A 70,360-nucleotide genomic window follows, 5' to 3' on the forward strand; every position below is an offset into this window, starting at 1 on the left:
CAGCAACAGCTAGAGGCCTCAGTTAATGGTAATAGGTCAAATTTGATGGTGATATACTGAAGAATAAAAGAGTCAGCCCTTCGGATGATCAGTTTTAGACAGAACTTAGGTTAGAATCTTAATCTTCACACAGCACAGCTCAGGTCTAAAAACAGAGGTCTAACAGCATAACTAAGTTTCACAGATGTTACTGTACAGCACAGGTATGATTCAAAGGTATGACTGGTTGACAAATATCATTCAGGTATACAAGTTCCATATAGTTAGTTAGTATAGTCCTCACACAACAATATACAGTAGTTCTCAGAATGTCTCAGTGTAGATCTCAGATAAGTCTCAGTATGGTTAAATGGTATGTGCACAGATATGTTGAGATATGGTCACATGTTTGTAAGAATGTATGTTGTATGTTGCAACATTGTCAGAGATGTATGGTTGACAGGTGTGCACAGACAGGCACACACGCAATGTCATACATTGTCATCACCACTGGTCTGGTCTGGAACCTAAAAGACAAAAGCAAGCAAGTTTAACAGTTATACCAAAACAATACAAGGAATGTCTACAATTGTACAATTGTTCAATACAGCTTATTTATTTAAGTGAAGTTGTTACATTTATATTAGGCTGACACATTTTTAACCTAACGAATACCATGGTAAACAGTTTAAGCTTTTTAGACAATTAAAAAAGGTAGAGTACAATACAGTTGTTGCACCATCAAGCTACTGGTAGTTAAATACTAGCCTATAATATTAAATTACAAACAAAGCAGAATTCTATGTTTTATTGTTTTCAGTTTAAGGATAGTTGATAGCTAATCATATTTTTTTCCAATACAAAACGTAAGCAGCTTAGAAAACTTGGCATGGGTTTGTTGTTGCTGTTGATAATCATATGAGTAAGGAAGGATCGTTCTGATACTAAGTAGCTTGATAACCAACTGCTATAAAAACAGCTTGCTAGGTCTGTCAGCCACATTTTTTCCTACAGATTACAATGTACAACTGGAAAGCTTGATTCACGTGCTAGGTTACACTTTAATTTATAGGCCAGAACAATGCAGAAATGAATAAACATACTATTGTAGCCTATGTAGACAACACAAACGTTATAGCTCAACTTCTGTACAATACTTATAGTACAGTCAATTTCCTAACAGTAGCCTATTCATGGCTTTCATAAGGTCCCTTTCCACAGTATTAATCAAGCACCATGCATTCATTATCTACGTGCTTGATTGTATACACCTGTGGAAAGGGACCTGATGAAATCCATAGACGAAATATGATAGCATACCGTGATAGTGTTTACTTAGGCTACATAAGAATCAACAGCGTAGAATGAAAACGTAGCCTGGCCTATTTACACAAAACAAGCGGTGTACAACGTTAAACATTTGGTAAAATAAAAACAGGAGCATATTTGTTAGCTTTAACTAAAATGTGAACGGTAGAAGCTACAGTATAATGTTACGACCATCAACAATGAGTATTCATGCCATGAATGAAACCCATGATGGGTTTCATCAGGTCCCTTCACACAGTATAATCAAGCACCAGTCTGCATTCATAATCTATTCTAGGTGCTTGATTCTATACACCTGTGGAAAGTGACCTAATGTTAAATAGAAGCAGAGTTTACGTTAAAGTGGAAATGAAGCAGTCAAATAAAACAGATGTCTATAGCACTAGTTAAATATTTAAATATACCATAAATACAAATAAAGTCAGAAATATGACCCGTTATTCAGAATAAAGCACAAACAAGTTGCATTAATTTCAGCTGTGCGCCGCCATCTTTGTTTTCAGAACATGATGACATCACGAGAATGGTTGTTACAACATTCTATGCTGTTTACATAGCGGCTGTCATAGCCTTACAGTTAGCTTACTGCCTCAACAAAATGGATATGGACGAATGGGATAGACCCACCAATGAGGGCAGGCATCCAATTGCTTTTGAGCCAGTAAGAGCAGTGGGAGTTTTAGTGCCCCCCACAGAGCCTGACTATGGAGGAGAAATAGATGATCGAGAGAGAGGTGTATCTGAGAGATAGATAGATAGATAGATAGATAGATAGATAGATACTTTATTGATCCCCAGGGGAAATTCAAGAAAACAGCTGAGCGCACAGAAAACAATCGGCGGTGCTTATGTGGGGTTTGTGTCCCTATGTCCACTGACATGGCACACATGGAGAGTGTCTGCTGCCAGGAAATCCAGAATAACAAGGTCATTAGAGCGAGACGTTGGAAGTCGCAATGCGGTCGCTGAGGGACATCCAAGCCGAAACACTGGAGCGCCCAATAAACAGCAGTTAACCAACTAACACACTCTTGAGAGGTTGTGCGGAGGGAGTAGGCTAGGGGACTACACTGATCACCTAAGACTACACTAATTTTTTCACCCATACTCCGTTGTTCTGCAATGTATTATCATGGTAGAAGCTGTGATACAGTACTAGAATAGCATAACATAACAAACACATAACGTTACTGTAACTAGCATAGCATAACATAGTTTGAACCCTAAAATCTATGGTTGCTACCAGCGCCACATCCGTGCATTTATTTACTTAAAGTGAACAGCATGATATTTTATGTCAGCTTACAGTACATAAACAAATCAAAACTCAGACGCCTAGCCACCGCTGTCTCGCTATCCGGTGTTATACGGTAACTGGCTTTCATGTTAACTGGCTGGACTGTTTACTTTGCCTCTGGAGTTAACGTAACCGCCCCCTTCTCTTGCAGGTGTGTTCAGCTGATGATTTAGCCTCCGATACCTGGCCGCAGATTCGTCTGTTTAACTGAAGTTCAAATAGACATGTTTGTGATGCTCCACTTTGTTGTTTAATAAAGCTTTACAACACGATGTGTCGGCGTTGGAAGTGTCAGGTTGTCTGTAGTAGGCTAGGCTACATGCGCTGGACCATGAATATGCCACCAAATAAATAAAACTAAATAAACTCCACGTGGGTCTCGAACCACTACTAAATTAAACTGCTTGCATGATAACCTCACATTTACCTGCTTGCACCACTAACCAAGCTGACACAACCTAGAGAAATTGGCCATACTTATTTACTAGGCCTACAAGTAAAATAGGTCATCTAGTATGTTATTATGACCACCGCGCAGTGCCCATGCGCATGCCCACATTTCCGTCAATGATTCCCGGGACACTGAAAGACCGGGGTACACGAAACTTGGTGGGCATGTAACCCCACATGGATAGCATGGAACCATCGTTTTTCGTTTTGATCTGTAGCCCCCCCGCTGGATTGGACCCCCCGAAAGGAGGGCAGTTTTCTGTGAATATCTCGAAAACCGTAGGGTTTAGGAGGACCTTTTTTTTTTTGTATGTTGATCTCAAGGGGCCATGTCAACCCATTCCATAACCACTCATTTCATGTATAGCGCCACCTAGTTAACCACAAAAAAGTAAATATTAGGTGTTGTAATTGAAGGTATCTGTGACCTAACATAGTCAAAACTGCACGAAATTGGAAGTGTAGGATCATTATGACACCCTCTGTATGCACGCCAAGTTTTGTGGAATTCCGTTCATGGGGGGCCACACAATAAATTAATTTATGTTACTATACACCAACTGGCCTGTAGGTGGCCGGAGACAGTTTTCTGTGAATATCTCGAGAACCGTAGGGCCTAGGAGGTCCACCTTTTTTTTGGATGTTGGTGTTAAGGGGGCATGTCAACCCATCCCATTACCACTTATTTCATGTATAGCGCCACCTAGTTAAAAATTCAAAAGCAAAAAATGAGGTGTTTTCATCACAATATCTCTGGCTGACAAGGTCAAAACTGCACGAAATTAAAAGTGTAGGATCATTATGACACCCTCCGAATGCATGCCAAGTTTTGTGTACTTTCGTTCATGGGGGGGCTTACAATAAAATAATTTATGTGTACATTTAGTGATGTACACCAACAAGGATTCCTTGGACACTGAAAGACCGGAGTACACAAAACTTGGTGGGCATGTACCCCCACATGGATAGCATGGAACCGTCATTTTTGTTTTGATTTGTAGCCCCCCCACTGGACTGGACCCCCCGAAAGGAGGGTAGGGCAGACACAGTTCTCTGTGAATATCTTGAGAACTGTAGGGCCTAGGATGACCATTTTTTTCTGTATGTTTGCCTCCAGGGGTCATGTTAACCCAATTAATGTGCACACATGTGCACAAACAGATACACACACACACACACATACATACATTCACAGTAATCATACAGTACGTATGACACATACTCACACAGTAGACATATGTACGCTTGCATGCACAGGCACAGACGCAGGCACACACACAAGCACGCACTCACACACACACACACACATACACACACACACACACACACACACACACACACACATACACACACACACACACTCACACACACACACACCCACACACACACACACTCACACACACACACACCACCACAAACAATCAAGAATTTCTCAGAATTATGAACAGACAAGATGGAGGTGGGGTTGTATAAAGTGAATTTTACATGTGAAATCTATGAACTAATCATGTTTTGGTACTTGTTGTCTAGCAGATATCAGTGAGAATTGAGTGTGGATAATGCAATTCAGTGAGACAGTTAGAATCATATAGGCCTTTCAGCGTGATTTCTTTTTGTGGAAAAAATGTGCTGGACTAGGCGGCGGTCATATTTTGTACCGCTCTGCGGTACATCTAGTTGTGTTTGTAGCAGGTTAACACAGTGGATCATGGTAACTGGCTACTGTGTTATCTTGCTGTATTGCCCAAGCCATTTAGACCTTCAAAGTATAGCCTAGGCTTAATTACGTTTCACTGACTGCTGGTCAGGCTGCCCGCGGCCACCTAGTCTATCTTCAGCCTAAATTGAGGAAGCATTGCTGGTCTAAAAATGTATAAATTTAAAAAACTGTGAATGGCGAGGATTGAACCTGTAAGCTAGACTAAAAAGAGCCTCATCAACGCATCAACCTATTGCGCCACATACATGTACATTTTATCACTTGGTGAGAAATACATTATTAAAATATAGATAAATCCAATACACCTCAAACCTATGTTAACATGTCAAAACACAAACGTAAATAGCCTAGGCCTACGTGTATCTTGTGATATTTGATATTACATCTCTTTTGTGATATGTAAAATTTTGTGTAAAATGAAGACACATTAGACTTCTCCTGCACATTGTGCGTTTCAATGCGTGTTTCACGTTTGTTGTGATATGCATCAGGTTAATATGCAGATTATAGTTCTAGTTTTGTCATTCGAGTTCGAATCTTTTTTATTTATTTTATTTATTTGCTGGCATTCATAATAAGACACTTCACGTAGAGGCGGCCTGGCAGCAATCAGTGAAACGTTTGTAAACTTAACCATGATAGGCTACTTTGAAGGCTTAAGTAAACAGCTTGGGCAACATTGCAAGATAACACAGTATCCAGTCACCATAATCCACTGTGTTAACCTGCTAAACACAATAACATAGTTGACCTCATTTACTAGTAGGCCTAGTACATATTACCAATTTCACTGGGAAGTGTCAACTGGTTAGTGGCGCAAGCAGGTTGGTGTCAGGTTATCATGCAAGCAGTTTAATTTAGTAGTGGTTCGAGACCCACGTGGAGTTTATTTGGTTTTATTTATTTGGTGGCATATTCATGGTCCAGCGCATGAAGCCTAGCCTACTACAGACAACCTGACACTTCCAACGCCGACACATCGTGTTGTAAAGCTTTATTAAACAACAACGTGGAGCATCACAAACATGTCTATTTGAACTTCAGTTAAACAGACGAATCAGCGGCCAGGTATCGGAGGCTAAATCATCAGCTGAACACATCTGCAAAAGAAGGGGGCGCTTACGTTAACTCCAGAGGCAAAGTGAACAGTCCAGCCAGTTAACATGAAAGCCAGTTACCGTATAACACTGGCAAAAGATTCTTTGGGCGCCGCCATTGGCCGAATACTGGCGCCCATTGACTTACATTGAACACATGTAAACAAAACCTCAATTATGTGCTCAAACTAACGCCGCTGACTTATGACAACAACCATTCCACTTTAATACAAAACTACATTTTTGTACAACATTTATCCAGCAAAAATTACAGAATTTGGATCAAGTAATGTGGATAAATATCGATATTAAGAAAATTGCCGCTGCGTGACGCCAAGTTAATGGCATTTTCCCTTGTCCATGAGTCACGTATAACAGGTCACGTTATCCCTCACATGTCAGAGTAATGACATTCAAAAACGTACCTTTATATTACATTACAATTTATAAAGGAACGAAATGTCAAAAGAATTAAGCAATATGTTAGCTGGATGACACGAATATTAGTAAGGAAAAACAAGATTTTTACCGTAATGTCCAGTGAAATTACATATGTTGTGGCGCTATTGCGCGGCACGGCCAGCAGATGACATCACTGCACTACAGCAACCAGGAGCCAGCAATAAACCTAGACACTTGAGATTTTAGGGACGTTGTCAGCCACAACGCACCATCTGAAAATCTGAATTGTGAAGTAGACCTACTCCATAGTCACGTGTGCCTGTTCATTCATTCCATGTCAACAGAACAAACCAAATTAGAATAGGCTAGTAATGCAATACTACATACAATACATATGTATATATGCATGGATATACTGTATGTGTGTGTGCATATATATATATATATATATATATATATATATATATATATATATATATATATACATACATACATACATACATACAGAGAGAGAGAGAGAGCAATACAGAACAGGTTGTCGGTCTGAACTGAAGTTAGTGCTGCATGTAAACACACACTTGTCACGCTACATTTATATAAATGCACAAATAGGCACCAGACATAATTTCACTGCAATTCTTACTTCCAGTAACTATATGCATGTGACAATAACTTTTATTGCTCTTTGATACAGTGGCATAAGTACTTGGTCAATTCCATGGAAAATTATGTTTTTTCTAACATCCATAACGCCAATAAAATGTGATGGTATGGTATGATGATGAATGATGAATGATTACATGAAATTTGAGCATTTGCTATTTTTGGCTGAAGAATGTACAGTACAGTTGAAGAATACAAAAAATGAATAGTAACATTCACATCATACAAATGCCAAGGCATTTCACTGGCGTTATGGATGTGACAAAAAGTCAATTTTCTGTGGAATTTCCCACTTACAATTACATATTACATTACATGTTGTGTCATTGGTGTCTTGGAACATGTCTGCCATTACCCTACATACTGTAGTACAGTACATGTATCAACTGTGTTATTTATTACTCTTTTGATACAGTGGAATAAACCCATTCAAATAAAGTATACCAGTTAAGTACTTACATGTACATATTATATACATCCTGTCAATGATGTCATGCATCCTGTAATTGATGTGTTGAAACGTGTCTGCTGTTACACCACACAGTACATGTGAATTAGTAGACCTGTTCCAAGACATTGAAGACACAACATACATGTCATATGTACATGTAAGTAATTAACTGGTACACTTAGGTTTATTCCACTGTATCAAAGAGTAACAAGGTTGTAGCAGCACAGCTGTTACATGTACACTGAAGACAATGAGGCCTTGACTGGAGCTAAGAATGATTTGTATATCAAATCTTTCATGACCAGATTTACCCCATCCAGCAGGTCTCAGGTCAGCTCTTTGCCTCTGGTGAAAATTTAGGCAAATTGGCAACGTTTTGTAAAAGCACTCAGTATTACAATGTAACAACGAGAGAGAGGCCACAAACAACTGCCACCACTGTCCATCGACGGAGATGCTGTGGAGAGAGTGAGCAGCACAACATTTCTGGGGGTGCACATCAGCGACGACCTTTCCTGGACCACCAACACAGCATCACTGGCGAAGAAAGCCCAGCAGCGCCTCTACTTCTTGCGCAAATTGAAGAAGGCAAGTGCCCCGCCTCCCGTCATGACTACATTCTACAGAGGGACCATCGAGAGCATCGTCTCCAGCAGCATCACAGTGTGGGGCGGAAGCTGCACAGATCAGAACAGGAAGACCCTCCAGCGCACTGTTAACACAGCTAAGAGGATCATTGGAGCACCACTCCCCTCCCTGCAGGACATTTACACCACCCGCCTCACCCGCAAAGCACTAATGATTGTCAAGGATACAACCCACCCTGCACACAAACTGTTCAGCCTCCAGCCCTCTGGAAAGCGGTACAGGAGCCTCCGCTCCCGCACCACCAGACTGGCAAGTAGCTTCATCCACCAAGCAATCAGGATGCTGAACACTCTACCCACTCTCCCATCACTGACAGCCCCCCCCCCCACCCACCAGCCAGCCAGGAACCTAGGAAACTAGGATCCTGTCTACCCTAACCCCCCCCCCCCCACCCCAACACCGCCCTGTGGAACTGTACTGTGACTGCGCAGCCTAACGTGTTGCTGCTTCACATCAAGCCTGATATACTTGAAATTACTGCATACTGCATATCAATGTAAATATACAGGTCACACAAGCACAAGTTTAAACTTCATGTAACTGTTAAGACTATATAAATATACAACACAACTACCTCTATTTTTTTATATATATATATGTCCTATATTTCTATTTTGATACATACATGTTCTATATTTCAGTCTTGCACTTTAATTTAATGTTTATTGTCTATGGCTATGTCCATAGTATGTCTATGTCTGTATTTAAAGCATGTCTATGTCTGCATGGGAAAGTAAGAAACGAAATTTCAATTCTTTGTATGACCAGTGCATGTAAAGAAATTGACAATAAAAGCCGACTTGACTTGACTTGACAACTATAGCCTATATAGGTACCCACAAATACATAATGCAAGTACAATGATAGTACAGTACCTGATAGTACATGTTGTTACACAGGTTGTACCACTGTACCTAATTAGGTAGGTACACTGTAACAGCGACACATTAAAATAAAGTGTTGCCGATGAATTTCCCCAGTAGTGGACAATAAAGACTTCTCTTCTAGCCTACACGTCACATGTAGCCTACTAGAAGTGATGTTTCAGCTAGAAGTGATGGTTCATAAATTAACCCTCCAACTTTGCTGATGCACAGAACAGGTGTGATGAGCTTTGTTTTTGGCTCTTCAAAGTGTTGTAAGTAAGGTGGTGTAAGTAGCCTATAGGCAGGTGGTGAGACAGGTCAAGAAATATGGTGCAGTGAAACACAATGCAGTTGATTTTCAGAAGGTGGTTTAGAGTAGTATAAATGAAATATAAATATGTGCACTGTATTACCTTATAAGAGCAGAATAAATATGGCTATGAATAACAATGTCAGTTGATATTATTTTAAATGTTGGTGACACTACATTAACTAGATGTACCACATAGCGGTACAAAATATGACCGCCGCTCAGTCCTGTACATCCGTTCCGCGAAAATAAATCACACTTCAATTTGTCTCCATATTTTACTCCATCCCCCACTCTTGAAACTTTTGTGTATGCTTGTTTGGCATGCCTGAGTGTGTGTGTGCGGCTGCACAAAAAGTAGCCTACTGGTGCTGAAAAGGTGAATAGATTGTAGAATAGCCAAAGAAGATGTAGCATTGTTATAAAACCTTTAAAATCTCTAAACAATCACAAGTAGGGCAGTTCATCACAGTTCATCCATTGCAATTGGATTGATGAAAGGTCACTTACACCTGTAGGCTACATTGTATTTGGGAAAAGCAAAAGGTATCAGCATAATGTTATTTATTTATTTATTTATTTATTTTTTATGTATTTTTAAACAAAAACATCTCTGTCAGTTCCATGCCGTTTTCAACAGCTATCAAAAACAAAGGTCATTTTTGGATGGATGGATTTTTTGTGAATGTTTCTTCTTCTACATAAGATTTTAGTCATCTTTAGTTCATGTAATACTTTATTGTCAATGCACAAATTAAGTAACAGTAGTCTGAAACGTTATTGTTAATGCACAAATTAAGTAACAGTAGCCTAGTCTGAAACGAAATGCTGTTTTACATCTAACCAGTGGTGCAAATAACTGACATGTCCAAATGGGCCTTGATGAAATGCGTCGCTAGACTGTTCATACACATTTTAACGGGCCAAAGTTGAAGAGCTTTTGTCCGTTATTGTTAGTGCAAATATAGGCTGATTCATGTTCCCTTGCATTGTTTAACTGAGGTCCATGGCTAGTCTGGCTTTCATCAGACCAAGCTCAATCTTTTAAGAAATCAAAAAATAAATAGCGGGCAGATCAGGCTGGGTTCACCCAGCCTAGTCCATAGGCACCCGATATTGTTTAATTTTCCGATTGAGATATACACGCTCTGGCTATTCTAAATGCAAAAATGCATCAGGGAGTTATGACAAAACGGTAACTAACAAACTAGATCCTAATAGAAAGCTGTTAGCTTCCCTAAGCTACAGGTAGGATTATAAGGTAGGCCTATTTACAACATAAATTGTCAATAGGCTATGCTGGCGACACAAATAAAATCTCCTTTGGAAACCAATGGCTTACGCCTTACAGTATCAAGCGGACTTAAACTGCCATATCGTGGCGAAAAGTTGTAATAACATTCACGCAGCTCCATGAGTCAAGGAAAGCGCGAATGAAGTAGCCACTACTAAATGGGACCCACTACACAGTAGCTTAAGGTGTTTTGCTAAAGCAGCCATAATGAAATGAAGGTGTCATTGTTTGGATACTTCACACACACGTGCTTTTTAATTTCACAGACTACAACTACCAAGCTGTAATCAAAGCACATCGATTCCCCTCTCACACCCTGCACGCACTTAAAACAAAATAAACAGGCGTCTCAGTCTCACGCATGTATAGGCAAAACTGTATCAGACCAGTGTAACGTTGGTAAATCTTCCATTGCACAGAATGATTTTGTAGCACGTGCAATAAATGACAGTCGAAAGATACAAACAGTGCTGCTATACATTTGCTTGGTATAACCGCATTTATAGTTTTCTACAAATGCAATAAATCAAATGCCTCCATCACTCAACCAACGCTAACGGTAACATTACCTAGGTCCTTATTGATATTACAAGATTAACGTACCTGCAGTAAAAACCAAGCATGTCCGATAAACATCCTCAGATTTATTTCGGCTTCAAGAAGAAATGGGAATTACACTTCATGTGAACATCGTCCTATCCTTATTAGATGTTCGCTGGGTAAATTACAGTCCTTGTATGAAGCGTCCATTGTTTTTTCCAACCCACTTTTAACTTCCAACAAAATTACGTCTCACTGCAACGATGCGCCATCTAGTGGACAAACGACTACTTCTCGCCAATACTGAAAATGCAGCCATGATGATGATGAATATTTATTTTGGCTTTCTTTTAATCCTACTGAATTTGTAATTATGTATCGGCCGTTCTAATACCGATAGTATGTGGGTGCCTGTGTGTGTGCATGTGTATATGTGTGCACCGCCATTTACAGGCCAATGAGTGTACAGTCACTAAATGTACACATAACCTAATTTTTTTAGACCCCCCCATGGATGAAATTCTACGAAACTTGGCATACCCCCGGAGAATGCCAGGTCAATCATACACATAAAATTTGGTGCAGTTCTGAACATCTTAACTGAAGATAGGGGCGATTAAAGCAGAATAATATTGCATTTTCATTTTTTACCGGGGGGTGGGGGTGCAAATCACAAATGAGTGATTATGAGCCAGGTTGATGTGGGCCCTTGAGACCAACATACCATAAAAGATTCTTCATCCTCAGTGCCACGGTTCAGGTAGTTATTTAGGAAAAACTGTTTTTTTTTTTGCGGTTCAGGGGGCCCAGCACGGGGGGTTGGTGTTGGTCCCCGGGGACGAAATGAAATTTTTCCGTAAAAGTCTAGTGGGGTTACATACCCACCAAATTTCATGTACCCCGGTGGTTCGGTGTCCCGGGTATCAATGACCAAAAATTCAGGGAGTAGATGACGGGAAAACATCTTGAATTGTGTGCATGTGTGCGTGTACAAATTTATGTTTATGTGTGTGGGTGTGTGTGTGTGTGTGTATGTGCGTGCTTGTGTGTTTGCCTGCGTATGTGTGTTTGTGCATGTGCATGCATGCATACATATGTCTACTGTGTGAGTATGTGTCATACGTATGATTACTGTAAATGTATGTGTGTGCGTGTGTATCTGTTTATGCACATGTGTGCACATGGAATGGGTTAACATGACCCCTGGAGGCAAACATACGGAAAAAATTGGTCATCCTAGGCCCTACAGTTCTCAAGATATTCACAGAAAACTGTGTCTGCCCTACCCTCCTTTCGGGGGGGTCCAGTCCAGCGGGGGGGGGGGGGGGGGGGGGGCTACAGATCAAAACAAAGAATGACGGTTCCATGCTATCCATGTGGGGGTACATGCCCACCAAGTTTTGTGTACTTTCAGTGTCCCGGGAATCCTTGTTGGTGTACGTCACTAAATGTACACATAAATTATTTTATTGTAAGGCCCCCCATGAACGAAAGTACACAAAACTTGGCATGCATTCGGAGGGTGTCATAATGATCCTACACTTTTAATTTCGTGCAGTTTTGACCTTGTCAGCCAGAGATATTGTGATGAAAACACCTAATTTTTTGCTTTTTAATTTTTAACTAGGTGGCGCTATACATGAAATAAGTGGTAATGGGATGGGTTGACATGCCCCCTTAAGACCAACATACATAAAAAAGGTGGACCTTCTAGGCCCTACGGTTCTCGAGATATTCACAGAAAACTGTCTCCGGCCACCTACAGGCCAGTTGGTGTATAGTAACATAAATTAATTTATTGTGTGGCCCCCCATGAACGGAATTCCACAAAACTTGGCGTGCATACAGAGGGTGTCATAATGATCCTACACTTCCAATTTCGTGCAGTTTTGACTATGTTAGGTCACAGATACCTTCAATTACAACACCTCATTTTTACTTTTTTGTGTTTAACTAGGTGGCGCTATACATGAAATGAGTGGTTATGGAATGGGTTGACATGGCCCCTTGAGATCAACATACAAAAAAAAAATGGTCCTCCTAAACCCTACGGTTTTAGAGATATTCACAGAAAACTGTGTCTGCCCTACCCTCCTTTCGGGGGGTCCAGTCCAGCGGGGGGGCTACAGATCAAAACGAAAAACGATGGTTCCATGCTATCCATGTGGGGTTACATGCCCACCAAGTTTCGTGTACCCCGGTCTTTCAGTGTCCCGGGAATCATTGACGGAAATTTGGGAATGCGAAAAAGAAAAAAAGAAGAAAAAAAAAAAATCTGACTAAACCTATATGACCGCCGCTTCGCTGCGCGGCGGTCATAATAAGGAGAATACCAATAATAAACAACTAGAAATGCAATTCCAAGGAATTACCAGTGCATGAAAATGCTTAAGTTGTGATGTAAAATATCATGTATAGTTAAAACAGATAATACAGAGATGGTTACTACGGTGATGCTAGGATAGACATGGTGGTTGCATAGCTTAATAAAAGTTGATAGTTTAAAAGTAGACTGTTTAAAAGCTGAATGTAAAAGTTGTTGACAGTAGACAGTAGATAGTTTAAAAGTTGTTGATAGACAGCTAGTTTAATAGTTAGTTTAATGATAGTTTAAAAGTAGACCGTTTAAAAGTTGAAGGAGTTTGTTGTTGACAGACTGGAAGTTTAATGAATGTTGATATTCAAATAGTTTAATGGCTGTGTATAGGTAGATATTTGACGATAACTGAAAGTTGGAATGGCTCTGATGTTTGCTAGCAGTTATGCTAAGATTTTTAACTATGCTAACCATCCTACTTAGCTAATGTTTTATAGTAGTGCTAGAAATGCTAACATGCTAACCATGCTACTTAGCTAACTTAGCCAACGTTTTCTAGCAGTTTAATGAATGTTGATATTCAAATAGTTTAATGGCTGCGTATAGGTAGATATTTGACGATAACTGAAAGTTGGAATGGCTCTAATGTTTGCTAGCAGTTATGCTAAGATTTTTAACTATGCTAACCATGTTACTTAGCTAATGTTTTATAGCAGTGTTAGCAATGCTAACATGCTAACCATGTTATTTAGCTAACTTAGCTAACATTTTCTAGCAGTTTTGCTAAACATGCTAACTATGCTAGCAATGCTACTTAGCTAACTTAACTAATGTTTTCTAGCAGTTTTAATAAACATGCTAACTATGTTAGCAATGTTAACATGCTAACTATGTTAACCATGTGACTTAGCTAACCTAGCTTATCATTTTTAGTAGTTATGCTAACTAGCATGCTAACAATGTTAACATCTTAACTATGCTAATTATGTGACTTAGCTAACCTAACTAATCATTTTTAGTAGTTATGCTAACTATCCTAACTAGCATGCTAACTATGCTAACCATGTGACTTAGCTAACCTAGCTAATCATTTTTAGCAGTTTTGCTAAAAATGCTAACTTGCATGCTAACATGCTAACCATGTTACTTAGCTAACTTAGCTAATCATTTTTAGCATTTTGCTAAAAATGCTAACTAGAATGCTAACAATGCTAACATGCTAACTAGCTACAGTGGGTAGGAGTCATAGTCGATGACAAGTAACAGTTACAATGGCTGAACAGTTAAAAAGTTCAGTAGTTTAAAGGGTTAAATTGTTTAATAGTGAAATATTGTAGTGAGGACTTTTATTTTGAAACAGTTTTTGGCAGAGGAAGCAGTTGAACAGGATGTGTAGTCTTAATAGGGCCAGTTTGTATGCTTAAAGCCTGAGACTGGCAGTTGATCCAGGTGGCCTGAACACCTGCCATAGGATTCTAATTGCTTAACGGCCGTATTATGATGTCACAATCGGCAATGTTAAGTCTATGGGGATTTTTTAAAAGTTTTTCTTTAATAGTTTAAAAAGTATAAAAGTTTCAAAGTTGAAAAGTCATACCAACCCGATCTGTTTGAAGACCTACGTTACAAAGTTTGAATGAAGTTTCGAAAGTTAAACTGTTCAAGAGAAATTGCGTACGGAAAAAGTGGTAAGCGGAATAATAATAATAATAAGAAGAAGTTGTTGAAGTTGCCTAGGAAGAACAGTACAGTGCATTTTCATGCACTGTAATAAGAAGTTGTTGCCTAGGAAGAACAGTACAGTGCATGTTTATGCACTGTAATGAATGCAAATCAACAAATACTATAACATACAAACAATGACTCAGAACAGCCTAAGTGCATGGTGAACAAATATGTCTTTACACCCCTGTTGACAGGTGCATTCAAAAACACAGAAAGCAGACAAGGATTTTGTTTTTATAACACATGTAATAAGCAATGAACATTTGAAGATGTATTGTTTTGTTCTTCTAACATCAATTGTAGTTGTTCAGAGGTTGTAACATAATGATAAATACATGCTGCCTGTCACATTATGAATATATACCCTGTCTTGTCTTGCACATCAGAAGCAGCAGCACTATGCTATTACATCGTTCACCTAGGGGACTAGTATGAGGGAGACTGAGCTGCCAATCTCTCTTAACAGGTCCTGCATCATATCTACAAATATCTGTTCTGCTCTGCACAAACATAAGCAGGGTCTGATTTAGCGTGGAAGAGTGCTGATTGACAATAACATGGTTCCCTGCAGTGTTTGGTGGATTCCCATTGATGTTTGTGCATTCTGTTTGACTGTACATTTTATGTGTGGCATCTCATTCCTCAGTTGTCTAACATGTTTTCTGACGGCCACTGATTGCATTAGCAGCTGAAAGACCAACTTGTAACAAGGTCTCAATTGTGGATACACCCATTAAACAGTTCTTGCGACCAATGACATTAGGATCAACTACAAACTTTTGATTGATTTTCAACAATGAACAATTAGTTCAGTGTAATATGTTCAGCTCTCTCCCCCATCTTAATAAGTCAACATTATATGATATGACCCTATTTTTACATTATAGCCTACATATGTTATAGCCTAACCCTTATCTATAGGTGACTGATGAGATTCATGTTAGCATATTCATTGGTGCCACAATTAATATTGGAGCTATTTCACTGTCGCAGACCCAGACGTGCTTGGTAGCCTAGGCTACGTAGTCATAGGCCAACATGAGACTTAAGCCCCCGTGTCGTCATGACTTAGGCTAACCTATGTTCTTACTGTTGTTATTATCTGTAGGACATATTGTCTCTGGAACACAATTGTAGGCTAGGCCTATATTTGATTTTCAGTAAGCTTATATATCAATGATAAAGCTTCTTTACTTTTTTGGTGTAATTATTTAGTTTTTTTTTTTATCTATGTAGGTTATTTCTTTAATGTTACATTGTTATTTTGTTAATACATGAAATAAATCACCACAAACACACGCGACTGTAGCCTACTGGCTTCTTCTGTAGCCTACCCGGCTTGCGCAGCGTGGCTAACAACGCCCCTAAAACAAGTGTTACCGTCGGCTCCTCGAGGCTTATTACTTAAACGAAGTTACAGCAGCTATTAGGCCCGAGGTGCAGTGAAATGGCGTCATCTGGTGGTCATACAATTCACCCGCTCTTGGACCCGAAGTGCAGGAGAAGTGGATATTCAACCACGCCATCCTTCAGGTCGCAGCGACACGTATGTGTACTTTATGTGCTGTGTCATGCTGCCATCTAGTGGTTGTGGAATATTTAACACCCATTATAGTTCTGGGAATAGATGTCCCCTCGAATAAATGTTACTTTGTTACAAATTATTTGGGTAATCTATCTGATAAATTGTGTTTTTCTTTTTATACTTCGTACCTTTACGAAGAATTTGCATAGGCATATTGAAATAAAGTGAACGTCTGCTAATGGCTAAAACATCCACAAACAAACGCTAACCATTGTGATGACGTAGCTCCTGCATTTTTTAAAACATGGCCGAGCCCTAGTGGCGAAAGTCGTTATTGACATGTCATTTTCCAGTGAAACTACCGTAAAACTTCAAATTATCGCCGAGTCCCTAAGAGACGCGTGGCTACAAGTTTGGGTTAAAGGCCGGTCTCCAGTAGAGGCCTGGTCTGTTTTTTAGTTTTGGGTTGTATTTAATCTTCTAAAACCCGTCAGATCGTCTGTTTAAAGATTCGCAATGACACGAAACCGGTACAGAAAGGAGGTTACAGCAGTGTGAATTAGATGTTGCACGTCGTTACAAGCCGTCGCAAAGCATTCACATGTCTGGTCACAGTTGCAAGGTTTTAGAATGTAGCATCAAGTTGCTGCTCATCTCGTTGCGAATCTTGGGTGTGATTTGGGCTTAAGTATGGTGCAGACTGCGCACGTTATGATTAGATGGCATTAAAAGACTGCGGTGGGGAAAAGCTAGAGTTCCAAATTGTATAACGTTTTTTCCAATATGAACTATGCCTATATGTCCGACTTCGTCATCGTTCAATTCATCCCTTGTGTTTAAAATTTGCGGATAGGCCAAAGGTAAGCTTGTTTTTATGCTGGCAACAAAACCAGAACGGTTCGCGAACGTTATTCTTTATTCTAAATGCCATGGCGATAAAGAGAAGACGAAGTCAGAAAAGGAATTTACCTTAGACTAGGCTATATCAGAGCCCGTCTAGGAACATTCTCTGGCTATATAACCTACTGAAATAGGTTAATGATGTAAAGTCAAGTGCGCTTCTATGGGACTGGTGTGTGAGCACACAGTTTTTATTGATGAGTCGGAGTGGCAAGTGCTGCGCATAGTTGCAGTGGAATGTGGCTGCCCAGTATGGGGCTTTATGGGGGTTTTCCTGCCATTAATAAAATTAAAATGAAAATAGTGAAATTAAAATGAAAAACTCATTTTGCCATTTAATTTTCAAAGTGTCAGTGCAATTATCCTGCCAAATTTAAAAATAAAATGAAATATATACATTTGGCTTTTAATTTTCCTGATAAACACGATACATTTGTGACAAAAATAAAAATAAATTGAAAACGTCTATTTGTCATTTCATTTTCATTACCATCCTGGTATATTACTGCCAAAAATGAAAATGAAAATGTTAGTTGGAAAATGAAGATGCAAACTTCACTTTGACTTTGCCTTTTCCTGACAATGCGCACAATGTATGCCAAAATGATAAATAAAATGAAAACTGACACCTGCTTGCGATTTATTTTCCATTTCTCGATTTTCATTTTCATTTTCAAGTTCACAACATGCAAATGAGCTGCATTGTTAATGAGATGTATGTGGGTGGTGCTCTGGTGACGACAAATTAAATGCGCCTACCATGATCATGATTTAGCCTTAGATCAATAAATGCGGTTGGTTGACGGCAAGATGGCAGCCAGATCGGTCCAAGACGAGGCCGTAGCGGCCCTAGAGTCCCTAGAGTGCAGGAGCTTGGATTTAGGTACTGTCCTCTCCGACGAATTGAGCAGGCTCGCGATATGTAATGTTAGTGCTTAGCTGGGAGCCAACGTTATGTTACGTCGTTAGCTATCGAAACCTACAGCTAACCGGTCACTGTAAAGTCGACGACATATTAACGTTGATTAACAGTGGGTTTCCTTACATAATAAATATCAACGTAACAAGGTGCTAACGTTAACTATTTCACTAACATTAACGTTAACGTTTTCTTACGTTATAACGTTTTTGTGACCCACCATGTCATACACGCTAACGTTATATAGCCAGAGAATGTCTAATAGGAAACATAACGTATGACGACATGAATGACTCAAATACCAAAAACCAAAACACTTACCTTGTCTGTAATTAGAGAAATGTGCCTCTGAAGGAGAGTTTTACGAGCAAGTAACGGTGGGGAAGCCAAGATTGTAGGTTGATTGCTTTCAGCTGCAGGTCACGTCATAATGCTAAAAGTTGTCGCCACGACGGTCAATGTTAACTCTATGGGAATTTCTTGCTCTTTTATCTTAAATATCTCAAAAAGTATTGTTTGTATACTTACGAATAGTAATTACATTTCTTACCACTAGGTGGAGTCTATGCTTTTAGATAGTTAGTTTTGCACTGCCTCCTTGAAAATGTGTTCTAGTGAAGTCCCTATAAGAAGAACGTGCTGTTCCACTAGCGCTCTAATACTACAGCATTCATGCGATTACATTTCATATAAAAGCTACCACTCGGTACAACATCTTTTGTGGTCCTGGTTATTATACAAGTTACCACAAGTATAAAGTTCACAAATATGAAAAATACATTGTACGAGAGCTTTGTAGGAGTCTTTGAATGAGGTCAGACAGTTCAGCGGTTTCAGTTGCATTAAACGTTGAATTTGGTCGGAATAAGAATAATAAGAACAGCGATAATAGTCCATAGCTCGCTTGCCACCACTGGCTAGACACTGCAGTTAAAAGGTTAGCGGTTTGGCCGTCACGCCCCCGAGGCGAAATTTCGCTGGCCGAAATTCGTGAGGTGTTTCGCTGTGTGGAAACCCACCGTTACTTGCTCGTAAAACTCTCCTTCAGAGGCACATTTCTCTAATCTGGTCTCCTAAAATGCCAGGGTCGTGTGGACGCAAGGCCAAACCGATAAAAGACTTTACAGTGAGAATTGAGTGTGCATAATGCAATTCAGTGAGACAGTTAGAATCATATATGCCTTACAGCGTGACTTATTTTTGTGGAAAAAATGTGCTGGACTGGGTGGCGGTCATATTTTGTACCGCTCTGCGGTACATCTAGTTAGTGTAATATTGATCATATTCGTGATCCGGTGTCATTTTTCTGTGTTTGTGTTCTCTCAGGTACAGTGACACAGAGCCACAGCAAGAGAGAGAGAGATAGAGAGAGAGAGATAGATAGATAGAGAGAGAGAGAGAGAGAGAGAGAGAGAGATAGAGAGAGAGAGAGAGATGTCTCAGAAGAAGATTTTCCTGGTTTTGGTGGCTGTCAGCACAGTCAGTCTGCTTCTTCATCTTATCTGGTGAGTACAGTGAATGTGTGTGTGTGTGTGTGTCAATGTGTTTGTCTGTGTGTGGTGTGTGTGTGTATGTGTGCGTGCGTGCAAGTGTGCACTGTGAAGTACTTGCATGTGTGTGAGTCTTTAAATCGTTTTCCATAGTCTCGCTGTGGTTTGCAAATGTTGCCTAGAATGATTGATTCTGTATGACCATCATTTAAATCAAACATGATATGAACTAGATGTACCGCATAGCGGTACAAAATATGACCGCCGCTCAGTCCTGTACATCCGTTCCGCGAAAATAAATCACACTTCAATTTGTCTCCATATTTTACTCCATCCCCCACTCTTGAAACTTTTGTGTTGTTTGGCATGCCTGAGTGTGTGTGTGCGGCTGCACAGAAAGTAGCCTACTGGTGCTGAAAAGGTGAATAGATTGTAGAATAGCCAAAGAAGATGTAGCATTGTTATAAAACCTTTAAAATCTCTAAACAATCACAAGTAGGGCAGTTCATCACAGTTCATCCATTGCAATTGGATTGATGAAAGGTCACTTACACCTGTAGGCTACATTGTATTTGGGAAAAGCAAAAGGTATCAGCATAATGTTATTTATTTATTTATTTATTTATTTATTTTTTATGTATTTTTAAACAAAAACATCTCTGTCAGTTCCATGCCGTTTTCAACAGCTATCAAAAACAAAGGTCATTTTTGGATGGATGGATTTTTTGTGAATGTTTCTTCTTCTACATAAGATTTTAGTTATCTTTAGTTCATGTAATACTTTACTGTCAATGCACAAATTAAGTAACAGTAGTCTGAAACGTTATTGTTAATGCACAAATTAAGTAACAGTAGCCTAGTCTGAAACGAAATGCTGTTTTACATCTAACCAGTGGTGCAAATAACTGACATGTCCAAATGGGCCTTGATGAAATGCGTCGCTAGACTGTTCATACACATTTTAACGGGCCAAAGTTGAAGAGCTATTGTTAGTGCAAATATAGGCTGATTCATGTTCCCTTGCATTGTTTAACTGAGGTCCATGGCTACATATGTACGCTAGCTGCCTGTGCATGCAAGCGTACATATGTCTACTGTGTGAGTATGTGTCATACGTATGATTACTGTAAATGTATGTGTGTGCGTGTGTATCTGTTTATGCACATGTGTGTAAATGGAATGGGCTAACATGACCCCTGGAGGCAAACATACAGAAAAAATTGGTCATCCTAGGCCCTACAGTTCTCAAGATATTCACAGAGAACTGTGTCTGCCCTACCCTCCTTTCGGGGGGTCCAGTCCAGCGGGGGGGGGGCTACAGATCAAAACGAAGAATGACGGTTCCATGCTATCCATGTGGGGGTACATGCCCACCAAGTTTTGTGTACCCCGGTCTTTCAGTGTCCCGGGAATCCTTGTTGGTGTACGTCACTAAATGTACACATAAATTATTTTATTGTAAGGCCCCCCATGAACGAAAGTACACAAAACTTGGCATGCATTCGGAGGGTGTCATAATGATCCTACACTTTTAATTTCGTGCAGTTTTGACCTTGTCAGCCAGAGATATTGTGATGAAAACACCTAATTTTTTGCTTTTTAATTTTTAACTAGGTGGCGCTATACATGAAATAAGTGGTAATGGGATGGGTTGACATGCCCCCTTAAGACCAACATACATAAAAAAGGTGGACCTCCTAGGCCCTACGGTTCTCGAGATATTCACAGAAAACTGTCTCCGGCCACCTACAGGCCAGTTGGTGTATAGTAACATAAATTAATTTATTGTGTGGCCCCCCATGAACGGAATTCCACAAAACTTGGCGTGCATACAGAGGGTGTCATAATGATCCTACACTTCCAATTTCGTGCAGTTTTGACTATGTTAGGTCACAGATACCTTCAATTACAACACCTCATTTTTACTTTTTTGTGTTTAACTAGGTGGCGCTATACATGAAATGAGTGGTTATGGAATAGGTTGACATGGCCCCTTGAGATCAACATACAAAAAAAAAAAGGTCCTCCTAAACCCTACGGTTTTCGAGATATTCACAGAAAACTGTGTCTGCCCTACCCTCCTTTCGGGGGGTCCAGTCCAGCGGGGGGGCTACAGATCAAAACGAAAAACGATGGTTCCATGCTATCCATGTGGGGTTACATGCCCACCAAGTTTCGTGTACCCCGGTCTTTCAGTGTCCCGGAAATCATTGACGGAAATTTGGGCATGCGAAAAAGAAAGAAAAAAAAGAAAAAAAAAAAAAATCCGCTTCGCTGCGCGGCGGTCATAATAATGATACATGATAAGTTTAAACCTTTGTTGGCCTGAAATTCCACTGAGAATTCTTGCTTCAAAAGGTGGCACTTCAAGGGGCATTGGATTGTTGCCTAGGTAGTATTATAAAATATAAAAAAGGAAAGTTTGGCAGTGTAGAAGGGAAACATTATCAACAACAAGCCTTTCATTTTCAACAAGAACCTCTCATAGAATTCATATCTGTGTGTGTGTGTGTGTGTGATGGGGGAGTGTGTGTTCATTCATCATATTTGGATGCTGTCTTGTTTTAATCACTATTAGTCATTCAAAATAAATCAAATGTGTGTGTTTGTGTTTTTAGGACCATGTTGGCCTTCAGCTTGGGATGCTCCTCGCTTCCCCTGAGCTTGACAGCGCCTGGTAAGCCCAAGCACACCAGCGTGGCCTTCCTGAAGACGCACAAGACGGCCAGCAGCACGGTGCAGAACATCCTGTTCCGCTTCGCCGAGCGGCACAACCTGACCGTGGCGCTGCCCGTGCCCTCCTGCGGCCACCTGTTCTGCTACCCGCAGATGTTCAGCGGCCGCTTCGTGCACCCGCACACGGTCCCGCCGGACATACTGGCCAGTCACATGCGGCTCGACGTGGTCGAGATGCGGAGGCTCATGCCTAATGACACGCGCTACGTGACCATCCTCCGCGAGCCGGCGGCCATGTTCGAGTCGCAATTCAGCTACTTCATGCAAGGTTGCCAGAGCTTCCAGCGTGTGCCCAACGGCTCGCTCGAGGAGTTCCTCCGCCATCCGACGCTCTACTACCGTGCCGAGGAAAATGACTCCATTTTCGCGCGCAACATGGTGGCCTTCGACCTTGGCGGCGACAAGGACCACCAGCCGGCAGGCGATGGCGAGTATGTTCAGGGGTTCGTCGCGCGCATCGAGTCTGTCTTCTCACTGGTGATGATCGCTGAGCACTTTGACGAGTCGCTGGTGCTTCTGCGCCAGCTGCTCAACTGGGAGCCCGAGGACGTGCTGTACCTGAAGCTCAACATGCGCAAGGAGGAGTCGCGCCTGACGCTGCACGGGCCGATGCCAGCCCAGATTCGGGCGTGGAACTGGCTGGACAGCGCGCTCTACGACCACTTCAACGCCACACTGTGGCGTCAGCTGGAGCAGCTGGGCCGGCCGTGCGTGGAACGCGAGCTGCAGCTGATGCGCCACGTGCGCAAATCCCTGGTGCGCGAGTGCTTCGGCGAGGACACGCCGCCGCTGCCCTCCAACACGCAGATACGCAACAAGGACCTGCGGCCATGGCAGCCCAGCAGCAAGGTGGCCATCGTCGGCTACGACCTGCCTGTTAACGGCTCCGGGGGGCAGGGGGGAGGAGATGGTGGAGGAGGAGGGCGCAAAGGGGAGTTAGGGGGAGGAGTCATAGCAAAAGACATGTGCGTGAAGATGGCCATGCCAGAGCTGCAGTACTCACGGCTGTTGCTAAAGTCACAGATGATACGATACCGATACCGGACACTCACCCACACCCGCAAGAATGGGAGCTAAAACTGATATCGCCAGACTCAGAGAACGGCTGAATGAATTAATAATTATTATTATTATTATTGTATAAAAAGGAAAATGGTATGCCTGGTGCCTGGTTGGAATCAAAAGTGCTCTTTAAATGTACATATTTATATATGGTACAGATGTGCTTTTCTGATTAGTTTGGGATTTGCTTCTTTGTATTTTATTTTTTTTGTTTTGTTTTGTTTTAAAGAACGCACAGACTTGTTATCTTAGGTGTTTTAAGAAGAACCAATAAGTACATTCTTGAAATAGCGGTACAGTTTTTTTGTTTTTCATCTCATTATTCAATTTGGTTACTTTGGGCTGTTTGTATTTTTCTTTTCTGGACATTCTTGATAGAAGTTATTTTAAAAAAAAACAATCTCGGAATGTTGCCATGGATGATGATGTGTATGTCTGTCATGAGAATGAACACAGCAGCTCTGTTTTTTTCTTATAGAAGGAAAGAAGGAGACAGAAAGGACAGCGAGAAAGAGAGAGAGAACGATTGTGGGTGCGAGTTTGACATTATTTTGACAGTGCATGCACACTGTGGCCAGAGTGGAGTCGGACACACAAAGAGGGCAGAGTCCGGCCGAAGCTAATTAATAAAAGATAGATAGATAGATTGATAGATAGATAGATCCGAAATTAACACCGGTTGCATGTGGTCTTGCACATTTCAGTGTCCCTACCTTGACATACATAGTTTCCCGCTACCTAAATCGCCGCCAAGATAGATAGAGATAGATAGATAGATACTTTATTGATCCCCAGGGAAATTCAAGGTCACAGTAGCATACAGACACATTCACTAACAGCAGAAAGTAATTAAAAGTATATAATATAAAACACAACTAAGCAAGGACAGTAGAAGATAAATATATACTAAATACTAAAAATACTAAAATACAAATTATACTAAATAACACTTAATCTAAATCAATCAATCAACAGTTGATTAATCAATCAAGATGCGCTTGCAATGGCTGAGGCAGGGACTGAGCCTGTGATTCTCTGTGCATAGTAAGGTAAGGTGCTCTGTGAGAATGAGTGTCATGGTGATGGTGCAAATGAGTAAGTCAAACAGTGAAACAGTGTATAAAGTCTATATATATATATATATATATATATATATATATATATATATATATATATATATATATATATATATATATATATATAACTATATTAAGGAATGTATAAGTGTGGTCACAGTCTGTGACATGGAGGGAGGGGTTGTGCGTATGTGCTAATATAACACGCAAACAGTGAGGCAGAAGACAATGGTAAAGTGGCTAGTGGACAGACAGTTCAAGACATGGAGGTGGTGAAGAGGCAGACAGACTATGTGGAGAAGTCCATTTCTCCTCTTCCCTTAAGTGAAGCATTGAACAGTTCAATGGCCCTGGGGACGAATGACTTCCTCAGTCTGTCTGTTGTGCAAGGCAGTGAGCGAAGTCTCCAGCTGATCAGGCTCTTCTGCTTAACAATAGTGCTGTGGAGTGGATGACACTCATTGTCCAAGATGTTGATCAGTTTGTTCAGGGTCCTTTTGACAGATATTGAAGTGATGCACAGAAGGATGCCAAACTTGGGCCCGAAGCGTGTCTGAGGGTGAACAAAGGATCCTGTCTCTTGTCCATCATCAGTGTGTCTCTCACTGTGATTTGTTGTGTATTTTCCTAATCTGCTCTTTTCTCTTGGCCCTCCGCCGCAAGTCTTTCATAAGGAGATTGACTCGGGAGGCATATTTTCGTTTTTTTTCCCCCTAAAGGCAGCGGAATGGCCTGCTGCAGTTTTGGAGTGCTTCCCGGACAGGGATTAAAGAACCACGCCTGCTCCGCTGACTTGCTGAATTTCAATGGCGATTTGTAAGTTTAGTCCGTGGATGAGCTTTGAAGAAGAAAAGAAGAGGCTACTTTTTTTTTCTCTGTCCAGTGGTGATGGTGAGGTGTCCTTCATGGCTGTGCTGCTTCCTGTCCGAATGCTTTGGAACAGACAATGTTTCCCAGTATGGGTCTCGGGCCGCCTAGCTCCACTCACATCCATCTGGGATCGGTTCCGTTGAGAGTGATTTCAGCACCAGATTGTATGGTAGAGCCAATCAGGACACAGGGAGGGAGTTTCATAGATGTGACGTACAGTAGCGTAGAAGCCAGGGGGTCAAGAGCATGCAGATTAGCTTCGGCATGTTAGCATACGCCATTTTCAAATATGGCGCTGCATGGAGCATTAGGAACCAGCTCCATGCACGAAAATCCATGTTGGGCACGAGCTCTCATGCGCGTACCTGTTGGTGGGTGGGTACCTATCCGGCGGCTACAGCCAAACGTTATTCAGTGCGTTTTTCCTTTGAGGAGCCTATGAGAAGACGTGCATATTATGGTTGTTTATCCATCATATGACAAATAAAGAAAATTCTATTGATCTTGTTTTGTTGTTGTTTGTCCCGAACAAACATAGCCTAAACATGATAGATATAAATATAGGACAGGATATAAAATTCCAACACTTTTTCAACTACACGAAACTTTACAGTGATCATCAAATACCCTCTAGATTTAAATGCCCATCAGTCTCAACATTTAACTATATAATAAAAGTCAAAAAGTAAATTAAATCCCATACCAAAACCGAAAATCGTCTGCGTTTGATAGCCTGGTATGCCGCTCCAAACGCATGTCTCACAATAACGTACAATGTAAGAAATAAAGGTCTGCCTCGAATAAGCCTACCTCAAATAAATAGTGCCTGTGCTTTGCAGCCTAAGTAAATAGCAGACCCTGTTTTTTTGCTGAGTCCGCAGACAACATTCTCTTTAACCGTTACTTTACCATCTGCGGTGTACAACTCAAAGTAAAACCACATGAGTTGGGGACGTAATTGTCCGCTCAGGCTGATCGTTCTGTGCGTTATCTTCAATACTATCTTCAATAATATTGAATATTTTCAATATTATTTTCAAAACAGGGTGGCTATTGAGGGCTCTGGCTCCAGTCATTATTGTGGCTACTGGCTATTATTGGCTTGATTTGGTCATGGGCCAACGAATACGTTTACAGCACCCACTATGAGATGGCAAACAATACAATAAAAAACAAACTAATCATAGACTGTAAAAATGCGCTACACCTGGCACTAAAAACCGAATAGTTTATTTATAGTTCGACTACAGATATTTCACGTCATGTTCGAATGCATATTTGCAGCAGGACAGCAGGCAGACCGCTGTGTTATCCAATGAAATTAAGTTGCGCTTCAGGGCGACTCCACTCGGACTCCATGCGCGTTCCCGAGCCACTTTTTCTTCTTCTTGTTATGAGGCAAGAACTTTATGTGCATTATCGCCACCCTCTTACTGGAGGACGACTCTTTTTTTACAGAATATCCAGTAAAAATCGACGTTGGTCCATGCGTCATTTCCAGCTTTGCAACTTGGCGCATGGTCAGAGCCGACTGGCGCTGGATCCGAACCCTAGTGTTCAAGATGGCGTTGACTATGAATTGGCCGGATTTACTAGCCTAGCCTCCACCATTCATTTGTATGGAGGGCGGGACTTAGTCACTCTCTCCAGTTATATATAATACCTCCATGGTAGAAGCGACTGTGAGACTGTTCTCAGCGTCACGGGTTGGCTTTGATGTGAGTGGTTGAAGTAGCACGTCAATAGATGACGGACAAGTGGCTTATCCAATCTTATGCAAGGATATTACAATAAGGCCCAGCCTTCTGAAGCAACACTCCAATGGATTGATCCCAGATGGATGAGTGGAGCTCGGCGGGGGTGGGGTTGGGAAATGACCGAGGTTGGACGTGAAGCCAGGTCACCGTGGGCACTTAAATCCAAATGGTACGGGCGCTGTAGCCAGTTGTGCCACAGCATCCCATGAGAGTTGTACTCTTGATTGGTTGAAAACACTTAACACTTGCTCCTGATTTGTTGAACACAGCACTACTATAAAATCAAGTTGCTGGACCAGAGACATACCACAGACATGTAGTGCTGTAGGTCTCTCTTAGCAACAAAATTTTGAACAGAACCAAGCAGTAAGCCGAATGAGAAAAGAGTCCAGTCTTTGAGCAACAATACACACCTTCCTCAAAATAGATCCCTATCATCCATGCCTCTGAGACTACCATCAAATTAATAACCTAATTGAGTGTCTTTGGGGTTGAAAAACACTAAAAAAAAGTAGATACTACACACAGGTGTAATGAATTATTGGTAATTAGGCAACAATGGTTAATGTTTATCACAATCAGCTAATGTGAGAACAGCTGTGTTCAACGACATTCACAGCTTTTCAGTGATGGCCTTTGCTGAAGCATCAGCTCTGGTCTGAATTATAAGTATAAATACTCTTTGATCCCGTGAGGGAAATTTGGTCTCTGCATTTATCCCAATCCGTGAATTCGTGAAATACACTCAGCACACAGAGAACACACAGTGAGGTGAAGCACACACTAATCACGGCGCAGTGAGCTGCCTACATCAACAGCGGCACATTTGGGGAGCAGTGAGGGGTTAGGTGCCTTGCTCAAGGGCACTTCAGCCGTGCCTACTGGTCGGGGTCCGAACCGGCAACCCTCCGGTTACAAGTCCGAAGCGCTAACCACCAGAACTGCTTATCAATCATGTTTTTTTTGTCATAATGCCATTGTGTGTGTGTGTGTGTGTGTGTGTGTGTGTGTGTGTGTGTGTGTGTGTGTGTGTGTGTGTGTGTGTGTGTGTGTGTGTGTGTGTGTGTGTTAGAAGACTGATGCAGAGGATTACAATAGTAAACTACAATTACATTGCTTTTCTAATAATATTGAAGTTGTCACTTTTTTCTCTCAACCTATTTTGATGATTAATGTGCTAGAAGAGGGGGATTAGTGTGTGTGTGTGTGTGTGTGTGTGTGTGTGTGTGTGTGTTAGAAGACTGATGCAGAGGATTACAATAGTAAACTACAATTACATTGCTTTTCTAATAATATTGCAGTTGTCACTTTTTTCTCTCAACCTATTTTGATGATTAATGTGCTAGAAGAGGGGGATTAGTGTGTGTGTGTGTGTGCAGTAGAAGAGGGGTTTAGTAGATTAAGTGGCAAGGGCTGCATAAAAAAGGTGGGGGAGGATTGGGATTGGGTGGGGGGCACCTACAAGGAGCACCCAAGAGCAACAGGGGCAAGGAAAAACTCCCTTACCAAGGAAGAACCCTTGGGCAGATCCACGGCTCAAGGGGCTAACCCAACTGCCAGGGGTCTTGGTGTGTGTGTTGGGGGGATGACAGGGGAGATGGGATAGTGTGCTGTGTATGTGGGGAGAGGGCAGTGTGCAATATGTGTGTTGGAGAAGCTTCCTCATGAGACAATGTGCTGTTTATGGGGGGGGGGGGGGGGGGGGGGGTGATGACAGTGATGACAGTGAAGATGTGTGTGTGGGCGGGAGGGGAGTGGAGCAGTGACTGTGTGTGTGTGTGTGTAGTGTGTGTGTGTGGGTAGGTGGGGGCAGTGTGCTGTAAGTATGTAGAGGATGTGTGTTGGAGAAGATCCTGAAGACAGTACATTCAGATAAGGAGGCTACATTTTGTCTAGGCCTGTGGTGAAGTCTAATATTTTCAATTTTGTGATGAAAAATATAACCAAAGTCATTAAACATTTTTGTTGACTTGAAATCTTGAGGTAGCTCTGTTGGGTTAACTTATCAACAATGGCAAAAAGAGCACGGGAGTTATTAATGTGTTAATAATGTTACAATTAATGAAGAATGCCTGGCCCTCAGAGTTATAAATGTGGAGTCTCTTTTTGAAGATGTCATTTAGTTAATCTGAAGCTTAGTGTTTCTCCATGGTGTTTTAGGTTTACTGAAGTCTTTCTAACCTTGGCAGGTGCTATTATACTATATAGAGTCAAGGACCCTGAGAATATTAGAGCTAAATTGAGTAAGATGGTCTTCCTGCACACATGGTGTCATAGCTATGGCTTCATAGCTATGGCTTCCATAAAAAGAGTGCTGATATTCTCATTAATTTATTTGTGGTAATTTGATGGTTTTACTGTAGAATTCACTATGATAGTTCATAGTAACACTGTCAACTTATGGATCTTTTACAGTTCAACCATGAAGTATTTATTAACAGTTCTACCATGACCGCTTTTGATGTGTTCATGATAAGTGATAATGGATGACACTGTGTTCTTTAATCAAAAGTTTGTTTTTCTGTCATGTTGTTAAACTTTAGTCGATACAAGTAGAATAACATGTGAGTAAGTAAACATAGCCTATGATGACCACATCAAACATGACATAGGCTTAAAAGTAGAGGTAGCACAGGAATGTGAAGGATATAAAAAGAGGGAATTCATGTTTTATTTTATACAGTCTGGTATTATCCCAGAAATGTGATTTACTTTTGAAGTTGAAAATGTTTAGTTGAACTGTAAACTTCATAGTAAACCTCATAATTATGAAGACCTCAGTCTGACTATAAACAAATTGCAGTCAATCATCATCTTTACTTATTAACTGTAAACTTTAAAGTCTGCATCAGACGTGCAGCCATGAAGTTCATAGTATAGAATTATGGGGTATTCTCACTGTATTCTGATGTGTTCATATGTTACTTCTGTGTGTAGCATAGAACAGGGAGAGGTCCATACCATTGTGCATAACTGTGCCTTAGGCCTGTGTACCAGCAGGAAGGTCATACAGCCCGATGTTTAGGAACATCCGAGGAACATCAGTGATAACATGGGCCAAGGGAGACAGCATGTCGGCCTGTTCGGGCTAGTATCTCCATCTGGCCAGAGCCGTTTTTTGTACACTGGTTGGCACCTGCCACGTTGGCATGCTTGACGTTTGTATGTTTTAGTATAACAGGCTTTGTCTTGGGTTTTGACTCTGAGACGGATCGAGGAAGCAAGGAAGTTTTACTGTTCGAGACTTAGCCTGTGTTCTGTTATTCATTATTGTACCATCTACAATAAATCATCATCTAATCGCCGATCCTGATCCCGCCATCAAGCTTCATTGACCATCTTCAATACAGACATTAGAACTAAAACACAACGCAACAACCAGAGAATCCAACATTTGGTTTCCGTGACCCGAACGCAAGAGGAGAAGAAAGACGAGAACATCCAACGGGTTCAAAGAGACGTCGGGTTTAAAGAGACTTCGGGGGCAGATTTTGAATTTTGAACATCTGTAAGAAGAGTCCATCTTGGTACCCTGATTGACGTGACTGAATCCCAGAAGACTGCCAAGAGGGGAAACACTGCTGCATTGCGCGCACCCTGCATGCAGTGAAGACATTCAGACCAGGTGAAAGCAAAAAGTCTTTACTCCTTTATGCGGGAAAAAGAACGAAAGCAAAGCTAATTTATTAGATACATTAGAAATTAAAAGCTGCACATTAATGAGAGTATTGCAGTTTGTGTCATTAAGTGTTTTGACAAGTAACATAGGGGAGCGCGGGGCACAAAGTAACACTTTTTGGTTATGGCTAAATAATTCTAAAATCATTTGAGTTTCACTAGTTATACTTTTTAACAAGCAACATACATATCTCTGTTACACATATGCACTGGAAGTTTGTTTGTAGGAGCTACTGGTCTTTTACAATTCCACCGAGAGTGGCGATAGCTGAAATGTTACAACCTGCCCCATATGCGGGGTTAGTTGTAACACTCATTCAAAAGGCTGTTTTTAATTAAATGAATTCAATAAATGTATCTGAATGTGTATGATAGAATAGGATCTGACTATTTATGATACATAAGTCATGAACTAACTACAGACGTATGTCGAAAATTGACTTTATTTTCTATACGGAGAATGGTAGTCAGAATAAGGTAACAATATTTTTGAGAGAAAATAATTGTCAATTGGTTACATTTGTCCGCAAACACAACAGGAGAGGTTTGATAACTGCAGTCTTAAGTGCTGCTGGGAAAATGCCTGAGATGAGAATGGTTCACAATTTGCAAAAGCTCAAATGCCAAACAGCTGCAAACACTTTTAAAGAAGTTTGTAGGCAGAGCGTCAAGACAGCAGGTACTGTAGATGAACTAAGTTGCAGCACAGTTTTTTCAAGGGATACAAGGATACAAGGAAGTTTATTGTCACATGCATACTGTATAGTTACTGGAAGTAAGAAATGCAGTGAAATTATGTCTGGTGTCAGCCTATTTGTGCATTTATGGGGGGGGGGGATGACAGGGGAGATGGAATAGTGTGCTGTGTATGTGGGGAGAGGGCAGTGTGCAATATGTGTGTTGGAGAAGCTTCCTCATGAGACAATGTGCTGTGTATTGGGGGGGGGGTACTGTATGTAATGTATGTGAGTGATGACAGTGAAAATGTGTGTGTGGGCGGGAGGGGAGTGGAGCAGTGACTGTGTGTGTGTGTGTGTAGTGTGTGTGTGGGTAGGTGGGGGCAGTGTGCTGTAAGTATGTAGAGGATGTGTGTTGGAGAAGATCCTGAAGACAATGTGCTGTGTATGTGGGGGGGGGGGGGGGGCAGTGTGCAGCAAGTATGTAGAGGAGGCTTACTGTAGCAAGCAGTGTGCTGTATGTATGTGAAGTGATGACAGTGATGATGTAAGTGTGTGTGTTGGGGATGGGGGTGGGGGGCAGAAAGGCTAGGCAATCAAGGACATGGGTAGATGGAGGAGAAATCAAAAATAATAAATAAAAAGTGTGCAAAGGTTGGAGAAAGTCAGGTGATGATGCTACCAGTTAGAACACTCTCAACCGCTGAAGTGTAGAAGGCCTTCTGGACTGGACCCCCCGAAAGGAGGGTAGGGCGGACACAGTTTTCTGTGAATATCTCGAGAACCGTAGGGTTTAGGAGGACCACCTTTTTTTTGTATGTTGATCTCAAGGGGCCATGTCAACCCATTCCATAACCACTCATTTCATGTATAGCGCCACCTAGTTAAAAACGAAAAAGTAAAAATGAGGTGTTGTAATCGCATCTGTGACCTAACATGGTCAAAACTGCACGAAATTTGCAGGTACCTGTTGTCTAGCAGTTTAGGTACTTGTTGTCTAGCAGATACCAGTGAGAATTGAGTGTGCATAATGCAATTCAGTGAGACAGTTAGAATCATATATGCCTTTCAGCGTGATTTATTTTTGTGGAAAAAATGTGCTGGACTGGGTGGCGGTCATATTTTGTACCGCTCTGCGGTTCATCTAGTTAGTGTAATATTGATCATATTTTGTACCGCTCTGCGGTACATCTAGTTAGTGTAATATTGATCATATTCGTGATCCGGTGTCATTTTTCTGTGTTTGTGTTCTCGCAGGTACAGTGACACAGAGCCACAGCAAGAGAGAGAGAGAGAGAGATAGAGAGAGAGAGAGATAGATAGATAGAGAGAGAGAGAGAGAGAGATGTCTCAGAAGAAGATTTTCCTGGTTTTGGTGGCTGTCAGCACAGTCAGTCTGCTTCTTCATCTTATCTGGTGAGTACAGTGAATGTGTGTGTGTGTGTGTGTGTGTCAATGTGTTTGTGTGTGGTGTGTGTGTGTATGTGTGCGTGCGTGCAAGTGTGCACTGTGAAGTACTTGCATGTGTGTGAGTCTTTAAATCGTTTTCCATTGTCTCGCTGTGGTTTGCAAATGTTGCCCAGAATGATTGATTCTGTATGACCATCATTTAAATCAAACATGATATGAATAATGATACATGATAAGTTTAAACCTTTGTTGGCCTGAAATTCCACTGAGAATTCTTGCTTCAAAAGGTGGCACTTCAAGGGGCATTGGATTGTTGCCTAGGTAGTATTATAAAATATAAAAAAGGAAAGTTTGGCAGTGTAGAAGGGAAACATTATCAACAACAAGCCTTTCATTTTCAACAAGAACCTCTCATAGAATTCATATCTGTGTGTGTGTGTGTGTGTGATGGGGGAGTGTGTGTTCATTCATCATATTTGGATGCTGTCTTGTTTTAATCACTATTAGTCATTCAAAATAAATCAAATGTGTGTGTTTGTGTTTTTAGGACCATGTCGGCCTTCAGCTTGGGATGCTCCTCGCTTCCCCTGAGCTTGACAGCGCCTGGTAAGCCCAAGCACACCAGCGTGGCCTTCCTGAAGACGCACAAGACGGCCAGCAGCACGGTGCAGAACATCCTGTTCCGCTTCGCCGAGCGGCACAACCTGACCGTGGCGCTGCCCGTTCCCTCCTGCGGCCACCTGTTCTGCTACCCGCAGATGTTCAGCGGCCGCTTCGTGCACCCGCACACGGTCCCGCCGGACATACTGGCCAGTCACATGCGGCTCGACGTGGTCGAGATGCGGAGGCTCATGCCTAATGACACGCGCTACGTGACCATCCTCCGCGAGCCGGCGGCCATGTTCGAGTCGCAATTCAGCTACTTCATGCAAGGTTGCCAGAGCTTCCAGCGTGTGCCCAACGGCTCGCTCGAGGAGTTCCTCCGCCATCCGACGCTCTACTACCGTGCCGAGGAAAATGACTCCATTTTCGCGCGCAACATGGTGGCCTTCGACCTTGGCGGCGACAAGGACCACCAGCCGGCAGGCGACGGCGAGTATGTTCAGGGGTTCGTCGCGCGCATCGAGTCTGTCTTCTCACTGGTGATGATCGCTGAGCACTTCGACGAGTCGCTGGTGCTTCTGCGCCAGCTGCTCAACTGGGAACCCGAGGACGTGCTGTACCTGAAGCTCAACATGCGCAAGGAGGAGTCGCGCCTGATGCTGCACGGGCCGATGCCGGCCCAGATTCGGGCGTGGAACTGGCTGGACAGCGCGCTCTACGACCACTTCAACGCCACACTGTGGCGTCAGCTGGAGCAGCTGGGCCGGCCGTGCGTGGAACGCGAGCTGCGGCTGATGCGCCGCGTGCGCAAATCCCTGGTGCGCGAGTGCTTCGGCAAGGACACGCCGCCGCTGCGCTCCAACACGCAGATACGCAACAAGGACCTGCGGCCATGGCAGCCCAGCAGCAAGGTGGCCATCGTCGGCTACGACCTGCCTGTTAACGGCTCCGGGGGGCAGGGGGGAGGAGATGGTGGAGGAGGAGGGCGCAAAGGGGAGTTAGGGGGAGGAGTCATAGCAAAAGACATGTGTGTGAAGATGGCCATGCCAGGGCCGCAGTACTCACGGCTGTTGCTAAAGTCACAGATGATACGATACCGGCGCACTCACCCACACCCGCAAGAATAGGAGCTAAAACTGATATCGCCAGACTCAGAGAACGGCTGGATGAACTGGAGAAAGGTAAAAATGAATTGTTTAACTCAAGGGGAGGTGGAAAATGAGTGTAATTCCCCAAATGCTGGAATATCCCTTTAAGGACGCACGAAACACATACTGTACTGTACTTAAGTAAAAGTATAAGTATATATACTTTTTTGATCCCGTGAGGGAAATTTGGTCTCTGCATTTAACCCAGTCGGTGAATTAGTGAAACACACTCAGCACACAGTGAACACAGTGAGGTGAAGCACACACTAATCCCGGCGCAGTGAGCTGCCTGCTTCAACGGCGGCGCTCGGGGAGCAGTGAGGGGTTAGGTGCCTTGCCCAAGGGCACTTCAGCCGCGGCCCACTGGTCGGGGCTCGAACCAGTTACAAGTCCAAGTCCGGTTACAAGTCCAACTTACCAAGGCTACTTGCTGGTGAAGGAAGTCTGCTTTTTAAAGTTGGTGAAGGGAAAAGAAAATTAATTTGCTGCTTTTATATTGTTGTTCTTGAGAAGGACCTCAAGAACTGAGCTCTGAATGGTGACCATCTGCGCTCATCTTCTGTGACTGGACCTAGAATTTTAACAGCTGCACCTGTCCGTGGACTGGGAAATTTCTTAGCTTGACAATATTTTAATGCTAGTTTGCATATTGTGATGTTTTTTTTTTTTTTTGTATGTCAGGCTCTTTCGATATAAATGTTGAATGTTGTGCACTTAAACCTTGATGTGAATCCAAGGCTTGAAATACAGTTTGTATATCAAATAACATATTTGTCGTCTGTTATTTGTTTTATCTTTTAGGCCCACATCATGTTTACCCCTTTTCATGTAAACTTAAATGTAATACTTTGAACTGAGTTAATTAAATCATGGAAAGTATTTCCATGTGATTCAATTGCTCTCTTTCAGCATAAAGAAATTAATTTGAACCAACTTGATTTACTTGGGTTTGTGCAACTTGATTTGAAGTAGTTTTCAATAAGTTGAATCAACTTAAATAGATTGTGTTAACCCAACCTAAGTAAATTACGTGGGCTCCAAACCTTGCAAAGAAGTTTAATGGACCTTAACAAATTAAGTTGAACTAACCAAAGTACCTTAAGTTGGACCAAAGAAATTGCTTAATGTTGAAACTAAGTTATTTAATCATGTGGAAATACTTTCCATGATTTTTTTAAAGTAAATCCAACAAATACATTTTTTGAGTGCACCAAGTGATTGACAAAATGACGAGCCTTAGGCCTGTATGAAGTTTTTTTTTTAATTATTATTATTATTATTGTATAAAAAGGAAAATGGTATGCCTGGTGCCTGGTTGGAATCAAAAGTGCTCTTTAAATGTACATATTTATATATGGTACAGATGTGCTTTTCTGATTAGTTTGGGATTTGCTTCTTTGTATTTTATTTTTTTTTGTTTTGTTTTGTTTTAAAGAACGCACAGACTTGTTATCTTAGGTGTTTTAAGAAGAACCAATAAGTACATTCTTGAAATAGCGGTACATTTTTTTTGTTTTTCATCTCATTATTCAATTTGGTTACTTTGGGCTGTTTGTATTTTTCTTTTCTGGACATTCTTGATAGAAGTTATTTAAAAAAAAAACAATCTCGGAATGTTGCCATGGATGATGATGTGTATGTCTGTCATGAGAATGAACACAGCAGCTCTGTTTCTTTCTTATAGAAGGAAAGAAGGACAGAAAGGACAGCGAGAAAGAGAGAGAGAACGATTGTGGGTGCGAGTTTGACATTATTTTGACGACAGTGCATGCACACTGTGGCCAGAGTGGAGTCGGACACACAAAGAGGGCAGAGTCCGGCCGAAGCTAATTAATTAAAGATAGATAGATAGATTGATAGATAGATAGATCCGAAATTAACACCGGTTGCATGTGGTCTTGCACATTTCAGTGTCCCTACCTTGACATACATAGTTTCCCGCTACCTAAATCGCCGCCAAGATAGATAGAGATAGATAGATAGATACTTTATTGATCCCCAGGGAAATTCAAGGTCACAGTAGCATACAGACACATTCACTAACAGCAGAAAGTAATTAAAAGTATATAATATAAAACACAACTAAGCAAGGACAGTAGAAGATAAATATATACTAAATACTAAAAATACTAAAATACAAATTATACTAAATAACACTTAATCTAAATCAATCAATCAACAGTTGATTAATCAATCAAGATGCGCTTGCAATGGCTGAGGCAGGGACTGAGCCTGTGATTCTCTGTGCATAGTAAGGTAAGGTGCTCTCTGTGAGAATGAGTGTCATGGTGATGGTGCAAATGAGTAAGTCAAACAGTGAAACAGTGTATAAAGTCTATATATATATATATATATATATATATATATATATATATATATATAACTATATTAAGGAATGTATGTGTGGTCACAGTCCGGCTGTGACATGGAGGGAGGGGTTGTGCGTATGTGCTAATATAACACGCAAACAGTGAGGCAGAAGACAATGGTAAAGTGGCTAGTGGACAGACAGTTCAAGACATGGAGGTGGTGAAGAGGCAGACAGACTATGTGGAGAAGTCCATTTCTCCTCTTCCCTTAAGTGAAGCATTGAACAGTTCAATGGCCCTGGGGACGAATGACTTCCTCAGTCTGTCTGTTGTGCAAGGCAGTGAGCGAAGTCTCCAGCTGATCAGGCTCTTCTGCTTAACAATAGTGCTGTGGAGTGGATGACACTCATTGTCCAAGATGTTGATCAGTTTGTTCAGGGTCCTTTTGACAGATATTGAAGTGATGCACAGAAGGATGCCAAACTTGGGCCCGAAGCGTGTCTGAGGGTGAACAAAGGATCCTGTCTCTTGTCCATCATCAGTGTGTCTCTCACTGTGATTTGTTGTGTATTTTCCTAATCTGCTCTTTTCTCTTGGCCCTCCGCCGCAAGTCTTTCATAAGGAGATTGACTCGGGAGGCATATTTTCGTTTTTTTTCCCCCTAAAGGCAGCGGAATGGCCTGCTGCAGTTTTGGAGTGCTTCCCGGACAGGGATTAAAGAACCACGCCTGCTCCGCTGACTTGCTGAATTTCAATGGCGATTTGTAAGTTTAGTCCGTGGATGAGCTTTGAAGAAGAAAAGAAGAGGCTACTTTTTTTTTCTCTGTCCAGTGGTGATGGTGAGGTGTCCTTCATGGCTGTGCTGCTTCCTGTCCGAATGCTTTGGAACAGACAATGTTTCCCAGTATGGGTCTCGGGCCGCCTAGCTCCACTCACATCCATCTGGGATCGGTTCCGTTGAGAGTGATTTCAGCACCAGATTGTATGGTAGAGCCAATCAGGACACAGGGAGGGAGTTTCATAGATGTGACGTACAGTAGCGTAGAAGCCAGGGGGTCAAGAGCATGCAGATTAGCTTCGGCATGTTAGCATACGCCATTTTCAAATATGGCGCTGCATGGAGCATTAGGAACCAGCTCCATGCACGAAAATCCATGTTGGGCACGAGCTCTCATGCGCGTACCTGTTGGTGGGTGGGTACCTATCCGGCGGCTACAGCCAAACGTTATTCAGTGCGTTTTTCCTTTGAGGAGCCTATGAGAAGACGTGCATATTATGGTTGTTTATCCATCATATGACAAATAAAGAAAATTCTATTGATCTTGTTTTGTTGTTGTTTGTCCCGAACAAACATAGCCTAAACATGATTAAAGACAATAAATTACACAACAGCGGCATAAAGACTTTGTCTCGTTGCACCATGGGTCTCCAACACGTTGCTCTCAACCTATAGCCGCCCCCTTTGGAGCTTGCCAGAAGCTAGGCTATAGCTGAAGCACTAGGCTACTACATTTAAACACAATTATTGCCGCGAGGCATTCCAGCCTACGAATTTAATAAAAAGTAAACCATGCATAATTTAAAAAAAAAAACTCAATTTAGGCTACTTCACTATGCAATAAGGTTTCCATTAGAGCACAGCGCACGTTCAATGAATGAAGGAAAGGCCTTGTCTCGCAATAAACAGCTGGAAATTCCAACACTTTTTCAACTACACGAAACTTTACAGTGATCATCAAATACCCTCTAGATTTAAATGCCCGTCAGTCTCAACATTTAACTATATAATAAAAGTCAAAAAGTAAATTAAATCCCATACCAAAACCGAAAATCGTCTGCGTTTGATAGCCTGGTATGCCGCTCCAAACGCATGTCTCACAATAACGTACAATGTAAGAAATAAAGGTCTGCCTCGAATAAGCCTACCTCAAATAAATAGTGCCTGTGCTTTGCAGCCTAAGTAAATAGCAGACCCTGTTTTTTGCTGAGTCCGCAGACAACATTCTCTTTAACCGTTACTTTACCATCTGCGGTGTACAACTCAAAGTAAAACCACATGAGTTGGGGACGTAATTGTCCGCTCAGGGTGATCGTTCTGTGCGTTATCTTCAATACTATCTTCAATAATATTGAATATTTTCAATATTATTTTCAAAACAGGGTGGCTATTGAGGGCTCTGGCTCCAGTCATTATTGTGGCTACTGGCTATTATTGGCTTGATTTGGTCATGGGCCAACGAATACGTTTACAGCACCCACTATGAGATGGCAAACAATACAATAAAAAACAAACTAATCATAGACTGTAAAAATGCGCTACACCTGGCACTAAAAACCGAATAGTTTATTTATAGTTCGACTACAGATATTTCACGTCATGTTCGAATGCATATTTGCAGCAGGACAGCAGGCAGACCGCTGTGTTATCCAATGAAATTAAGTTGCGCTTCAGGGCGACTCCACTCGGACTCCATGCGCGTTCCCGAGCCACTTTTTCTTCTTCTTGTTATGAGGCAAGAACTTTATGTGCATTATCGCCACCCTCTTACTGGAGGACGACTCTTTTTTTACAGAATATCCAATAAAAATCGACGTTGGTCCATGCGTCATTTCCAGCTTTGCAACTTGGCGCATGGTCAGAGCCGACTGGCGCTGGATCCGAACCCCAGTGTTCAAGATGGCGTTGACTATGAATTGGCCGGATTTACTAGCCTAGCCTCCACCATTCATTTGTATGGAGGGCGGGACTTAGTCACTCTCTCCAGTTATATATAATACCTCCATGATAGAAGCGACTGTGAGACTGTTCTCAGCGTCACGGGTTGGCTTTGATGTGAGTGGTTGAAGTAGCACGTCAATAGATGACGGACAAGTGGCTTATCCAATCTTATGCAAGGATATTACAATAAGGCCCAGCCTTCTGAAGCAACACTCCAATGGATTGATCCCAGATGGATGAGTGGAGCTCGGCGGGGGTGGGGTTGGGAAATGACCGAGGTTGGACGTGAAGCCAGGTCACCGTGGGCACTTAAATCCAAATGGTACGGGCGCTGTAGCCAGTTGTGCCACAGCATCCCATGAGAGTTGTACTCTTGATTGGTTGAAAACACTTAACACTTGCTCCTGATTTGTTGAACACAGCACTACTATAAAATCAAGTTGCTGGACCAGAGACATACCACAGACATGTAGTGCTGTAGGTCTCTCTTAGCAACAAAATTTTGAACAGAACCAAGCAGTAAGCCGAATGAGAAAAGAGTCCAGTCTTTGAGCAACAATACACACCTTCCTCAAAATAGATCCCTATCATCCATGCCTCTGAGACTACCATCAAATTAATAACCTAATTGAGTGTCTTTGGGGTTGAAAAACACTAAAAAAAAGTAGATACTACACACAGGTGTAATGAATTATTGGTAATTAGGCAACAATGGTTAATGTTTATCACAATCAGCTAATGTGAGAACAGCTGTGTTCAACGACATTCACAGCTTTTCAGTGATGGCCTTTGCTGAAGCATCAGCTCTGGTCTGAATTATAAGTATAAATACTCTTTGATCCCGTGAGGGAAATTTGGTCTCTGCATTTATCCCAATCCGTGAATTCGTGAAATACACTCAGCACACAGAGAACACACAGTGAGGTGAAGCACGCACTAATCACGGCGCAGTGAGCTGCCTACATCAACAGCGGCACATTTGGGGAGCAGTGAGGGGTTAGGTGCCTTGCTCAAGGGCACTTCAGCCGTGCCTACTGGTCGGGGTCCGAACCGGCAACCCTCCGGTTACAAGTCCGAAGCGCTAACCACCAGAACTGCTTATCAATCATGTTTTTTTTGTCATAATGCCATTGTGTGTGTGTGTGTGTGTGTGTGTGTGTGTGTGTGTGTGTGTGTGTGTGTGTGTGTGTGTGTGTGTGTGTGTGTGTGTGTGTGTGTGTGTGTTAGAAGACTGATGCAGAGGATTACAATAGTAAACTACAATTACATTGCTTTTCTAATAATATTGCAGTTGTCACTTTTTTCTCTCAACCTATTTTGATGATTAATGTGCTAGAAGAGGGGGATTAGTGTGTGTGTGTGTGTGTGTGTGTGTGTCCCATCTCCTTGTCATGGCAAATTACTAAGCGCTTTCAGATATAACCTCCGGAGTACATGCGAAGGTTTGTCAAACGGAGGTCCTACCCTTCGGATGATTCAGATATGATGCTAACCTGCGGACCTTATACTGACCTTATACGGACCTATGTGTGAACGCACATTACAGAATCTCTGTGTGGTTGTCGAGTGAGGGGTGGGGGCTTGTAGAGTTCACAAGATGCGAGATATGATGCAGAATATATGCGGCCGCTGCCTGTCACAGCTGCTGTTGTATGTTGAGTGTATGCATTATGTAGGCTAAAGAACAAAAATCTATTGTGCATAGGCTAATATTTGAAGTAGTCGCGTAAGTGCGCACTTGATCTACAGTATTTGTATGTGTGCTTTGAATAAACACATTTATCTGTTTTCAACAGTTATGTAGCAGAATTACTTGGCTATGGAACCCCAAATCTGGTTTGCGTTGGAGAGAGAGAGCATGCACAAACTTTATGGTAGCCTACCAGCCAATTCACTAGGCTAACTCAAGACTTCAAGGCCATCATATACAACGTTTTTAAGCAACAAACAAAATACTAACATAACAGTGAAGTGGTTTGCTTTTGCATGGTTTATTTTTTCCAAAAGCATCCTCTCCTCGTGTCTATTGTATTTACATTTTGTATTTATCTGTGTGCAGTTGCGACCTAAGTTGGAAACTTTTCATTCTGGTTTTGTTGCTAAGCACACTCTAAACACATAGGTTTGGTTTTGAATTTCTATGAAAAGATAATCTGCTATATCATCCCTCTATCGGCAGACCATAACATTACAACTAGGATTTAATTTCAGATGTGGGTAAAAATCTGTGAAACCAAGATTTCAATGATACGTGAAAATTGACCTGCAAGCTGCGCTGAGTGCATTGGCAGGCCGCCAGCTGTTCATGTCTGCACTAGATGAAGGTAGTTAAGAGGCATTCCACTGTTAGGAGGCATTCAGTGCACGAGTCAGCAGCCTGTGAATGTACTGTGAGTGGTGAGGTGGTTTTATACAGTATGTGGTCTTAAGATGTATCCTCTTCCATGAGCATCAATATCAGTAGGCTATCACATGGTTCACTATCTTATCTTTATCGGTCTAAAGGGTGCAGTAGATTATTAGCTACCCTACAGTCCATTCTTTTGTAGTGAAGTGAAAAGAGGAAAAACTCCTTTTAAAATTTTACCTAATAGAGAATAGGCCTACAAAGTGAACTGCTTTGTTATATCCTTCCTGAGCCATTCATATTGCTAATGCATATAAATTGTGTCTACCATTAGGATTTACTTTATGAATTGCAGGTGCATGACATTGGATAGAGTCAAAGTCCTTAATAAAATCTCTGATACAGTAGCCTACAGTATGCATGGGTGATAGTAGTGGAGGTGATTAAGGAATGCCGGGTGTTGCCCCGATGTGTGTGGAGGCGGTGGGGGGAAATGATCACCGTTATAGCCTACCCACTACAGTAAACTAGATTACATCAACTTGCAACTACTTGACACTTTTTGAGTTGTGCTCTGAGTTGGACAATGAGTTGGACAATGAGTTGTGCTCTGAGTTGGACAATGAGTTGTGCTCTGAGTTGTGCTCTGAGTTGGACAATGAGTTGTGCTCTGAGTTGGACAATGAGTTCTGCTCTGAGTTGTGCTCTGAGTTGGACAATGAGTTGTGCTCTGAGTTGTGAGTTGTGCTCTGAGTTGAGTTGTGCTCTGAGTTGAGTTGTGCTCTGAATGATTGATTGCATCCTTTTCATTTTTCTTTTCTCTCACTTCCTGATCAATAAGAGATTGGGAGCAGATATGAGACTTACCTAATGGCTCTCTTTCAGATCTGATCTCCACTGAACAAAAACGAGGAAATGTCTTCCTCTTGTTAACTCCTGTGTCTTCAGAAAAATGAATGGCCGACCTTAATGTTTACTCCGTTATCCAGTTAGATTGACTCCTCTGCAAATAATAATAGGGCTACATATGAGCTTCTTAATCTAATGTTAGGCAGGGCAGCCTTTTGAGCAAAGTAGTTCCTGGGTATTGTTCGGGCGTGTTCCCATTGGGGGCAGCTGTGGCCTACTGGTTAGCACTTCGGACTTGTAACCGGAGGGTTGCCGGTTCGAACCCCGACCAGTAGGCACGGCTGAAGTGCCCTTGAGCAAGGCACCTAACCCCTCACTGCTCCCCGAATGTGCCGCTGTTGATGCAGGCAGCTCACTGCGCCGTGATTAGTGGGTGCTTCACCTCACTGTGTGTTCTCTGTGTGCTGAGTGTATTTCACGAATTCATGGATTGGGATAAATGCAGAGACCAAATTTCCCTCACGGGATCAAAAGAGTATATATACTTATACTTACTTATAGATATACATTGATATTGGGCAACATTGTTTTTTTCTCTCTTTCTTTCTCTTTTTCTGGAGAAAAAAATAGAGATATGCACTGAGGGGTCAAAAGTTTGGGGTCACTTATTAATTCCCATTCCACTCCATTATACTGTAGACAGAATACCAGCTGAGTTGCAGTGGTTTCTTATCAGGGCAGCCGTTTTCAATATGTTCTTACATAATTGCAAAAGAGATCTCCTATGATTTCTCAGTTAGCCTTTTAAAATGATATCAGATTAGCAAACAGAATGTGTTTAGCTACTAGTAATTACTAGTAAAATACTATACATTATTAACTAAATACACTCTATATGAATTTAAAAATATATGAAATAGAAACATATCACATAAGCCATCATTTTCAGTGTGTGTTTGTGAGTGTGGATGTGGAGAGAGTCAAGCAGAATCTAGGATGGCCACTGGTGTGAATGATCCCACTGCACTATATTCAATATTACTGATGACAGATGGCCACTGGTGTGAATGATCCCACTGCACTATATTCAATATTACTGATGACAGATGGCCACTGGTGTGAATGATCCCACTGCACTATATTCAATATTACTGATGACAGATGGCCACTGGTGTGAATGATCCCACTGCACTATATTCAATATTACTGATGACAGATGGCCACTGGTGTGAATGATCCCACTGCACTATATTCAATATTACTGATGACAGATGGCCACTGGTGTGAATGATCCCACTGCACTATATTCAATATTACTGATGACAGATGGCCACTGGTGTGAATGATCCCACTGCACTATATTCAATATTACTGATGACAGATGGCCACTGGTGTGAATGATCCCACTGCAGTATATTCAATATTACTGATGACAGATGGCCACTGGTGTGAATGATCCCACTGCAGTATATTCAATATCACTGATGACAGATGGCCACTGGTGTGAATGATCCCACTACAGTATATTCAATATTACTGATGAAGTCAAGGTGGTGGGGACCCACAAATCAAATACATTTTTAAAAAAGTATCGAACCCCCTCCCCAACTGTGTAACCCCCCCTACATGAATAACCTAAGTGGGGAATTCCATTGAAAAATGAATTTTAAGCCCTGCCCTTATTGTGTGTTACATGTGCGGTTGAGACTACCCCTGTGTTGCCCTGTTGTTGTTGTCTGAGTATTCCTTGATGTCTGCTCCAATAAATGGCCATCCTGGTCAAAGGTAATCACTGTCTGCGGGTGTGATCGCTACATTGTATTGAGCTTTACCATGTTAAAAGACATTAGTGGAGACCTTCAGGTAAGATTACTGGTCTTTGGCACAGAAACATTGTCATGTATTTCCCTCTAGCTGCCATGAGTCAACATTCAGGTCGGACTAGTTTCATGTCTCTTCATGCCCTCCACTTTATTTACCCTTGTTTCTTACCTTGTAACATCCACATTGTTCTGCCGAACTTATGCTAACCGTTTCGCTAGCTTGTAAACAAATTCATGTGCTTTATTGTTACCTTTTTCCACAGTTTGAAATAGCATAATGCACAATTTCTCCAGCAGAGGGGAGAATATAGCTAATCCTGCCAAGTTGCCCTTTAAATTTCATATCTCATATACTGTATCTGCTCCTCCATTTACAGTATGTGTTCCTGATTCAGAATATGATTTAGAATATATTTCTCAAGGTTATGACCTTTCATCTTGCAATATTTGCAGACTTCATATGAAGCTGTGAGACATTACTGTAAATAACAACAGGACAAGTAATTCAGTATTTACAATGTATAATGTAATTTTAACAGCATGGACCAGTTATTACAACAATAGACTGATGGCAAGATGTGACATCAGCTCTAACTGTGCTGTCCTAATGGCAGGGCCAGGTTAAGGTCATCTTGGGCCGGGTGCAGAGGCCTCCCCGAAAACAACAAGTAGCCTAGCCTACAACTTCTGTAGTGTGCGTGTGTATTCTCCTCTTACAAAAGTGTGCGTGTGCATATATATTTCTGCATTAAGTTGATTTTGATGACGTGTTTACAAACTTTACTTTACAGAAAATTGTAAATAGCCTACTGTCATGCCGTTAATGGGATCCTGTGCAGAGTTGTGAAGTTATGGTAAGTTTGGTGGGAATACACACACACACAGGGGAAATTCTCTCTCGTTGTTGAATGGCCTGATGGTACGCACAGTGTGTACGGCCGTACACTTGCAGGCGCGCTTTACTGAGAACGCCGGGCTGCCGCCCTCTCTCCGCTTTCATATTTCCTAATCGTCTCATGCAAAGCCATTGTCGTCTGTGATAGCATGCATCGATACGGGCAACGACACGTGACGATAAGACAACGCGGGCTTCACTACTGGTGGGGAAATGCATCAAAAATATCAAAATATGATCATATTATTTTTGTCCTTTTTTAAACGTCCCACGCCTGGGGCCCCGGGGCAGCAGCCCATTTGCCCAATGCCCAAACGTGGCCCTGCTGCCTACTGACACTGAAGCCTTCACTGCTAAGACTCTCAGAGGTGAGAGTACACAGCCAATAGCAAAGTATGGAAACACTCTCTCAGTGAAAGTGTGTTTGAAAGTGTGTAGGTGTGTGTTATTATCAGGGTCAGAGAATGACAGCTCTCCTCTGTCCCAGTCCAGCTGCACTCTGATCTTCTGGAGTTTCTGCTTCACTGGGAGGAGAGTGGTGGGCTGAGGTGGAGACTCTGCTCCATATTTACCATCATCTAAACAAACATACCAGCGTCCAGTCATGGAATTAAAATCTCCCTCTGTCATCACACCCACAAACCACCAGGTGTTCTCCCCAACCTCCACATCCCAGCTGTGAGTTCCTGAGTTAAAGCCCTCAGAGCCCAGGACGTTGGCGTAATCATCAAATCTCTCCAAGTTATCAGGAAGCTGCTGCTCGTCATCAGCCCCACTTACACTGGTCAGATCCTCAGACAGGAGCAGTGTGTCAGCCGCAGTGTTGGGATCCAGAGTCACAGGTGCTGCAGAGAGAAAGAACACACATGAGCTGAACACTAGCCCAGTTTACAGTACATGGACAGTTATTTTGTCATGCCGATAAAACTATTACTATTGAAAAATGCATGCCGTCTGTTTATATATGATCTCTTCTGATCAGACGCTCTCAAGCGCTTTAGATTCTTTGATCAGAATAGCCGTTGTTGCCTGCTTATCTTTGAGAAGATACAGCAGGCAATCCAAATGACCGTATACATGGCTGTTCAAACGCAATAGGAATTGAATATACCACCTCTTTCAATCCTATTGTAGCGATCTCACCCTCAGACAAGATTCACCTTTGTCCAGGACGGCCATTTATTGGAACAGGAAGACTCGAACACAATCAGACTACATAGGGCAACACAGGGGTAGTCTCAGCCGCACATGCAACACACAACAAGGGTTTACCACACACATCTACACGAGGATAAACACATGAGGTACAACTAAAGAGACTAACACGCTAACAAATACACAACATGGTACACGCAACTACAACTATTATAATCGACATTACACCTTATAGCATTCACTCGCACTGCATTCTGGGAGACACTCATTCAACGTTAGACATGTACATCCACCGACGCTACATAAGCCCCTCCCGAGCCATTGTCGTCCCCGGCAATGACAGCTCAGCTCACCGCTCGCGGCTGCGTCGGTGTCAGTCCCAGTGCTTAGTCCAAGTGACCGGAAAGCCTCCGGCTGCACGATAACCCCTCCCGACTGGAAGGGCTCTCGGCTGCCTCTGTCACGTCAGTTCTCCCCCGAACAAGCACCAGAACCGGCCAGACGTGGGTCGTGGTGTCGCTTGGGCCCTCGGTTTCCCGCCGTGCAGCTGCGCTACCTCAAACAGCAGCAAATAGTCCCACTGCAAGCCGAACCCCCGGATACGCTGGAACCCCTGGACGTTCGGTAGCCCCTTCTGGCTACTGTGACAGCTCGTGGCCGTTGCCACCTGTCCACAGTGTGCCGATCTCCAGGCGGTCAGCAGTCCACGTCGAGGTCCCTCCTCGCGCTGCCCTCTTGTAGAACTTTAGTCGGCTGTCTCTGGAGCACAGCGATGCTCCACTGTGGCGGGAAATGGAGACCCCGACCCTCCCAGCAGGATCGGGACACACAGGAACTTCACACACAAAATGTGAAAAACATTGCGCAGACTTGTGTCGAACGTGCGCACTTAAAACTTCACATACATAGGGCAACACAGGGGTAGTCTCAGCCGCACATGTAACACACAACAAGGGTTTACCACACACATCTACACGAGGATAAACACATGAGGTACAACTAAAGAGACTAACACGCTAACAAATACACAACATGCTAAACGTAACTACAACTATTATAATCGACATTACACCTTATAGCATTCACTCGCACTGCATTCTGGGAGACACTCATTCAACGCTAAACATGTACATCCACCGACGCTACACTATTAAAATTCTGATCAGATCAGGCATTGTTATTCAAAATATGATCATTTTTATTCTGACTGAGCCGTCATTCCATTTCTAATCGTAATAAAAGGGGCCATGTAAACATGGCTACTGAGTGATTATTAATAGAAGTGCTGTGTAAACATGGCTAGTGATGTGTGATAATGATGGTCATTATTAATAGAAGTGCTGTGTAAACATGGCTAGTGATGTGTGATAATGATGGTCATTATTAATAGAAGTGCTGTGTAAACATGGCTACTGAGTGATGTGTGATAATGATGGTCATTATTAATAGAAGTGCTGTGTAAACATGGACACTGAGTGATGTGTGATAATAATGGTCATTATTAATATAAGTGCTGTGTAAACATGGCTACTGAGTGATGTGTGATAATGATGGTCATTATTAATAGAAGGGCTGTGTAAACATGGCTAGTGATGTGTGATAATGATGGTCATTATTAATAGAAGTGCTGTGTAAACATGGCTACTGAGTGATGTGTGATGATGATGGTCATTATTACTGTAATAGCAGTGCTGTGTAGCACACACTACAATGGTGCTACCAAGTATACTGGCAGAAGAAGTACTGACACAAAGGGATCACAGTTATGTTACCAAGTATACTGGCAGGAGAAGTACTGACAAAAAGGGATCACAGTTGTGCTACCAAGTATACTGGCAGGAGAAGTACTGACAAAAAGGGATCACAGTTGTGCTACCAAGTACAGTATACCGACAGGAGAGGTACTGACAAAAAGGGATCACAGTTATGTTACCAAGTATACTGGCAGGAGAAGTACTGACAAAAAAGGATCACAGTTCTGTATTTGGCAGGGGAATAATGTAATGATCTGGTATGATCATCAATGAACATTTTGTACCCATTTCTCTTTCTAGCTCTATGCACAGTAATTACCCTTAATGGCATCCACTCTTTTTTACATTACATTTAGCAGACACTTCTTGACCAAAGTGACTTACATATGTCAGCTATATTACAAGGGATCACATTGTCCCCGGAGCAACTTGGGGTTAAGTGCCTTGCTCAAGGGCACAACGGTGGAAGCCGGGAATTGAACCAACAACTTTCAGGCTACTGCACGCTAGCCCAGCTCCTTAACCACTACACTACCACCGCCCCATACTTTTTCTTGGATACCCTTACATCCTATTTATCGGCATTTCGATTTTGCCTCCTATTTGTGTGTGTGAGTGAGTGTGTGTGTGTGTGTGTGTGTGTTTGTCTGTGCGAGTGTGTGTTATGTGCATGAGTAAAATTCATATTTGTGTGTATGTGATTGTGCGAGTATGTGAGAATGTTCTGAATCATGTGATGATGTTTTGAGGTTATGGCAGACAGTGAGAGAAAGAGAGAACAATATATTCACTGTATTGAATAATCTCCTGCATCTTCTCCCAGACTCTGAACTTCAGGTTGCCCAGGTGCTTTGCCACATTGATCAGAGCTCCTGAAACCTTCTCTGGATCCTGCAGTGTGCGGCGGGCTCTGGAATAACATTCAGGAGTCAGTGCTGCTGTGGGTTTGGGTTCAGAACCACAGAGAAGAGAGAGATAGACAGGAGGCAGATCACTCACCTTTCCACTGTGCTCTTATAATTCTGTGAAATTAGAACAGGATGAAGTTATTGTTATGCTAATTGTCTCACAAATCATAAACATACTCAATCATACTCAACTTTTACTGGGAACAGATAAACATTGCACGTCACTTTTTGGGAAATTAGCTTATTTGCTGGCTACCCCAGAGCTAGATAAGATGGCATACCCTTCTCTGTGCATGCAATAACCCTGTCTGACCCCATCAGCCTAGCTTAGCATAACTCACTGGGAGTTGAATAGACCAGTTAGCCCATAGCTAGCCTGTAGCTATAGGGGAGTTATAGGCTAAGTGGTCTTACCCGCTTCCAGTGAGTTATGCAGGCTAACAGGTGACTTCAAAACAGTATAAAAGGCTATAACAGCAAGAAAGTTTTTGTCATTCAAAGTAGCAATCAAATTGATATAGACAGACAGACAGACAGACAGACACACACACACATAAACACACACACACATACACACGCACACACACACACACACACACCACTGATACAGTAGTTCTGACCTGTAGGTAGGTGATGTCATCAGCTCTCATCTCCTCTTCTATGGCTCTGATTGTGTCTGAAAGAGATGAGATCTCTCTGCTCATCTTCTCAATCTTCTCCTTCATCATCTGACTCTTCTGCTCCTCTTCCTCCCTCAGTGCAGCTATCCTGGCTGCCTCTTCATCTCGTAGAAACTGGTGAAGCTTCTCAAACTCCTCATGGACCTGCTTCTCGGTGTTCTGGGACTGAGTCTGGATGAAATTAAATTGTGTCACGCTTTAAATAGCTTTGTTGACGGATGGAAAATGGATAAAATACTGAAAAATATGCAGGACAGTAAAAGAAATAATGATCTTACAATCCCATGAAATATTCCAAAAACTACAATAGATGTTGGTTAATGTTGAAATAATGTTAACTAGAATAATGCATATCCATGATTAATTTATTATCACAAACAAACCATTAACTTTGGCATTAGTTTGATAAATGATTCATTTGTTGTGGATTGAAAATGCAAAGTACTTTAAATGTAAATCCTATACAATGAAGGCTACTTGTAAAATGAGCTTAGCAATGACACTGTATTTTACACAATTGCCTTATTTTAATGATGCTCAGCAACGCAGTAACTGGCACTCACCTTAATATACTCAGCTGAATCATGACAGGTGTCTTTAGCCTTCTCAAAAGCCTTCAGCTTCTCCTGTAGTTTGATCATGAGTTCCTCCTGAAATTAATTGACACTTTATTGTTACGCTAATCAGGCGCGCCTGCAGGTGTACGTCCGTACGCACTGTGCGTACCACCAGGCTACTCAACAACGAGAGAAAATGTTCCTTGTGTGTGTGTGTAATGTGTATCACACCAAACTGGCCCACCATACCTTCCCAACTATGCACAGTATCCCATTAGCTGCATGCCATCAGGATATTTCCATTCACATTTTCTATTATGTAAAGTTAGTGAACAGGTTATCAAAATTAACGCACACACAATTTCTTTGAGCAGGAGACAGAATGCAGGCACGCAACTAGGCTACTTGTTTTCCTTTACTCTGCTATCTATATATGGTTATCAGCACACAATGTTGAGCTAATTCACTAACTCAATAGGCTACTCATCATGGATATCACAAGTTTAAACAACAAAAACAGAAAGGATGGAGACAGCAAAGCCAGAGGAGTTATTTCAGATGGGAAAGAACAATGTAGGCAATTGGTGTGCTTGTCAGAACGTTAGACTGCATTACAGCTGTTTAAAGTCAGACGTAATGGTACGCTAGAACAAAACTAAAGATAGAGTCAACATGACTGGAATATTCACAATTCGCTATTCCATGTGTGTGTGTGTGTGTATGTGTGTGTGGGTCGGTGTGGGAGAGAAAGAGAGAGAGAGTATTTGCAAGTTTGCACTGACTTTGTTTCATAAACAAACATCAAAGAGTATTAAATGAGTCTAAAGGTGTATGCTGAGTGTGCTGAGCACCTACCTTTACATGAATTGCTGCTTCAGCAACTGGACGGAAGCTGTGATCTTTGTGTAATAGTGAGTCTCGACACATCAGGCACACAAGCTGCTGATCATCGTGGCAGAAGAGCTCCAGCTTTCTTCTGTGCAGACTGCACGGCACCTGTTGCCACTCCTGTAGGAAAGTCTCACACAGGTTCATCAACGCCAGATTTAAGGGAAGCCAGTCCTCTGGTGATCTGTGCCCGCAGACTGGACACTCCCTGGATCCTTTGCCCTCCCAGAACTGCTGCAGACATACTTTACAGACGCTGTGACTACATGACATAAGAACGGGATCCTTGAAGATTTCTCCACACCGTGGACAGGAAAGATCCTTTTGTAGTTTCGCCGCCATTCTCTTTTTCACACACACAAAATATAAATGTTCACAAAATGAGGATTTCTTCTTGTTTGAAAACCACCTCAAAACACAAGTATCAGCCTACTACACTTGTGCTTTTGAAGTTGGCTGGAAAACTTTCACTTTCAGGAGTGTACAAAATCAAGTCCAGTCTAAAACATCTATAAGGATGTCATCCTCTCCGATATGTTATTAAAAAGAAAACACAACTACCGTCTGACATTTCTTTTCCAAAATGTGTCAAGTAGCAGAGAACCTGTAATGTTGATCAGAGCAGCCGTCAGTTTCATTTCCTCACTCAGGAAGGGAGCCGGTCATGGGGAGGGATCTAGTGGAGCTGCAAGCTGATTGGTCAGTCTCACTAAAATCCTGCAGAAAACATTCCTTTTCTTGTTTTGAAGTCCAGAGATCAATGTACCCGAATGAGAATGCTCTTTACAGCCATACACAAGCTTGGCTTTCATCTACTTTTCACATAAATGTTGTTAAGAACACATTCTGTATGTGTCTTTTGGGTTCTGTATAAAAAAATATCAGCCACACGCCGCCATACAGACACACAGTTCAACTTACCATACACACACTGAACAATTTACATTTAAAGTGTTTATCTCATAGACAGTAGTCAGGTGAAAGCCTGAATAAATTAAATGAGTAATTTATCTCAAGAATGATTAATAAAACCAAACTATTTTCCTGATTAGTCTTAACACTATAGTTTGTATGCATAGTATCTAGTGGAGGACAGGACAGCAACCTGCCACTCAACTTCACTTCCTGATCTGTTGTCAGGCAGAGGGTGGGGCTAAAGAAGGATTCTGCCTGGTTAGCTGTAATTGGCAAAATAGTTCCCCTTATCACCGTGGCCACAGACACCGTTGTACTTGTTGTCAAAGTTCCAGATGTGGGTGTTAACCGTACATGACAGAGATAAATAGACAGCCCCAGAGCACTAGATTATACACAAACTCTCTCATGAAAATATATGTGTTAGTGTCCTTTATCCCTGAAGGATTATATGAACTATATTAAAATAATATGAACAGAAAAAAAAGCAACATATATGCCTTAAGTTGGCCAAACAGATGTTTTAATGTGTTGGCTTATGTTATTTATTCTCTATTTATTTTTATGTAGGCCTACTCTCTCCCATACAGGCTTTAGGTGTTTAGATAGAATAAATCAATAATCTTGATAATTCTTAATTAAATAATTCTTGATTTCGCTTACAAATTGACGGTTTTATGCGTTCACTAAACAAAGATTGTGGAAGTTAAACATCACTTTTCCATCAAAAAGCTTATAAAAGGCATAACTTGTTAGATTTAAGACCTAGGTTCGCCAGCTCTGTGTAGAACCCGCATGAGAGATGTGACCCCAAAATTGCCCCAAAATGTATTGAGTCCCTTTTGACATATATTCTCTTGTTTTATATATTTGGGGTTTTGATATATATATTCAGATTTTGATATATATTCTCAGGTTTTGACCTATACTGTATATTCAGGGTTTTGATATTCAGACTTTCATACCATATATATTTCCTAAATATATATACATGGGCGGATTATGAACTTTCGGGCCCCTGGGCCCAGATGTATTAAGGGCCCCCCACTAATTGTCGTATATGTGGGAGGCGGGGTTTGGGGGTCCTCCCCCAGAAATTTTTTAATTTGTTTGATGTGATTTCCTGTATTCTGGTGCATTTTGTGGATGGCCAATACTAAATTCAATCAGATTCATAGCCTACATCCTGATTTGTTGATAGTGAGGCAATGATTCCATGCATTCCCGCTAGGCCCGTGCAGTAATCCATCCATATATAAATAAAACATGAATTAAATGAACATTAATAAATGTCGTCACATTCGTCATCACAAGCATTCTGTCGCCACTGATTCAAACTTTTTAATCAGATCAGATTTTAATCAGATTCAAATATTTTCATCCCTGAAATACTGAACATCGGTGTCTATTCCCCACACCTGATGCAAGCAGATGGCAACATATAGAGTTAAGATCATCTCTCATCACATTTATTTCACACACATACATTTTTCTGTATCATTCAATATATGAAATACTAAGAATAACTCATTGAAAATTGAAACACAAGTAGTCTGTTTAATAGAAAAGTTTGAAGTTTAAAGATTGCAAAAACTCTAGTATGGAGTACGGGTAAGTGAAAATGGGGACAATAATTAAAGAAGATTGGCTAGACTCTCTGATGGAAATTATTTAAATATCACAGTCAAAGTACTAGAAGGAATATGTTTGGAAAATGAGCCAAAGATTATTTATCACATTTGTTAATCACATGGAATGTCACCAATTGGTAGGAACTTTTTGGAGAGGATGCGTAGAGCACAGAGACAAATAGAGATAGATAGATAAATAGATAGATAGATAGATAGATAGATACTTTATTGATCCCTAGGGGAAATTCAAGGTCACAGTAGCATACAGACAACACACACACACATTCAATAACAGCAGAAAAAGTAATTAAAATTATATAATATAAAAAACACAACTAAGCAATAAGGACTGTAGAAGATAAAGAATATACTAAATATACTAAATACAAATTATACTACAGTTTTTTTCAATCGCTAACAAACACTTACCCATACTTCAGATACTTTTTCTAAACTCTTAACAGAGACTCACACCTACAAAACACAATTGGCCAAATGGATAATTTTCTTCTCAAAAACACATTTTGTTTAACATACTACTAACACATCTTTCTTTGCACAAACTAACTTTACCAAAACACTGGAAATCTGACTCAAAATGAAATTATTCTGTCAAAGAATAACACTTGTTTTCACTTCACAAGGTACATGCAGTCAAAAATGAAGATGAAATAGAGATTAAAGGAACTGTATGTAAGATTGTGGCCAAAACTGGTACTGCAATCACTTTCAAATTATTGTAGAGCAATGTATCCCCCCCCCCCCCTGCTGACTGGCACAGCTGGCAACCCGGATGCTGAAACATTACTGACTTTGTGATTAGTAGCCTAGATAGGTGGAGGTTGGTGCATCAGGCCAAAACACAACATGACAACATCAACATCAGTTGAGGGCTGCAACTTCACTTTTTAAATGACAATATCCTGGCCGGACTAGTGTTGTCTATGATATAAGTATTTGAAATGAACATGATTTCTTAATGTCTAGTGACATATCAGGGCCATTTAATGATTAATTGAAATACATTTCTTACATACTGTTCCTTTAACTATTCACCAGAGACAAAGTCAGACAGTTTTTTTTGTCATTCGGATTAAGCTATTCTGATTAAAAAATCTGTACCATCTGTTTACAGTGTGTATAGCCTATGTTTCGGTTATAATGGAGCCTATATAATAATGTAATATGGATCTCATCCTGCAAACTGTGGTTTAGTCTCTCCTTAAATCACGTCTGTTTCAAGATTAGACTAACACGATAAATACGCCCTGTAGTGTGTGAAGTGAATTTCCTTGAAGACACAGCAATTGAGATCAAGGTAAAACGCAGCAAAAGGTATCAGAGCACAAGAGTTTCACAGGAGCATAAAATCTGACTCAACTTTATTTCAAGTATTTTTTTTCTCAGTTGGAGCTCAGAATTTCCAAATATCCGATGTGGCATGAAGGTAGCATTTCCATGCTGAAAAAAACAGCCTGACCAGCCAAAGTTAATTTGGTTGATCAGCTTGTCTGACCAACAACTCTTGGGGAAACATATACAGTGTCTTCAGCTGGTTTACCCAACTTATGATGGTGATTCAGCTGGTTTTGCTTGTCGTACCACCTCAAGCTGGTGATTTTAGTTGGAGTTGCTGGGCTTACATAGCCTGGGTTATCCCATGCTACCTTACGCGCGCAATTTTATTCTCGCTGCTAGGGCAGCCTGGATTCTATGGACTTCGTTTTCACCTCAACGAAGGAACCGATCAGGCGTGTTCATCTTCATGCAGATCTGTGCTTGATGCATCACATGAAGACCAACACGCCTATTCACAGAACGGAGGGGGTACAGCAAGACGATGACGACACACTGAAGTGGTTATGAGCTACGTACAGACGCATTTGATAGACATTTGTAGCGCCCAATAAACGACTCTGGGCATTCGTAAACCACATTTCAAATACGAGGAAATGAATGTGTAGTTCCCAGACCCCATCTCAATGAGATGAGGTCTGAAGTTAGCCAGGCTAGGGCTTACATTGCTGGTTTAACTGGCCGTGCCAGCTTATATTGGTTATTATAGCAAACCAGCATGGCCATCTTTCACCAACAATGTCAAGCAGCTTACACCAGCTGTATCCCACATGACAGGCTGGTCACACCAGTATGACCAGCTTTCTTAGTTGGTTATGAGCATCTCTAATTGGTAGCCCAACCAGCTACTCCAGCAAAGACCAGCTAAAACCTGTTAAAACCAGCTACCAGCATAAGGTGGATTCTAGTTGTTGATTTTTTTCAGTAGGGATGCTGGGCCTGGTTTGTCGTGCTGGGTGTCTGCTGTCTTGACTGTCAATTGACCACCAGGTGGCAGTCTGGTGGCATATATAACATATAGAATGTTTATTGGAGAATATACTGAATACACATTAAAAGCTGTTAAAACAATGAAAAGGGACCAACATATGTGCTATATCTTATCTTTCCCCCCCCCCCCAGTTCAGTGTCTTAAGGTTTTTTTTTTTTTTAGATTAAGGAGACAGAGTAGCCACACTCTGATCTCCTTTTCTTTTTCCTTTTCAAAAATACTTTTTTGCTGTATACTCCTGTAGTATTTATACCTCAAGGTAAGGAATCTCATAGCCATTCATTATGTCTCTTTATTACACGGCTCTTCAGAGTGCTGCAGAAAGTTCCATTCGCTGTGTTCTAAAGAATGTCCGATTCAAGTTCAGCAGCGTGTGTTGTTGCGAACTATTTGTTTCTCAGCAAATGCCACGATGAACGGTAACAAATAGGCTAGGTTATGTAGGCTAAAGTCATATCGTGGGGAGTTTATTATTTCGTTTTGGAAAGTAGGCGTATAATTGCGCGTCGGGGTCCGATTCGCCCTGTCGGGACTTATTTTCCCAGTAATGACCGGCGTTCTATACATTATCCCTTACATACAACATCCGTCTCTATAGGTGCCTCTCATTGTATGCCAATCCTGACCTAGAACCTTCTAGTTTCCCTCAGCTCTAACTGTGCTGCTTTACTGTTACTGAGGCCTTCACTGGTAACATCCTCAGAGGAGAGATGTTACGAGGTATATTAAAGTATGGAAACACTCTCTCAGTGAAAGTGTGTGTGAAAGTGTGTAGGTGTGTGTTATTATCAGGGTCAGAGAATAACAGCTTTCCTCTGTCCCAATCCAGCTGCACTCTGATCTTCTGGAGTTTCTGCTGCACTGTGAGACATGAGAGTGGCTGTGGTGGAGACCTTGCTCTGTATTCACCATTTTTAAAAAACACAAACCACCGTTCACACACTGTGGAGGTGTGGTCTCCCTTCCTATGGTGAGACTCTGTCATCACACCCACATTCCACCGTGTGTTCTCTCCAACCTCCACATCCCAGCAGTGAGTCCCTGAGTTAAAGCCCTCAGAGCCCAGGACACTGGCATACTCATCAAATCTCTCTGGGTTATCAGGAAGTTTCTGTGCCTCATCAGCAAATCCAACACTGGTCAGATCCTCAGACAGCAGAAGAGTGGGTTTTGCAGTGTTGGGATCAAGAATCACAGGAGCTGCAGCGAGAATGGACAAACACTGACTAATGTGTAATATGAATATGACTGATGATTATTACAGCAGTTTTAAGCACAATTTCTGAAATTAGGGCTCTCTTTATCAGTAACACATAATGGTACACTATGAAACACCAATTGGCCAGTAGGAAACATCAATTCTTTATTAAGCATTCCCATAGAGCTGGCTGAGAGGCATTTGTGGCATATTAGTTATCAGTTGACCATGAATGTTAAATAATATTTGTGTATCTTGATGACAGGGGTGTAGACTATCATGTAAGGGATAACAGATGATATGTTGGAGGAGTTCTCTGTGTCTGGTAGTTTCCTATATTGGCCATTATCAGTTTTCTATTTTTTCATCTGCTTTTTACTTTGTACATGTTGGTCTTTCTGTAAATTGCTAATAGAAATAGAAATTACCAAATCATTTGATCCCAGTCTAACGTCTATAAATATGTACTCACTGTACTGAACAATGTCCTGCATCTTCTCCCAGACTCTGAACTTCAGGTTGCCCAGGTGCTTTGCCACATTGATCAGAGCTCCTGAAACCCTCTCTGGATCCTGCAGTGTGCACTGGGCTCTGGAATAACATTCAGGAGTCAGTGCTGCTGTGGGTTTGGGTTCAGAACCACAGAGAAGAGAGAGACAGGAGGCAGATCACTTACCTTTCCACTGTGCTCTTGTACTTCTGAAAAATGGAAATGGGATGATTCTTGATTATCACTGTCATTTGTTTTTTTTTTGTATAATCACTGAACACCTAGTGAACCACTTTCAGGCAACACTGTGCATTCACACACACGTAAGCACGCACAAGCACGCACACGCGCACGCACACGCACACAGGCATGTTTTTTATTTCTGCTCCTAAGAACTCCTACACACCGCAAATTGAGTTGGTCCCTCCATATGTTGAGACAGTGCTCTTATAAAAGCAGTTACACATGCCATGCTTGAAAATACAAACGGAGGATAGGTCTTACCTGCGGAAATGTGACATCATCCTCTCCCATGTCTACTTCTATGGCTCTGATTGAGTCTGAGATAGATGAGATCTCTCTGCTCATCTTCATAATCTTCTCCTTCATCATCTGACTCTTCAAAAAACCCTCCTGCCTCAGTGCTGCTACCATGGTCTTTTGTTCATCCCATAGGAATTGGTGCAACTTCTCAAACGCCTTATTCAACTGCATTTCTGTGTCTTTGATCTGACTCTGGTTTAGCAGAGAGAAGTGTTTAAAATGTGGAGTTCAAAAGTGTCATTACTCCATACCAGCTCACCTAAAAAAACACTGTTTTTACACATCCGAGGGTAAATTATACATCTCACATGAGCAACTGCACTTAAATAATTTTCCATTTGATTGTGTACAGGTATTGGATCGCATTTTGTGAAAATAGAGATAGAGAGAAAGAGAGAGAGAGAAAGAGAGAGTGAGCAATATTGTATATTTTTACAACCATAACCTGCAGAAAATATACATGAGCTTGATGTCGCCAGCAGCGAACACAACATACTATGCACAGAGAATCACAGGCTCAGTCCCTGCCTCAGTCATTGCAAGTGCCTCTTGATTAATCACCCACTATGTCGATACTGTTTTTAGTATTGATTTAGATTAAGTGTTATTTAGTATAATTTGTATTTTAGTATGTTTAGTATATTCTTTATCTTCTACAGTCCTTAGTTGTGTTTTTTATATTATATACTTTTATACACTTTTAATTACTTTTTTGCTGTTAGTGAATGTGTGTGTGTGATGTCTGTATGCTACTGAGACCTTGAATTTCCCCTGGGGATCAATAAAGTGTCTATCTATCTATCTATCTATCTATCTATCTAATACTTGCATTGTGTTAAATAACGTGTGACCCTCACCTGAATGTGATTTGCTATCTGCTCACAGGAGACCACTGCTTCTCCCCATAGCTCCATCTGCTTCCTCATGGGCTTCATACGAATCTTGAGCACCATAATTACCAAAAAACCACGATCCATAATTATAACTTATTCTTAATGTGAAATAATTGTCCAAGAGTGAAACAGACAAGCAAACAACTATAAGTAACTAACCTTAAGGGCAAGTTTCTGTGCACTGATGGTAATGATTTTGTGACACTTGTGTGTTTGTGAGTTGAGACATTCACAACACACCAACTCGCTGTCATCTTGACAAAAGAGTTGGACCCTCTGACTGTGTAAATGGCAGAAGAAGTCTGGAAAAAAGCCATGTGATCAACATATGTGTGCATGTGTTACTCCTAGAACAATTATTGTTTGACTTCGATATAGGCTACTATTAGATTATTTGGGTACACTTTACTTGGCAGTGTCGACATAAGACTGACATGACACTGTCATGAACGTGTCATAAATAACTCATAAACATTTATGACATAACACTTTTAAGTTATTAAGTGTCATTCAGTTTTTGGCATCATGACTCACCAGACTCCTTCCTCCTCTTCGTCGTCCTCCTCCCGGTCCACGCCTCTCTGCTTTTGCCTGGGGCAACAGCCATATTCTGCTACATGAATTAACATTCATGGTCATATGGTATATCAGTTATGTGACATAAACTAACATTCATGGTCATATGGTATATCAGTTATGTGACATAAACTAACATCACCTATATATGGAAGATGATCTGGATAAGGCAACTCTGTTATGGATTTAGATTGTGAATATTCGTTTATCATGAATGTACAGTATATCCATATGTCCTGTTCCATTTGTCTTAGATAGATAGTTGTCTGGTCTATTTTTTAGACAGAAACTGGACTAAAATATGCATTTAGAAATAAATAACACATAGCCATTTCAAACAGCAGACAAACTAAAGTATTTCTACCTTTGCAAGCGAAAAGAATATTATAAAATGGCTGTTTGTGCTGTAAACTTGACCCTCTTCCAGTTGCTGTCATGTGGTGTATTTACAAGTTCATTACTGAACTCTCCTCCTTTTGTATCCTTAGAAGAGTAACAGTGTGACAGCAGCAGTGTCACATTTGGCAATCGACTGGTATGGACATTATTCACACAAGATGGCAGCGACTGGAAGAACATGGGGTCTCATGAACATGCCCCCGGAGTGTAGCACTGTAGCTTCTTGGATGCTCAAACTGTTGGCTGCAGCAACTCAAGCTAGGTAAAACCGATTGTTGTCAGTGTTTTTTTTTCCGTACCGACAGTACTCGGTGACCTCGAGAAACAGAGATCTATGTGAAATATCGCTGAAATTCTCCTTTAAGGAAACTTGCTGTTTACTAACTAAACTGAAAATCTTCAAGTGTCTAAGGGGATTTGGCATTATGAAAAGTCAATGCGTGGCACTCTGATATATCTTGCTGCAATATTATACAGGGACATCCTCCATTTTCAAAAAACTCCTGAAGACCCAGCTCTTTAGAGAACATCTCCTCTCATAGCAACACTTACAACAAGTCTTACTGATCCTAGCACTCACCAGCCATCTTAAACTGACAAGTAACTGTTAAAAACAGCACTCACTGATGCACTTATTCTTACTGTACTCTAATGTTTTTAAATTGTCCTAAAATTGTTGAGAATTGCTCTAAAACTTAAACTGTTTACCATGTTGTTAGTCGCTTTGGCTAAAAAAGCGTCAGCCAAATGTAATGTAATGTAATATTAGTACTCCCTCCAGGACAATGGAAAGAATAGTTCTACTTTTCCAATTTTGTATAACATCAAAATGTAATACCACTATATTTTGAGAGGGGGATGGAAATAAATAAGACAGAAAAATCATCTTTGCTGTGGCTTGTCATAAGTGCACTGAAAGTTGGCAGTCTTGTAAGTTATCACTGAACTATTGATTCCAACCTGTGCTGACAGATTCCCAACCAGAGTTAATTCTGGTTCCGGCTAGTTCCTTCTCCAAATCTTTGGCCATCTGGTTCAGGTTCATCTTCTTTAGGATGTTACACACCGTCTGACCAGAATGTTCCTTAGTAAACGTTTGCACTATTAAATCTACGGTATCAACACGCTCCGCTGTCTCAAGCTTTGACCACGGAACCTGGTCCATGTCCTTCAAAAAGTACTTGAAGGTCTTGAACTCAATCTTGCCGAGTTTGCCCATTGTGTTTCTCAGTGTGTCCTGGACCGAGGTCATGGCCAGATCAAACCCATATATTCTGTAAAAAAATGTAAATAAATCACACCTGTTGTGTCCAATGTCCAATACTTTAAAATACCAATAAAGCGCTTTCATATACATGTCAAACTAAAATGGAGTAGCATTTAATATGAAAAGTAGGTCAACATAATTTTAATCTTTTTTTTTTGTAATTATAAACTAATACATACTGTTACCGTATGTGTGCTATTTAAACTATGAGCATTTGTGATGTTTCCAGGTTCTCCTTATGGGAAAGGGTAAAGCACTGGCTGATCAGTAAGAGACAAGACTCACCTGAGGGCTTCTCCTTATGGGAAAGGGTAAAGCACTGGCTGATCAGTAAGAGGAGACAAGACTCACCTGAGGGCTTCTCTCTTCTCACCTGATCTGTACAGAACTGCAGGGAGTTCACTTTATCCCTCTGCTACCTGTATTTCTGTTTCACTGGTTGAACCTGTTAGTCAGAGAGAGGGCTGAATTCTCATTGGTCATTGGTCAGTGTTGCTGGTGACGGGACAAGTGAAAGATGATATTTTATAAGGGTATTTGTTTTGTTTTTGTTGTTGTTCAGAGGAAATAAGATGATCTTACATGTACAGGTAGGTATTAACCTATAGATTGAAATGTAACATTTCTAATCCAGCAATAAACACAAACTTGTTCATCTACAAAAAAAAAATTCAATATTTACTTGAGATTTAATGACAAAGAATAATTCCATATCGAGAATAATCCAATTTATTTACTCTGGGCTGGACTTAATTAGGTTCTGCTAGAATGCAAAGTATCATTTCAAATTATTCAATAAATGTTAACTATACAATACTCAATTGATAGGAGCGCCAAACAATAATCCAACTTCAGATACTCTTGTGAGGCTCTACAGTGAAGAGTCTACACCAAAACAGCTTTCACTTCCCAATAAAAATATTTCTCTCTCAATGCCTGTGACAGCAGCATTCTTTCCACTTCAGAGGCAAAAGTTTAAGCTTGTACTTTATTTTCTGACATATGAGGCTTAAAGACAGGGTCATTAATCTGATAAACCACAGGGTTTGTTTGAGCAATTCATGCTAGATGCTTGGCATTTTCAGGGGATATTGCACAACTGTAGATGTTTTCGAATTCAAAGTAATTTGGCCCAGAGATAAATATTTGCCACAGTACCAAAAAAGAAAAGTTTTGGACTACTCACTCCTTGACTGGCAGGATGGCGGCGAGCAGAAAAAAAAGTTTCATATTTGCTTGTGGGACACGCTGCCCCTACATTCTTTGTTTTTAGTTTTTGGAGCCTACAGAGATTGTCCTTTTTTTTGCCAGTGTATTCACAGGATGGGCCGCTGGCGGATCTTGAGGAGACGGTTGCTGAATGTGACAAAAACGGGCTTGACATTGTGTATGATTGCTGACTGCACAGTTTCAGTGCATAAGGGTTACTCTAAACAAAAGACTATTGATGTTAGACCCTGACCCAGTGACAATGAGAATTCATGAACGTATGGTGTAGCATGTACATAATAGCATAACTTTTACATTTTACATACAAATTACTTCACTACATTTTATGACAAACTAATTACTAAAACTAAACATTTTATCTTACCACTCCTAAATCGCACCTAATGTTTTTAGCTATAAGTTTTCTTACATTTTTTTCTGATTACTTAAGCACATTTTTGTAAGTATTGGTAATTTTTGCAAAACTCTACAAATAGGAAAACCTTTCACCAAATCAGCAAAACATTGTAGTTCTCTTGTAAAAGCTAGCACGCCTTGCTTAACTCTTCACACCTTCATAAAAATGGTGTTTTCGTATCAAACCGTAAACACAAGCCATCCCAATAATAAGTGGCAACTAGACACTGATGGTATGAATAAAAAAACACATCTGGCTTTTGGTTTCTCTGTGCACAAGGTAGGCTATGTCAGTTTGAGATCATACTTTTGTCATAGTTCTCTAAACATACAGGGATCCAAACTTCAAGTATTGGTGTTTATATACACACATCAAAATAGCACAAAATAGCAATTTCACTGAGAAAAAGAAATCAGTCTACATTGTGTCGTCTCTCTCAAAATTTTGTCTACAGTACATCACATGCAAGGTCCTCTAGTCCAAGGCACCGGGGAAAACATCTTCTGGAATGCCGTATCCAGGCCTGACAGGATGCCTGGTCAATATCCCCACATGTACAGTAGACTGATTTTTTGCCTGTAAAAGGGCTGTTTCTTCCTCTTCTTACCCTTCCTCTTGCTCCTCCTTGTCCTTGTCGTCCTCTCCCTCTTGCATCCTCTTCCTCCTCCTCTTCCTCCTACTTCTTCACCTCCACTTCCTCTTTCTAGGCCTCCTCTACTTCTCACTCTTCCTGCTCCCTCCAGGTACTCCACACGGACAGCTTACCTGTGGCTTATTTACAGTGCTTAGGCTGATTGCAAAGTGAACTAATTATCTAAAACAGTTTTAATGAAGAAAAACTGTTTTAGATAATTAGTTCACTTTGCAATCAGCCTAAGCAGTGTAAATAAGCCACAGGTAAGCTGTCCGTGTGGAGTGTGTTTACAGTTCTGTGTGTGTGTGCTGTGCAGTGGATTGTACCTACAGTTTTGCATTTAATAATAATAATAATAATAATAATAATAATAATAATAATAATAATAATAAGCTTTGTTTGTATAGCATCTTTCATACACAGAATGCAGCTCAAAATGCTTCACATTTAAAACATTTAATATGCTTTGCTGTTTCTTCACAGGTGACCTTCACTTCTTCATGTAATTCAATCTGTCTCTTCAGTGGCACCACTTTAAGCCTGAGCTCCTCCTATAAAGAATCATCTCACACCTTACCGCCAATACAGCCGGGCCCGTATTCACAAAGAATTTTAAGGCTAAAAGTAGCTCCTAACTGGCGAATTTAGGAGAAACTCCTAGACATAATGGGTGTGTCACTCGTAACTTTAGGACTCCTGATTTTTTTGAGTAATTCACAAAGCATTTTAGCCTTCAAAGTAGCACCTAAGTCTGGGACAGCTTAAAAGCCTCACTAAGACCTATTCACAAACCGCTTTTTGTGGCATTTCACGTTGTGATGTTTTGAAATGCGTATGCGGCTACAGGAGCTTCCAATCACGAGGAAACAATAATTATGCATTGTAGGCATAACTAAGGGACGCAATAACGCCACCAACAACAGCCAAAACTACTCATTGTCAACATGTAAATTAAATGTAACGTTTCATTGTGGATCAAATTAAAATGTTCTCCTCTTTGCAAACGTAGGCATAGGCATATGGTGACAGATTAATTTATGCTGCAAAGACACTGCATCAATCCGTATGTTTCATTAGGCTGCTAGGCTATTTGTTTTCCCTTAGTCTTTATTAATTTAGGCTATTTATTCAGTTATTCATCATCTTCCGTCCTTTGCATTATAGCGCACGCATTCTCAGACCTGGCACCTCATGCACAAGCTTGACTGGCTGATTGAAATACAGTACGTATTGATGCAGTATCTTTGCAACATTTTTTAAATGAATCTTTATGAAGACACATTTGCAAAGAGGATAAACAATTTACATTACATTACATTGCATTTGGCTGATCCATTTTTAATCAAAGCAACTAACAGTAAGAATAAGTGCATCAGTTAGTGGTATTTTTAAACAGCCGAGTGTCAGTTTTAGTCAGGTGGTAAGTGCTAGGATCAGCAAGACTAGTTGTAAGCAGTACTACGAGAGGAGATGTTTTCTGAAGAGCACCTCTTTTAGTAGGAACTGGCAGTGCGTTCCACCAACGAGGAAAAACAGATGAAAAAGTTTGGATTGGCATTGGAATTTAATTTGATTTTGTTGTTGTAGGTGGCGTTATTGCCTGCCTTATAGTTACAATGCACAATACAATATTGAAATAATACAAACCGCTGCTTAGGATTGTTTGTGAGTAGGTCTTAGTGAGTTAGGAGTCCTCTTCTTCTAAGCTGTCCCAGACTTAGGTGCTACTTTTAGGGCTAAAATGCTTTGTGAATTACTCTTAGTCAAATAAATGGGGAAGCCTAAAGTTATGAGTGACATGCCCATTAGTAGAGTTTCTCCTAAATTCACCAGTTAGGAGCTACTTTTAGCCTTATAATTCTTCGCGAATACGGCCTCAGGCTGCTAGCTGTCGTGCCAGCACTGCTCTTGAGGCATCGGGGAGTGAGGTTTACTAACGTTCCATTCCGTACATTGCTAACATCAATCAAACCAAGCACTTATTTTTTTAAGATAGACATATATCACATTTATAACTAATGTCCAAAAGAGATCCGAATGCACTATTACAGTAATACCGATAAAATGAAATAATTTTCTAAAAAAAAAAAAAAACACTACAGTACACTTACCTTAAGGTCAGGCACTGTTCTACGGATTGGTCTGAAGTTGTGAGACTTGTGATTTTTCGAGTTTCGACATTCATAGCACACCAGCTCTCTATCTTCTTGACAGAACAGTTGTAATTCCTTTCCATGCAGACTGCAGAGGCAGTCTGAAAATAATCCATGTGCAAGTTATAGTACTATGAGTGATAGAGCCTTCGTCGATGTAGCCCTTCAATATACTAGTGCTTTTAACAGTGACATCTTAATTCAATGCCTACTGCTTTTATCAGAACAACTGACAAATAGGGAGAGAATGAGATAGGCCCTACCAACCAGGTCACCTTGGAAACATCAAGAGGTGGCATTATGACTCACCAGACTCCTTCCTCTTTTGCCCTCTTTCTGGGACTTCGTCTGACTCTTTCCTCTGGTCCACTTGTGAACTGGTGGGACTCTGCCTTCACCCTCCTCCTTTCTCTTTTCTGCTACATCCGTGGACAGTCATGGTCCTCATGAGTGGGAGATATGCCACTTTTTGGCAACAATACATTGCTTCTGTCAATAACAATCACGAAAGTGTTAAAATCATAGTATTTTATGCACCACAAAAATAGATCAAGGATGCAAGCTGTTGATGGAATTGCCTACTTTGATGATGAGTCATCATAATTAGCAGATACTTGTCTGAATCCAAGTCTAAATACAAACTTAAGATCTTCACTGACCTTTATTTGTCTGAAAACATCAACTCTGATGAGTAACAAAGATATCAACCATCACTGGTTTACAAACTCTACAAATGTTTTAATAAAACACTGTAAAAAGAGTGCTGCAGAGACCTGCTTTTTTCCCCACCGTATCAAAGCATTGTACAAGGCTTCAAAAATGAGTTTGAAAAACCTTGTAATACCTTTTTAATTATCTGTTATGCTTTGAACACATAGTTTGGGATAACGGAGGACAAACACAATGTGTGCTTACAAGTATGTGTGGATAAACCGGTTAGGGAAGTGGGCATGTATAGGCCTAGTGTGGTGTTGAGTTACAGTAGGTCACCCTGGTGGATATCTAGCTGCAATACTGGTGAATATTACTCAGTCCAAGAAAGTGGTCAAATAAATAAAAATGTCTGATGCTAATATCATTTAATTTAGGGGATGAAAAGAAAAGTAGAAATATGCTTATGTCGCCAATCGCCATATCTTATTCTTACTGACATTTCTTACCGTATTTATAATGCATGTCAAATTAATTTGTCTATGAACAATTGATTACAACCTGTGCTGACACATTGCAAGATTTCTCCCCAGTTAGTTTGTTCTCCAAGTCTATGGCCATCTGGTGCAGTTTCATTTTCTTTAAGATTTTACACACGGTCCCACCAGAATGTTCTTTAGTGTACATTTGCACAATTAACTCTACTGTGTCATGATGGTCAGCTTTCTCAAGTTTTGCCCATGGAATCTGGCCAATATCCTTCAAATAGTGCTTGAACTTCTTGAAGTCGGCAGAGCTGAGGTTCTCCATGGTGTTCCTCAGTATGTCCTGGATGGAGTTGTTGGTGGAGTCTGCCATGTCAACCTATATGCAAAATGTTAGTTAAAATGTAAACAATAATAATAATAATAATAATAATAATAATAATAATAATAATAATTATAACAACTTCAAAATGACACCTTTCATATAACAAAATATCATAAAAGGAATAAAGAAAAAGAGGCATTGTTTCACAAACTGATGTGAGAATGGGTTATGCACTGTGGATGTATAGATGTGTGTGGATGTATACGTGTGTGTGTGTGTGTGTGTTAATAACCATTTAAAAAACGTGTGTGTGTGTGTGTGTGTGTGTGTGGATATATACGTGTGTGTGTGTGTGTGTGTGTGTGTTAATAACCATTTAAAAAACGTGTGTGTGTGTGTGTGTGTGTGTGTGTGTGTGTGTTAATAACCATTTAAAAAACGTATTTAATTTCATTTCTTTATTCTTTTCTGATTAAAGCACAATCTGATTCATGGGCAAGTGGGGGACATTCAGTGGGGAACATGGGTGTTATAACTCCTTAACACATCACACATCACCCAGGTCAGTGTTTGTTAGTTTTTTTAAGATGCATAATGTCTGAAAGGGGGCAAACTTATGTAAGCAGAAGAGACTTACAGATAAGAGTGAAATGTTGTCAAACTTGCTATGCTATGGTTATACTTACGGTTCGTTGCACTTTGTTGACATGAAAACTGATGCCCGCATCTGGCGAAGAGAGCTCAGCGCCGCCTGTACTTCCTGCGGAAACTCAGGCGAGCAAGTGCTCCACCAGCCATCATGACCACATTCTACCGAGGCACCATCGAGAGCATCCTCTCCAGCTGTATCGCTGTGTGGGGCGGAAGCTGCACTGAATACAACAGGAAAGCCCTGCAGCGCATAGTGAACACAGCTGGAAGGATTATTGGTGCTTCACTCCCCTCCCTGAAGGACATTTACACCACCCACCTCACCCGCAAGGCGACCAAAATTGTGAGTGATGCAAGTCACCCCGCTCACAATCTGTTTGATCTACTGCCCTCTGGGAAGAGGTACAGAAGCCTGCGCTCCCGCACTACCAGACTCACCAACAGCTTCATACACCAAGCCGTAAGGATGCTGAACTCTCTCCCTCCTCTCCCCCCTCCACCCTCAGCTACATAACATCCTGGACATTGGACCCAAAATGGCCGCCTGCACTACTCCACTTGCACACTTGTACACTTTACAACTGGTGTTGTTGTCCTGAAAACACAACACTTCTGCTGCTCTTACATAACTTGCACCACTATGCCACTTTCTTCTTACTTAGGTCAACAGAACTACCCAAGCCTTTTATTGGCCTGAATTTGCACTAGTATTTTTATTGACTGTCTATGCACAATTTCAACCACATTTTGCTGCTCTTATTTTTTCATTATTATATGTGCCCTCTTATTTACTTATTTACTTACTTTTTTATTTACTTATTTACTTACTTTTTTGTTTACTTGAATGTTATGTTTGTCTGTGGACCTAAATTGGTAAAATATGTCTTGTCTTCACCGTGGGATAGTGAGAAACGTAATTTCGATCTCTTTGTATGTCTGGAACATGTGAAGAAATTGACAATAAAGCTGACTTTGACTTTGACTTTGACTTTGATGTCTTTACTCTCTTAGGTGAGTTTGGGAACATATTAAAGCAACACCAAAGAGGTTTTTGAACCTTAATATAATGTTTCCAAAATCGTATCAGTGGTTCATCAACTCGTAAATCGTGAACAGTACTTCGCTTCGCGACCCTCTATCGCCTATAACCGCACTACGCAAGTTTGCCAGATCGGGTAGCGGATCTGTAGTTCGATGGAATGAGACATAAGAAACTACAAATTTGACTTGCTTCTGATGTCACAATACATTAGCCTAGAAATCTAGACGCACCCTAGCGGCGGCAAATTAATTTGCTCAGCCTGTACGTCTAGTAGCAAACCATAGGGATTTCTATTGGCTGACGCCGTGGACGTCATCCAATCACAGCGCTCTATTTTGTTAGAGAGTCTTAAGGCGGGCTTAACAGGATGACGACAGTCCTGCGACGGTGAACAACAAGGAAGGTGGCTATGGCGAACGAAGAGCGGTTGTTTGAATCGGCGTTGGCGTCAACTTTGGAGGAGTTGGACTTGTGCTTTTCTTTGAAAGTTGAGCAACACAATGCACTTAAGTCATTCCTTTCCAAGAAGGATGTATTTGCCGTTTTGCCGACCGGATACGGATATGGTCGTAGCGCTGGCCTATTGCATGCCTAGGCAGTTTGAAAGACAATTCTCTGCCCGCCCCTTGGATTAAGCGAGGTGAATGGGTCGATTCCAGACTATACATTTCAATGATATAGGATGGCCCGCCAGGCTAGCAATACATCAT

At 41.2% G+C, this 70,360-nt stretch overlaps 3 protein-coding genes and 1 long non-coding RNA gene across 6 annotated transcripts; 2 read left to right on the forward strand and 2 right to left on the reverse strand.

Annotated features, from left to right (window-relative positions):
* Nucleotides 1–22,544: 22,544 nt before the first annotated feature.
* Nucleotides 22,545–23,735, forward strand: LOC121697373 (galactose-3-O-sulfotransferase 3-like). The gene has a single exon (XM_042078870.1). It carries the CDS (start codon nt 22,545–22,547, stop codon nt 23,733–23,735), a length of 1,191 nt encoding a protein of 396 aa, XP_041934804.1.
* Nucleotides 23,736–33,123: 9,388 nt separating this feature from the next.
* Nucleotides 33,124–34,918, forward strand: LOC121697380 (galactose-3-O-sulfotransferase 3-like). The gene is made up of 3 exons (XM_042078882.1): nt 33,124–33,194; nt 33,736–34,763; nt 34,809–34,918. The coding sequence occupies exons 1-3, from the start codon at nt 33,124–33,126 to the stop codon at nt 34,916–34,918; spliced, it is 1,209 nt and encodes a 402-aa protein (XP_041934816.1).
* Nucleotides 34,919–45,490: 10,572 nt separating this feature from the next.
* LOC121690320 (E3 ubiquitin-protein ligase TRIM35-like) lies at nt 45,491–52,647 on the reverse strand. Of its 3 annotated transcripts, XR_006025039.1 has the most exons (7): nt 51,791–52,647; nt 50,942–51,028; nt 50,319–50,549; nt 49,790–49,812; nt 49,616–49,700; nt 47,390–48,052; nt 46,596–46,726 (listed from the first exon to the last, which is right to left on the reverse strand). XR_006025039.1 is itself a non-coding variant. In XM_042070808.1 (6 exons), the coding sequence occupies exons 1-6, from the start codon at nt 52,163–52,165 to the stop codon at nt 46,125–46,127; spliced, it is 1,437 nt and encodes a 478-aa protein (XP_041926742.1). In that variant the 5' UTR covers nt 52,166–52,646; the 3' UTR covers nt 45,491–46,124. The 3 variants fall into 3 exon arrangements, 2 of the variants coding, with proteins under 2 accessions (XP_041926742.1, XP_041926750.1); XM_042070808.1 differs by lacking the exon at nt 47,390–48,052 and having other exon boundaries at nt 45,491–46,726; nt 49,582–49,700; nt 51,791–52,646; XM_042070816.1 differs by lacking the exon at nt 46,596–46,726 and having other exon boundaries at nt 47,220–48,052.
* A 12,158-nt stretch (nt 52,648–64,805) lies between these two features.
* Nucleotides 64,806–67,025, reverse strand: LOC121692189. The gene is made up of 3 exons (XR_006025238.1): nt 66,806–67,025; nt 66,455–66,597; nt 64,806–64,894 (listed from the first exon to the last, which is right to left on the reverse strand). It is a non-coding gene; the product is annotated as an uncharacterized LOC121692189 (long non-coding RNA).
* Nucleotides 67,026–70,360: the final 3,335 nt, after the last annotated feature.

The sequence above is a fragment of the Alosa sapidissima genome, chromosome 2, assembly GCF_018492685.1.
Source record: "Alosa sapidissima isolate fAloSap1 chromosome 2, fAloSap1.pri, whole genome shotgun sequence".
Classification (NCBI taxonomy): Eukaryota; Metazoa; Chordata; class Actinopteri; order Clupeiformes; family Clupeidae; genus Alosa; species Alosa sapidissima.

Excerpts from the sequence above, each read along its gene's own strand:
- LOC121697373 (XM_042078870.1), top strand. The coding sequence starts at position 22,545 with ATGTTGGCCTTCAGCTTGGGATGCTCCTCGCTTCCCCTGAGCTTGACA.
- LOC121697380 (XM_042078882.1), top strand. The coding sequence starts at position 33,124 with ATGTCTCAGAAGAAGATTTTCCTGGTTTTGGTGGCTGTCAGCACAGTC. Across the intron at positions 33,195-33,735 it reads CTGCTTCTTCATCTTATCTG|GACCATGTCGGCCTTCAGCT; the intron begins GTGAGTACAGTG and ends TTGTGTTTTTAG. Across the intron at positions 34,764-34,808 it reads GGGGCAGGGGGGAGGAGATG|CAAAAGACATGTGTGTGAAG; the intron begins GTGGAGGAGGAG and ends GAGGAGTCATAG.
- LOC121690320 (XM_042070808.1), bottom strand. The coding sequence starts at position 52,165 with ATGGCGGCGAAACTACAAAAGGATCTTTCCTGTCCACGGTGTGGAGAA. Across the intron at positions 50,550-50,941 it reads ATTCAGCTGAGTATATTAAG|ACTCAGTCCCAGAACACCGA; the intron begins GTGAGTGCCAGT and ends AATTTCATCCAG. Across the intron at positions 46,727-49,581 it reads GCAGGAGATTATTCAATACA|CACCTGTGACTCTGGATCCC; the intron begins GTGAATATATTG and ends TTCTCTCTGCAG.